This window comes from Psammomys obesus, unplaced genomic scaffold (assembly GCF_907164565.1).
Source record: "Psammomys obesus unplaced genomic scaffold, mPsaObe1.curated_primary_1811, whole genome shotgun sequence".
Taxonomy (NCBI): Eukaryota; Metazoa; Chordata; class Mammalia; order Rodentia; family Muridae; genus Psammomys; species Psammomys obesus.
In genome coordinates, this window is record NW_026596134.1 from 10,070,658 (window position 1) to 10,142,746 (window position 72,089).

Consider the following 72,089-nt stretch of genomic DNA (forward strand, 5'->3'; position numbering starts at 1 on the left):
AAGTTTGAGAACCTCCATCTCCATACAATCTTACCTTTGTGAGTGGAAAAGGATGAAACGAAACAAGGGAAGTTATTCATGATTTTGCAAGAATTCTACATAGCCACAGAATAGATGCTTCTAAGAATGTGTTCTCAGGTGGACTATGGGAGAAAACATAAACCATTTCAGGGGCAATTTTTGCATCATTGAAGATGTTAAATTTATTCAGTTGGGGCATCAAGTCTTCAGCCCAGTTCAGTTGCTACCTGTTGAGCATTCATGCATGATCACGCTCAGTCTGTGTGAGTGACAAGTCTGCATCTTGAATTAAATCAAGTGTTTCGGGGAGTGTAAAAAAACCAGATAAACCTTTACTCTTGCCCTTAAAAATTTGCAACTGTCACATGGATCTAAAAGTTTCTATCCAAGGATGTAACTCTTTTTAAGGATTAAAATACATACACAAAACACAACCAGTAACTGGTTGACCTGTAATTTTCACTGTAAAATGAAAATACTTTCAGCTACATCACAGTGACCAATAAGATGGCTATATAAGATGACCCTTGAAAGCTTTGTGTAAACAGTGCAGGACTGCACACTGATGGTACATTTTTGAAGGTGAATGCTCTCGTACTCTCTCTAGAGTGTTCATCAAAGTGTGTGGGGTAAGGCATTGAGGCCAAGGATGGCAATAGACGTTTCTCAAGAAGAGAGTTCCGTGAATGAATTTGGAAATGTAAGATTAGCAAAATAAAACATGTTTCTGAGGTTAGTAAGGTGCTAATACTGTGACTCTCAAGAGAAGCAACTATATTGTCTCTTTTCTTCAACTATACTGTTCTTGGAACAACCAGCCTCTCCACGACTCACTTTGAAAGGGACAAATATAATCTTTACATTTTGGTAATCTGTAAATTTGTGTGATAATTGTCCCAGCATTCCAGTCAACTCTTTGTCAAAGTTAAGGAGATTCCTCCATAAAATCGGGAGATACATGGTGTCGTAGCTGACAATTAGTTAATCTTTGCCTCCAGGGAATATTAGCAGGGCAGAAGATACAGGGCAACGACGGGGCCTTGAACTGAAACTGAAATATTTTATAGAGTAAGACTTAAAAGTCTATTTTATTATTTTACATGTTTGGGAGTCACCTGCATGTGTGTCTGTCCACAGAGGCCAGAAGAGGGAGCTGGATCCTGGAACTGGAGTTACAGATGGTTGTGAGCCGCAACCTGGGTGCTGGGAATCAAAGCCTGGTCCTCTGTAAGAGAGCCACTGAGACATCTTTTCAGCTTATAATTAAACTCTTTAAAATATTAAAGGTCATAAAACCACAACTTCGCCGCTTTGAGCAAAAGGGTACAGAAATACCTCTAATAAGAACTGATATTTTGGGAGGGGAGGCCTGATTCAGAGCTCATCAGGCCAATAGCTTTCCCTCTTTACTTTTCCTTTTTTTTTTTTTTTTTTCTCCCTCAGCACACTTCAGGCTCTGCCTGGCTGAGTTAGATCTTTCAGGAGTAAGCAGTCAAAGGCATTAGGCTTGGCGCTGGGAAGCCAAGACAAACAGGAGCTCCACCACTGTTTAAGGTGCGGGTGCTGAACTTCCCACCCTGAGGGGCGGGACAGACGTGAGGAGGGGCGGGGCGATGCTGAGAGGAGGAAATGCTGAGGCGATAGGAGCGGGTGCATGAGGTGGGTGTGGTTCTCCGGAGGGGCGGGGCTAGATTGGGAGGCGGGGAAGCTGGGGGCGGGGGCGGGGCTGTCTAAGAGAGAGGGTAGGTCTCAAGGGGCACCTGAGGGAGTGGAGCGGCCCTGGGCTGAGGGGGGCGTGAGGGGCGTGGCGTGAGGGGCGTGGCGTGAGGGGCGTGGCGTGAGGGGCGTGGCGGAGGTGAGCCCCGGCGAGGTCGGAGCACCCGGTCAGTTACAGGTGGCGGGCTCCTCCGCGCTGGGTGCGGCGAGGGCGCCGGCGCCGGGAGAGCCGTGGCTGAAGGCGCGAGGGGGCGCGCGACACGTCGGCGGGGAGCTGTCGGGGGCTCAGGTGCGCTTCCGTCCGGGCGGGGTTGTGGGGGTGCGGCGGGGCGCGTCCCTGCGGAGCGCCCGGCTGAGCCCCGTCGCTGCAGCCGTCGGGGGTCGCGGGGCCCGGGGTGCGCCGCCCGCCGATCCCGAGCCTCCTCTGGACGTCTGCGGGGCGCGGGGGACCCCGCGAGGCCCGAGCCACGCCTGCCCCCCGGTCCGCGAGCCCCCAGGGCGTTCGGCTCTCCTGAGCCCGGGACTCCGAGGGGAGGCCAGAGGCTGTGAGGATGTCATTTTCCGGGTTGTCTCTTCCCTTCACACCGCGGGAGGATTTCCACCTCCTTTTTCTCCACCGTGATTTTCCTTCATCACAGGTAGGCAGAAGAGTTAAGCTGTGCGACAGATGCCAAGCCAGATTTCTTTAGACTCTTTTAAAGGAAGCGCGTCAAGTTTTTGCTTTTGTAATTAAAAATACTTTGATCCTCACGGAAGGTAGGCCGTCAGTTGAGTTTTTCCTTTTTTACTGTAACAGAATTTACAACAGCCCTCCCCCCTTCCTCCTACCTGTTTAATATTCAACTTGGTTAAAACCATTTCTAGAAGGAAATGTTGATACTGTTTGGCTCTGAGATTCGAGGAGATTTGGGTTTTTTTTTTATCGTCTCCTTCGTAATTTTTTTTTTTTTTCGTGAGTTTAGGGGTTGCAAATGAACATTTCTGTCCCAATAATTAGATGAGAAACAGTTTTCTTATTCACAAAAAATCTAAATAGGTCTTGAATTTTTACTTCATTTGAATTATAACTATTCATGAATAGAACTTATTGATGAAAATATTAACTCAGGATGAGAGAAAAACGGATTGAATATCCTTTTAGGGCATCTGGCAGAGTTGTCTAGTCGGCAGCAAGATTTATTGGTATTAGGTTTTTCCAAAGCCAGACTCAAAAATCATATAAGGGTATAGAAGATCATTCAAGTAAGTACAGAATCAGAAGAAAGGAAGACCATGGGCATTATGAATACTTCAGTGATGGGTACGGACAACCAAGGAGACTGAGGAGCTTTGAGAAAAAAAAATGAGAAATTCTAGGAGATAGTGAAATTTAAGGACTCCTGAGGAGCGGAGAGTTTTAACGAAGTCTTCAAGTGGCATGAGTCAAATGGATCAGGAAATAAAGTGCCTATTGACTTGGGTAACTAATGGAGAGGCTCTTTGCCTTCAGCAAACATAATCCAAGTAAAACAGTAGGGCAGAAGCCAAATTTGAATGGATTTGAGTTGTAAATAGAGGATAAAGAAGTAAAAATAGTGTAGAACGCATATTTTGAGAAAAATTAGGAATGGTGGCAGCGGTGCTTATTAGAGGGGAGGTTCTTGTGAAATTGGAAAGACTATAAAGACTATAGAATAGTGTTCTGTTAAAATTCATTGTCACCTCTCAAATGGTGAAGCTGAGAACAATTAGCTGTGTCAGACTGTATTTCACTTGAAGTCCAGTACTTTGTTACTCCAAACTTGCTTTTAAGTCATTTGACTTCTTCAGGTATGTTCTAACGATTCTCCTGGATATCTTATGTGGAAATTGGCTGTTTTTATTAAATTACAATCCTGCATACATTAGTTAAAGCCTTGGGTTTAATATGCATTTAAATAAAATGCTCTTGGATTAAAATTTCTGTATAATGGGCTCACTTTGATCTCCATTGGAAGTTTTGTGGTTGCTTTGTTTTAAACTTCAGACTAGTACTTTAATGAATATATTATTTAGGAGTATGGAAAGGCTGGTTCAAAGGGAAAGTCTGACTATCTAGTATTGAACAGGAAACTCTGACACCTGTGGTGGTGGGAGCTTAATTTGGTATAATCATTTTGAAACCCTCTGGCAGTAGATAATAAGGTGAAACATGCATAAACTGTATGCAGTTAGCCAACAGAATTCTAGAAAATGTAAACTAACAGGACAAAAAACACATTAAATTGTTACAGTGAAAGAAAGTAAGTCTGATGGATTAAAAGGGAGCATTGTGTAACTTTTGGGAATGTTGGATGTATTAATTTACTGGATTGTGGTAATACCCCCAAATATTCATATATCACTTATTTAACTGTAAATTTTAAAAAGGTGCTGTTTATTTTGGGACAGTTTCGTACATAGATAAAGTAAGAAAGTAAATAAAAAGAGGAAAAAAATGACATTTGGGTATGATTATTTTCTTTAAATACTATAGTTATATCAAGGTGATAAGACTGTGAATACTTTTAATTCCCTTCATATTTTATACTATTGTTAATAACAGAAATTATTTGATACATGCAAAATGACATTAAAAACATCTATAAACACATCTTTAAATGTATTCTATGCATTTAAAGAATACAAATACTCATATACTTAAAAAATGAGACATATTTAAAGATGTCCTTTGCATTTTATTTTTTACTTTTCTTGATTTTCTTTATAATTTTATTACATGACCACATGTTTCTAAAATTTTTATTGTTTAGTTTTGTCTGTTTTGAAGTGCAATATAAAGTAAATTATACTGTATGATTTCTGTGACTTATTTTTTACACAGAGTGTTATTGTGTTGCTCAGATTGGCCTCTAACTTGCCATTCTCCTGTCTCAGCCTCCCAAGTGAAGGGATTATAGGTGCTCATGACCACATCCTGCTCTATGACTTCAACACTTTAAATTTATGATATTCTTCCATATTCATATGGTATAGATCAGTTGCTTTTTATTGCTGTATATCATCCTATTATATGACTTTTCCACTGTTTACCCATAATCCTGTTGATAGATGTTTAGGGCACATTGTCATTCTTATTTATTTATTTCTTGCCATTAAAAGCTGTTTTGTGATAGCCCTATAGTCTATGATTCTTTATATCCATGTATATGAATTTTCCTGCTTTTAAAATCTTAGAGTAGAACTGTGGGTCTTTATTTTTGCTGGGTAATACTGAGTTATTTTATATGGTGCTTGTATCAGTTACACTATCACAAGTAAGTGTTCTTGTTATTCTTATTACCATGTAAGAAATTTGTACATTTGTAATTGTCTGAAAATTTCCTTTTAATGATCTAGTGAGAAAAAAAAAAAAGAATCCCTTTGGGAGGTTTACTTTACATTTCTTTAATTATTGATAATGTTGAGCCTCATGTAGTTCTTATGTAGTGTCTGTTTATATTCTTTCTTTATCTTCTTCTAGAAGTTCTTTAGTTTTGAAATGAATCCTTTATCTGTTATGCATGCATTTTTATTTCAGTAAACAGCTTGTCTTTTTAGTTTGTAGTGGCTTTTGAAGAACATACCTTATATTTTAATATAGCTGGCTATGTCTTTTTCTTTTTTTGGTTTCTACTTTTGGTATATTGTTTAATGTTTAATCTTTCCCTTCATCTTATAAAAATATAGTCGTTTGTTTTCTGCTGGAACCTGTAAAATGTTGCCTTTCCAAGGTTTGTCTCTCAATTTTTCAGTAACATCTAAAACTACAAGAAAATAGTCTATTAAAACCTGATATTAGGCCCAAGGAGATGGTTTGGGGAGTGAAATGCTTGCTTTGCAAATCTTATGATCTGAGTTTTGATCCTTGGAACACAAGGTGCACAAGTAGAAAGCTGATGTGTTTATATTCCCAGGACTTCTGTGGTGAGATAAAAGGCAAAGACATGAAAATCTGCCCGTAACTCATGGGCCAGCTAGTCTGGAGTAGAGTATGGTGCCTGAAATAAGAGAGCTACTTCCTCAAAACAAGATGGAAGGAGAGAACCAACTCTCCAGAAGTTGTTCTTTGACTTCTGGAAGTGCAGAATGCCATTTGTGTGCCCTCATTCACGCACACACTATAAATAAGCTAATTTTGAAAAATGCTACCATACTTAGGAGCCCAAAGCAGGAAGCCAGCAAGGCTACATAGCTACTTAAAGATCAGCCTAAACTACCGAGTAGCAAGACCTTGCCTCAAAAAACCAGAGCTAGGGTTATTGCTTAGTGGTAGAGTGCTTGCTAAGCAAGTGCAAAACCATGGGTTTCATCCTCAGTACCACAAAAAGGGAAAAACCCTCTTATATTTATAGCCTTAACCTATGTGTAATCGTTTTCTTGTGTGTATGTGAAGTGGGGGGTACAGCTTTGTTTCTTTTTTTCACATATGGGTATTGATTGAATACTGTAATTTTCATCTTAGTGATCCCTGGCATGAGTCATGTCTTTGTGAATGTGTTTTTAAAGTTATTGTTTCTTTGAACTGTTTATATCTGCTTACTTTATAATCTTGCTTTAGTTGTAGAAAGAACCTTGACAGTAGTCCATTTTTCTGGTAAAATTGTACTTCTTGAGTTATTTTATTTTTCCATTTCTCTTTCAGAAGTAAACTTCTTACTTTTTATAATGTACTGCTTTATTTTTGAACAAGTACTGTAATCACCTTAGGTGACAAACAAAAACCCTGAAGGTGCTCTAATGTAAACCACATCGGTTGTAAATCTTGTCATATATCATCAGAGCTAATTTTAAGTCAAAAAGTAAACATGGGACTTTATTTTGGAAACATAGTAAGTTGCAATTTGGAGCAAATTTTATACAGAAAGAAACTAAGGATGCTGTATCCTAAGAATAGAAATTAACATGTCAAAAACTAAAAGGATGCTGGATAACCGAGACAAAGGAGCTCTTAAATTCTCTTTGCTTGAAGGGTAGTTTGTTAAGTAGGGGAACTTGATGGCCATGAAATACTTGGGGTATTTGTAGTGCTGAGAACACTTGGAATTCATCCAGAGCACCTTGAAGATAAGCTGAGAGCTTCTGCCCGTACTTCTAAGATCCCAAAGGCTGATTTGTTGAGAAAGGAGTGAAAAATTACTCTTTCTTTCCAGAAACAAAATGAAACACAGCAAAGAAAGTTGCCATAAGGCTAACTAAAATAGAAAAAAAAGAAAAGCCTGTCTTTGACAAGTTATGACCACATAAACAGACGGAGGCTGGGTGGGGTGTAAGAGTGTGGGGCAGCGGTTATCTTTGGTAAACTTAAAAAAAGAGATATCTTTTAAATTAAATTCACCCTGTTAAAGTATATCATTCAGGAACAATCTTGTGGTTCCCCTAAAATAATGGTTGGCAACCCGAGTCCCTTTGCTACAGTTCCACATGTTGTGGTGACCCCCAACCAAGAATTATTTTGTTGCTACTTGATAACTGAAAATTTGCTACTTTTATGAGTCAAAATGTAAATATCTGATATACAGGATATGATATGTGATCCCCAAAGTGACTCACAGGTTGAGAACCTCTTCCCTAAAAGGAAACTTGTAGCCATTTATATAATAGTAACTTACTATTTTCTCTCCTGCAGCTTTCTGACAACCACTTGTTCTATCTTGTGTCTCTGTATTTGCCTATGAATAGAATCAATCTTATAGTGTGATCTTCATGTCTTACTTCTTTTAGTATGTTATTTACAGGGTTTATCCACGATATGGCATGATATGATATGAACTTGTACTTCATTTTTTTGTTGTTGCTGAATAAGACCCACTGCATAGGTAAATATATGACTATAGATATAAGATAAAAGAAAAATTTTATCTTTTCACTGGTGGATGGTTGATTGTTTCTATTTCTTTACTCTTCTGAGTAAGGTCCCTGTGAACCTTTCTGGTCAAGTTTTTTGCATGAAGGTATGGTTTTCATTTTCATAGGTATAGTAAACCAGGAATGGAATTTATGGGTCATCTGGTAACTTTTAGTGAAGTTTTTGAGGAATACCATGGTATTTTTTTTAAACAAAGCATCTACACCATCTTACATTCTTAGCAGCAATGTGTGATGGGTCTAGTTTTTTTTCATATATTTTATATGTATTTTCAATTACTGTTTGTAAAGTGATATCTTATTGTAATTTTATTTGTATTTTCCTTGTAGTCATTGAAGTTGATTCTTTTTTCATATTTACATTTCATATTTTCATATTACATACTTGTTACCTTGGGGAAATACCAAATTCTTTGTCTGTTTGGATTTGGTTAGTTGTCAAAACATGAATATGAAATAATCAAGTAAGTAATTATAAATTGCTTGACATTTTTAAAGATGTCAAATATTATAAAATAGGAGTTTACTATGTTTTCAATGAAGTTGTCATCAGATTTTTTTTTCTCTTAGAGCTAGACCATACTGCAAAGGTAATTGGTAAGATCAGACAAGCATGAATAGCTAAGTAAAAGCTGAAAGTGAAGAGCAGTAATATAGCTAGTCCTGCTATGCATTGTAATCCTGCAAAACTAAAATCACATGGTATTGATACAGGAATACATTGGCCGATGGAAGAGAATAGAAAATATAGAAGCATACCTAATTTACACATGGAAATTTAGTATTTTAAAGGGAACATTGTGATGGCAGTAGAAAAAGTAAATTTGTATTTCTATTTATTATTTCGCAATTGTGTGCATGTATGTGTGAGTTCCAGGTATGAAGGTAAAAATATGGAATGCTTCACCATTGTTTCTACATAAGGGCCATCCTGATGATCTCCATATCACTCTAGTGTAGGCATGTGTTTTTATATATTTTATTTGGGTTTCTTTGCTTCTACCTCCCTTCCAACCCTTATTCCTTCCAACACTCCAACACAGGTAGGAGAGAAAGAAAGTTAGTGGAGAGAGGAGTTATAAGTTTCTTTAGTACTTCTTGCTGGTTAGGGTAGTTGGGTTCTTTGGGGCAGGTCCAATCTTCATTTCAGGAGATCTCTAACGTCTCCTCCTGTAACCACAACAGCAGCAACCAGGAGTAGCAGCAGGGCAGCCGCGGCTGCCTTCTTTCTCAGCCTGCCCCTCCCCTCTGTACTCTGCCTTTATAGACTCTCAGGGTCCTCAGCATTAAACCATCCACAGCTGGCAAAGATCATGCCCCGCTCAGCCTGCACAAGGCAAAGAGTTTGCTGCAGCGGACAGTCTAAAGCAGCCCCATATCCCACACCTGGGATTAAAACGAAAACATGTTTATATAACATAACTGAGTTTTAAAAGACACCAAAACTTCTACACTCTGGTTTTAATGTGTGTGCTGCTGAAGTGAGCACATGGAATTTTGAATATGCGGTGCTTGTGGTACTGGAATAATCAAGTTGGAAAAAATAGGTTTGGACACATTTTTCATATCGTACACCAGGATTTCCATATAAAAAATTGACATACTAATTAAAATAATTTGAAGAAAATATGGGCAAATTACTTATGACCCATGGAGATGGAGAAATTTTGCTGTGACTTAGTCTACCTGTAAAAATGAAAATCATAGATATATTTGTAGGTATGTATATGTAAATATGTTTATATATCCAAACTGCTCCAGGATCTAAAATCTCAATGTTACTATAATGCTATAAACATGATAAAACTTTGTTTTCTGTACAAAATTACTTTTGGATATGTAAGATGTATATAAAAAATAAATTTCATACTTAGATCTGGTTTCTTCTCTAGATATCTCATTATATATGTGTAAATCTTGGAAACTTCAAAATCTGAAACACTCTGATATCAAGCATTTTAGACAACAGATAATTTGTATATACGTATATAATATATATACATATATATTCATATTTGGTGTTTTGCACTGAGGGTCAAATGTAGGACTTTGTACACGCTAGGTAAGTTCTCTGCCACTGAACTACATCCTAAGCCTATGCAAGCACTTTTTTATAATGGAGAACATAGTAATCAAATCAGGAAGCAAATGACAGGTTAAAAGAACGTTTTCCATTTATATGATGGACATGAGTCAATCTCTGAAATACATAAACAACTTCTAAAAGATAAATGGCAACTTATAAACACAGATAATGTAAATAGCTACAATTTTGGCTTATTGTAAAATGATACCAAGCATATTTTAAAGATTTATTTTCATTTTATGTGTTGGTGTTTGCCTGCATAATATGTATGTATACTATGTGAGTGTGGTGCCAGCAAAGGCAGAAGAGGGTATTAGAGTTACAGACTGTTGTTATCTGCCATGTGAGTTTTGGGAATTAAATGCTAGTCTTCTGAAAGAGCCAGTGGGTTTTTTTCCCCTCCTTTTCATAATATTTTTTTATCGCTTATTTGGGAATTTCATAACATGAACCCCGATCATACTCACTTCTCAGTTCTCCCAGGTTCACCCCCTCCAAATCCCTCCAAATCCCTCCAAAAAAGAAGAATGAGGAGGAAAAGGAGGAGAAGAAAGAAAAAGAGAAGGAGAAGAAGAAAGTTCAATTTGTGTTGTTCATATTCTCGCTGGAGCATGGTCAAACTCATAGTGGCTAGTGCCTTAAAGAAAACCAAGTCCTTCCCCACCTGCACTCCTGCCAGAAACCATCAGTTATGGAGAGCTACTCTTCATCATCCTTATGACAATTTATTCAGAGTTCTATGACTTTATGTCTAGGCTGTTAGTTTTGTGGGGGTGGTGGAGGGATAGGAGTTGTCATATAGGATTTCTATGTCCCTTTTTTCCCCCCAGCTGTGAATCTGCAGTCATCAATACCATGGCAAAAGTAGCTTCCTTGTGCTCTACTGCCAATGGAGCTTGCTTGGATCATGGACTTCCACATGATCTCTGGCAATAATACATGCCACAGACATTGTCATGGTCCAATGGCAGTGCAGACCATGGACATCAACATGGATCTCTGCTGCAGCACTGTCTATGGACACCATCATAGCCCTTGGCGGCAGCACAGGTCAAAACATCAACATGGCCTCAGGTGCAGCCAGTGTTCTAAACCACTAAGCACCGTCTCTCTGGCCCTTCCCAATATTAAAAAATAACATTTAAAAATTTAAAACATCAAAGGGCAATCATTGCTTTCCCCTCACACCAACAAAAATGCAGCATTTGAACAACATTTTGTTAGCAACAAATGTGATTTTATATACTTTTGTTGTGAATATGAAATGACCGCAATTCAGAAATTTTAGCACTAAAAGAATTACATATGTACTTTTTAACCAGTAGTCCTATATCTTACAGATATATACTGAGAAATAGCTGAGTAATATATGTACATAGAACTAGCGGTACTATTTGTAATAGCAAAAGGTACAAGAATTTAATTTTATCTTGAATTCAACTAAACAGCTCTTATGAAATAGAAACCATAGGTGAAATTAGATACGAAGTATATTACTTTTTGTCATATTGATGTTAAATTTTTGTATGTGATAATGCTATTATTTTTAAAAAGTACCATTTAGAAATGTTACGTTTATAATTTATTTCAGATGTTTTAATACTTCAGCCAGTGAGAACCCCTCAAAAGTTAATTACCAAGGACTTCTGTCACATCTTTTAATCATTACTATTTTAGAAGTATTTTAGATTAAATTATATTTTTGACATTTATCTTAAAGTAAGCCAAAAGTATAGGGCAAGTGAGAGGTAGAGATGAAATAAGATTCACCATAAGTTGAAAATTGTTTAATTTGGGTGATTTTGTTATTGTAGGTTCTCTTGTGTATGTTTAAATTTTCCACATAAATGTATAGAATTTAAGTAAGGTGTAAGTGAAGAGAGTTCTTTGGAACAAGCACATTGATATCAGGGTAGAAAATTGGACAAAAAGTTCTCATGCACTATGTTCCTGATCAATTATTATTAATAAATAATCCATTGCAATATATCTTATTTGTGTGCTTGCTCTCCTTCCTATCTCTGGGTGTGTTTATGTGAATGATACAATATTTAAGATTGTATTGTATATTTTTCCTGTTAGTTTAATTCTAGGATTAAGATAATGTACAAATTTAAATTTATGAAATTTATAGATTTGCTTATCAAGCTCCAATTACAAAGGATTTTGGATATCAAAATGATTGATGTAGAGGAAGTGAAAATTTTCTGTCACACTTTTTATGACAGCCATATTTGCTTTCAAGTTTTGCTTGGACATAAACCTCGATGTATCAGATGTAAGAGAATATTGAAAAGGGAGATTTTCTTTTTCAAATTGTAACATTGAAATTGTTGATTTAATTAAGTCTGCTTTTCTGATAAATCATGAAGACCCTATGTTGTATAAAATCATATAGAAGTGTAAAAATGTATCTTTTAAATACTTTTCTTTAGAGCCCTTGATATAGATCAGAAAGATATAGTGTGATTTGTTTAGTGATAACCAGTAGCATTAACCATGATGATTTTATGCATTCTCTTTTACCAATAGGTTGACATTAAAACTGAAGTTTTCTAATTATTAGAAATTGAATGTAATGGCAGCAGAATTTTTAAAGAGTTGCTGTAGAGGATGTTTCTATGGTGAAACAGAAAACCACAAGTGTAAGTATTATTTTTATTTTGGTAAACACTTAATGCCTTCTTTGTGGCATTTTATAATATATTAATAAATTAAGAATGTTTTCTGACTTTGATGGGAAGGCTAAAAGGGAAGGCATACTAGATTGTCATTTCAGAACTTTCAGGGACCCTGAAGTATAGTGGAGAGATTGAGTAATTCAAATCATGAGACAACCCTGGATATGACTATAAAGAAGGTAGCCTTTGCCATGGGAGCCTGAATAGGATTTAGCAAGCCAGTAGGAAGAAGGAGTATGAAAATCTGAGAGTTGGACATAGACAGGTGAATGAAATAATATAGTTGAGGTAAGAAGTGTGCTTGGGAAACAATAAAGTGACAAACGTTTTGATGCAAATAAAGACAGCTTCCACTTTATGTACAGTACATTAAAATATCTTGTGGATAAATTATCACTGTGCTTGCTCACTGTGGTAGCTCACTGTGGGTGGTATGGTGGTCCTTGGTGCTATAAGAAATAAGGGTCAGCAAACCAGTTAGCAGAACTTCTCAATGGCTTCTGCTTTAGTTCCTACCTCAAGTTCCTGCCCTGAGTTCCCTGCATGGTGGACTATACTTCGTAAACTGAAATAAACCCTTTCCTCCCTAAGTTTATTTTATTTGGTCATGGTGTTTTGTCACAGCAATAGAAACCCTAAGATAATCACTGAAGAACAGGAACTCCACAGGAGAGCAGAGAGCAACAGAACCAAGAAATCTGGGCACAGAGGTCTTTTCTGAGACTGATACTCCAACCAAGGACCATGCATGGAGATAATCTAGAACTCCTTCACAGATGTAGTCCATGGCATCTCAGTCTCCAAGTGGGTTTTCTAGTAAGGGAAACAGGGGCAGTCTCTGACATGAACTCAGTGGCTAGCTCTTTGATCACCTCACCCTGATGAGGGAGCAGCCTTACCAGGCCACAGAGGAGCACAATGCAACCAGTCCTCATGAGACCTGATAGGCTAGGGTCAGATGGAAAGGCAGGAGGACCTCCCCTATCAGTGGACTTGGAAAGGGGTATAGGAGGAGATGAGGGTGGGAGGGTAGAATTGGAAGGGAATGAGGGAAAGGGCTACAGCTGGGATACAAAGTGAATATAATTAATATAAAATAATAATGATAAAAAGAAACATAACTTTTATCAAGACCTACATTTATGAAGAATTCCTAGATTAGTTATTTCCTATTATATTATATAGTTACTTATTTCTTCAGTGTTAAGATTAGAACTTTATTTTTATCTGGCTCTTATTTTAAATTTCTTGTAGGATAGAGCTTCTTACTATATATTTGGATATGAAATTTTATTAGTCCATTTTATGATGCCAGTAACACAGAACCTCTGCTTATTACAGACTGGAGAAGAGGTTTATTTTGACTCACAGTCCTGAAGATCAAAGGTGTTTTGTTGTTGTTGTTTTTTCTGGCAAGGTAGTGCAGAGTATCACTTGATAGAAGAAAAGGGAATGAACACATATAACTTATCTCCTACAAAGCCACCAGCATTCAACCATGGATTTTCTACCCACTCAAAGTAAACTAATCCCAAAGACCCCACATCTAAGCATGAGTTTGTTTAAGTTTCCATAGAGGGTTTTACTTTCCTTACAATGATGATTATGGGTTAATACCCTTACAGTAGGGGTTAAATGTCAACACACTGGGATACTTAAACCACTATCCAGTCTATAGCAGAAAGTTTCTTTTTTACATTAAAACATTCCATAAATTCCTGTACTATAGTAAGGGTACTTTAATTAGTTCTGCATATATTAACCATATGTAAAGATCAACTGTCCTTTTCCACCCTCTCTTAGGTTATGTATATACTATTTTAGAAAATAGATAAAATGGTCTATAGAAGCTCATGTAGGGATATTGCTAATATCGGTGTATTAATAGTCATTGTGCATTTTATTTAGTGATTTGGTGGAGAGTTTTGTAGACTTGAAGACTTTTGGCTTCTTTTTAGAATTGACTTACATATTTGAGACTCAGGTTTACCCATAGTGACAAATGTTGCTTTGTTTATAGCATTTTTAAATGACTAGATTTTTACTAGAGGACATTATTAATTTAACTGTGAAATAAACTTGCATTCCATCTATGCGCTCTTGTAGAAATGACTCTTAAGAACTGCTTTTCACATTCTAATAGGATAATGTACTTTGGCAATAACATATTAATTGGTTAAATCTTGGTTGGCCAAGATTAATGTAGATTCCAGAGTGCTTGCTAGAGCTCAATAATAGTTTGTCTGAGGATGTTTTTCTACAATTATTTTAAAAAGGCCAGACAGGGTGGCAATCCTGTTAGCCCTAGCATTCAAGATTCAAAAGCAAGCAGCAGAAGCTAGGAGATCTCTATGAATTCTAGGCAAGTGTGGTCTACAAAGCAAATTCCAGGCCATCTGAGTATACATAGTAAGACCTTGTCTCAAAATAAAACAATAAAATATAATAAAAATAAGAAATAAAATGATTTGAAAAGTACCAGCCATTCTGGGTTTAAAGTATTACAGATAATCTATATGCATAATTGTGATTTCTTTCTGATTTTTCTTCTTGTGAACACAGTTTCTGTGGAAAGAGACTTTAAACCATCCGTCTCAAATAGCCAGAATACCATCTGTATACCTCCATTGACTTCTGTTTCAGTTAAGCCCCAAGTTGGCTGTGGTGAGGATTATTTGCTTTCCAAATTACCATGTGATGGTAAAGAAGTACCATTTGTGGTGCCCAGGTTTAAATTATCTTATATTCAGCCCAGGACACAAGGAACTCCTTCACATCTGGATGAACTGGAAGGTAAACAACAAACTGTCAAGATTTAAAAGTCAACATGGACTACTAAAATCTATTAATGGGGTTATTTTGCTTTTTTTTTTTAAACTTAGCTTTCACATAAAATTTATGCAAACATTTATATTTTGAGTTTTATAAATTCTTTATGTAGTACAGCTTAATAAATAGTATTTTTGAAATGTCCTGTTGTAGAAGCTGATCACAGTATAGCATGGCACATTTATATATAGTTTGACTTTAAAATGACATATTTTTGTTTATATGTGTATATGTTTATGTCTGTGCATACTACATATTTTTGGGTGCTTGTGGAGGTTTGAAGAGAGCAGGAGATCTCCTGGAGCCAGAGCTACAAGTGGTTGTATGCTGCTCAGTATGGGTGCTGGGAACTGAACTTGAGGCCCCTGGAAGAGCAGCAAGTGCTTTTACCTAATGAGCTGTATCTCCAGCTCCTTCAGTTTGACTTTTAAAATAGTCATATTATCTTTTATTCACCTGGAAAGAAAAAGTAAAAGAATTTAATCAGTAAGCACTGAAACAGAAATAATTTATCTACTATTTTCTACAATTTGGTACAATAAGACATAGGAAACAGTCATATAGTCTTTCTGTTTCTTGCTTCTTGCTTGTCATGTCTTTCTTCCTTCTCCTCTCTGCTCTTCTTCTCCTTTACTCCCTTCCTTCATTCTCAGGCTATACTTTTCAGACTGAATAAGTACATGAATAAGGTAGGTTCATTGCCTGAAATTTGGCTCACATTGTGGAGGTTAATTAGTAAAGTAAAATGAAACAACACATAGCTATTATTTAAAAAACTGTCTTAGTTCATTAAAGTGCTGCCAGTCGCAATAGCTTTTTCCCCCTCAAAGTTTTTATTAGAAAAAATTTCAAGCATATAAAGGAGTTGAAGGAATTTAACAGTAATACTTTCATGTCTAACACTTAAATTGTCCCATTAACATTTTTCTGTGCTTTTGTTTTTAATCATTATTTATATGACTCCATCCTTCTATCCAACATTAACCCTCTTTTTTTGGCAGTGAATGGGTAAAACATTTAAGAATAAATTGAAACCATCAATATATTCCTTCTAAATACTTACAGGTATCTTAATACAGATACTTACACATTTACTGAGGTTTACTGATCTATTTACAATTGTATTTTAACACAAATCTTATGAACAGTGTACTTTCTAAAACTGATTTTGATTTTTTTGTGTATTTGCTGAGTTTGAAATCTGTTGTTTGTTTAATATTGACAAATACATATAATAGTATAGTTCAAACCCATGTCAAGATATATATTACTTGTCCACATATTCTTTTTTGTTGTTTTGTCTTTTCCTTTTTCTTTTGGAATTCTGATTATATACATTTTGAACTTTTGATAATTGTTTTATGGATATATGGGACTGTTTTCAAACTTTTTTCTTTATTATTATTATTTATTACAATTTATTCACTTTGTATCCTGGCTATAGCCCCCTCCCTCATCTCCTCCTGGTCCTACCCTCCCTACCTATGCCTTTCCCCTAGTCCACTGAGGTCCTTCTTTCCTACTATCTGACCCTAGCTTATCAGGTCTCATCAGGACTGTCTGGATCCTCTTTCTCTGTGGCTTAGTAAAGCTACCTTGCCAGGGGGAGGTGATCAAAGAGCCAGCCACTGAGTCCATGTTAGAGACAGCACCTGCTCCCCTTACTAGGAAACCTACATGGAGACTAAGCTGCCCATGGGCTATATCTGAACAGGAGGTCTAGGTTCTTTCCATTCATGGTCCTCGGTTGATTCATCAGTCTCTGTAAGACCTCCTGAGCTGTTGGTCTCCTTGTAGCACTCCTATCCTCTCCAGATCTTTCTATCTTTTTCTTCCATAAGATTTCCTGCACTCTGCCCAAAGTTTGGCTATGAATCTCAGCATCTGCTTCAATATGCTCATGGGTAGAATCTTTCAGAGGCCCTCTATGGAATGTTTCTGTCCTGTTCCCTGAAATGAGAGTATGCTTACATTTTTAGGAATAGTTTATAAAAGTAATGGGCCATCTTTGGTGGTATTGAGGATCTTTAGTAATAATAACAATAACTTTATATATTGTAATAATATATTTATATATGACATATAGTTATATAAACAAATTTTATGTTACTTATAATAAATAAATACTTTATTTACATATTATACAACTTAATTTATATATAATTTAAAAATATATTATACAATAATAAAAGGGTAAATAATGCTCTTAGAGTCATTGATAACTTTTGTTGTCGTAAACTAAGACTTCAAGTAACATTTTGTGTATGTGCTAAATGATTTAAGTGTTAGTTTATAAAGTATATAAATAATAGTGCTCAGACATGACAACTCTTTAGAATCTCCCTGCTCTGCACTGTAATTCGATTATGCAATGTTAACTGAACCAGAGTGAAGGTAAAGTATCATCTCATATTTCATATCTTATTTTTCTTTTCTGAACTCAGTGTAAATCATTTATTTTATCATTTAACTTAATATAGAAAATACCAGTTTATGCTGTAGGTACAATTTTAAGTAGGACAGAGAATCAGAGATGACAATTGAAACATTTTAAATGATTTTTTTGTGTGTTTGTGTGTATAATGTGTGTGAATGTGTATTTGTGTATATGTGTGCATACATGTGCACATACTTGTGGAGGTCAGAGGTTGACACTGCTTGTCTTCTATTGCGCTCCATTCTATTTTTGAGACTTTGTCTTTCCCTGAGCCCAGAGCACACCACTTGGCTGCATTGGCTGGCCAGTGGGCTCTGAGAATCTTCGTGATTCTGTCCTTTCAGAGATAGGGTTATAGACAAGTGTCAGCATACTTGGCTTTTATGTGAGTGCTGAAGATCTAGATTCAGGCCCTCCTGTATGGAAGGCAGGCACTTCCTGACTAAGCTATTTCCTCAGCCCTTGAACTGAAAAAATATATTCATGTATATGGCTGCATGCATGCACAGAGATCTGAAGACAACCTGTAGTGACACTTCCAGGAACATCACCTATCTCCATTGAGAGAGGATCTGTCCATAAAGCTTACCAATTAGGCTAGATAGGATGGCCATTATGCTCTCCTAGCACTGGGTTTATAACATGCATATCTATGCCCAGCATCTTTGATGGGCTCTGAGAAATAAACTCAGATCCTCATGCTTGTAAGAGAAGGACTTTACTGACTTAGCATCATAACTTAAACCTTTGGAAAACCTTAGCTTATGCTATATGATTATTAAACCTGAAAGAAAAACTTAAAGTTCCTTAGCCTTTTCAAATAGTAAGATACCTTACATATGGAGAAAAACACACAAAGAGAAATGTAAAGTTCAGTGATGTATTAAAAAGTAAAGCAGCACATATGCAGACACCAGCCAAGTAAGGAAAATAGAGAACTACTAGGAAGCTTACTTCTTATTTCCTGAGGGTAGTCAGTATCACAATTGCTATTATCATAATTTTTGTTTTTCTTAATACTTATGCACATGTTTTTAAATGTTTGTCCCCCCATTTTCTGTCCTTTATTTATTTGTTTTATTTTTATTTTATTGAATTTTTTTTTTCATAGACTATATTTTTAATTACATCTTCCCCTCTCCCCAAACTCCTCTCAGTTCTTCCCTGCTTTTGTCTTCATATCCTTTTTGTCTCTCCTTAGAAAACAAACAGGCATCTAATGAATAATAAGAAAAGAAAGTAAAATAAGATAAAACAAAAACAAACAAATCAGAATAAGATAAAACAAACAGAAGAAAAAGAGCCAAAGGAAAAGTACCACAAATATATATAGACACAGAGACACATATGTTTGCAAACACAGGAATCCCATGAAAACATAAAACTGGAAGGCAGTATATGTATTCAAAGGACCTATAAGGTAAACTAAATAAAATGCCCTGGCATAACATGAGAGAAAGAACCTCTAAAGTTATCATCGGGTTCATTTGTGTTGGCTATTTGATGTTGGACATGGGTCCTACTCCTAAGAGTATGTTGGGATTCAAAGTGAATAAATAAATAAATAAATAAATAAATAAATAAATAAATAAATAAATACTGAAAAAAATATTTTTCTTTCAGTGAGACTCTCTTGGAGAAAACTAATTCTTCATTTGCAAGTGGTTATCAATTGGAGATAGCTTTTGGGTTAGGGATGGGGACTCTGGTGCAGACCTGCAGCAGCCCTGTGCTTGATGTCACCATCTTTGTTCATATGTGCATTGGTCATGCTCTGTTTAGAAGGCCTGTTTTCTTGGTGTCCTCCATTTCCTCTGGTTTTTAAACTCTTTTGACTCTTCTGCAGAATTTCCTAAACTCTGAGAGGAGGGATTTGATAGAGACATCCCATTCAGGGCTGAGTGTTCAAAAAAATCTCTCACTCTCTGCACATTATCTGGCTCTAGGTTTCGGTATTTTTTTCCCACCTGATGCAAGAAGAAGCTTTCAGCAAGGCACTGATTTATGAACATAGCAGAATGTTATTAGGAGTCATTTTATTGCTATGTTCCTTAACAGAGAAGTAATATTGTGTTTTCACCTAGGTCCCTGACCTATCTAGTCCTAGGTTCTTGACCATACACGCAGTGTCAGAGATGGGTTCCATCTCATGGAGTGGTCCTTATATCAAATCACATTGGTTGATTACTGCCACGGGCTTTGTACCACTATTGTGCCAGCATATCTTGCTACAAACCTGGTCATCATTGTAGATTGCAGGGTTTGTAGCTGGGTTGTGTTTATCTTTCTCCTTTGGTAGCATGCAGAGTACTTTCCAGTTACCATGAATACTAGTTTCCAGGGGTAAAGGTTCTATGTAGGCACCAGCTTGATTTTGCCATGTTCAATGAGTTGTGTAGGTGTTGTCTTCAGTGATAGGTCCTTACCATCGGTTTGTGGAGAGCAACCAATAGCCTTGGCAATAGCCTGGGTTGCTTAGGGGTTCCGTGGCCAACAACTTGATTAGATGTAACCCATTCCTGTTACTAGAAGCCTCATTTGGTGACAAGAAATATCCATCTGGGGTTCTGTCTCCCCCATTATTTGGCAATTTCATTTAGATCACCTTTATATATGTATATGTTTTAGGAAGCTTTTACTGGTTTAGGTTTCTATATGCTCTCTCAAATGGCCTTTAGATATAGCTGTATTCCTTTCCTGTATTCCCTCCCTTATCGCCTCTTCTCTCCTTATTTAATCCTCCCATTCCAGCCCCCGTCATCTATCCATAACTATTTTATTTCCCTGTCCTAAGAGATGTATCCCTCCTGCCTAGTCTCTTACTCTCTACCTAACCTCTGTGGCTTATACAGATTATAGCTTGCTTATCATCTCTCCAGTCCTTGATTTTCTTCTTAAGGTTACATTAAGATATAGTCTTGGTTCTTAGTATTTTTATTTTTATTCTCTCATATATTACATCCTGACTACAGTTTCCTTCCCCCCTTCCCAGTGTCTCTCTCCCACTTCCCCTCTCCCCCAGATCCACCCCAAATCTGTCCTCAGAAAAGAGCAGACCTCCAACGGACATGAACCAAACACAGCACAACAAGCTACAGTAAGACCAGGCATATACAATACAGCAAGGCTGGGTGGGGCAACCCAGTAGGTGGAACAGGAGCCCACAAACAGGCAAAAGAGTCAGAGATGGCCCCTGCTCCCACTGTTAGTAATCCCAGAACACCAAGATACTCAGCCATAATATATATGCAGAGGACCTTGGTCAGATCTCCATAGACTCCCAGATCTCTGTGAGCCCCTATGATGATGATTCAGTCAGTTGATTCTGTGTGTTGTGTTCCTGACCCCTCTGGTTCCTTTGATTGGTCCTCCCTGCTTCTCTGCAGGGATCTCCAGGCTCCACCTACTGTTTAGTTGTGGGACTCTGTATCTTCTCTCATTAGTTCCTGGATGTAATCTTTCTGGTAGTTCTTACTTATTTCTGTAAATATTTTAACTTATTTTGTTGTTATTTTCCAACTTAATTGAACTGTGGTTAAAAAGTGCTTTTTTATTTGAGTCCTTTCAAATAAAATATCTGCTTAGTGAATCTTATTATACATGGTCAATTTTTAAGAAATGATTTATTTATTATTTATACAGTACTCTGTATTATTTATACAGTATTCTGGCATGTCCACATGCCAGAAGTAAGCACCAGATCTCATTAACAGATGGTTATGAGCCATCATGTGGTTGCTGGGAATTGAAGTCAGGACCTTTGGAAGAACAGCCATTTCTCTTAAACTCTGAGTCATCTCTCCAGCCTGTATGTGGTCAATTTTTAAAATGTCTTAAAATGTATCTAAAATTATATTATTTAAAAGATGTTATACATGTAAGTAAAAACATAAGAGGAAATTCAGGTCATGAATTTTAGAATTGTCAATAGGGCTATAAAAAATGCTAAAAGTTTGCTAGGCTGTCTTAAGAGCAGGATTCCTGGCTTATTCTTTAAATATACCATTCAGTTAGAATTCTATAAATGTGTAATGGTTGAGGCATATGTTTTAATATAATTTGTGACAAAGTATTTTTAACCTGTCCCTTCAGTGTATCAGCTATTGGCTTATAGAAACAATTGCTTTCAGGATCTGCCAGAGCATCTTTTGGAGATCAAAAAGCAGAACTTTGCAGTTCATCCTACAGTGGATCCAGCTATGATGTGTATAATCCATGCTATATGTATCAACACTTTTCACCTGATTTAAGTAGACGCTTTCCACTTCATTTTGAAACAAAAAAATTATATGGATCTGGTAAGAAGACATTTGTGTATTTTCTTTTTTAAATTATTTTATTTTTATTAATTACAGTTTATTCACTTTGTATCCCCCCTGTACCTCCCTCCTTCCTCCCCTCCCAACCCCACCCTCCTTCTTCCCCACCCGTGTCCCTCTCCCAGGCCACTGATAAGGGAGGTCCTCCTCTTCTTCCCTCTGTTCCTAGTCTATCAGGTCTCATCAGGAGTGGCTGCATTGTTTTCTTCTGTGGCCTGGCAAGGCTGCTCCCCACTCAGGGGGAGGTGATCAAAGAGCAGGCCAATCAGTTCCTGTCAGAGACAGTCCCTGTCCCCATTACTATGGAGGCCACTTGGATACTGAACTGCCATAGGCTACCTCTGTGCAGGGGTTCCAGGCCATCTCCATGAGTGGTCCTTGGCTGGAGTATCAGTTTCAGAAAAGACCCCTGTGCCCAGACTTTTTGGATCTGTTGCTGTTAATTACAATTTATTCACTTTGTATTCCAGTTGTAGCCCCCTGTCTTGTCCCCTCCCAATCCTACCCTCTCTCCCTCATCTCCTCCCATGCCCCTCCCCAAGTTCATGGATATGGGAGGTCTTCCTCCCCTTCTATCTGACCTTAGCCTATCAGGTCTCATCGGGACTGGCTGCATTGTCTTCCTCTGTGGCCTGGTAAGGCTGTTCCCCCCTCAGGGGGAGGTGATCTGTCATTTTTATAACCTCAGATTTTATATTGTTTTCTTGCTCTTCAGGTGTAATAGTATCTCCAGGGCTTACTGAGGTAGAATAGTTGGTTTCCAGTGGTGTCATATGGGTTTTGTTGCTTGTGTTCTAACACTGGCCTCTAGCCATCTGGTTGTCTCTGATGGTCAGGCAGTTCTGAAGTAAGCTGAGAGAGCTCTAAGGTGAACTTTGCTTGGAAGTAGGGGACCTACAGGCTTCCTCAGGATGGCAGACAATGGGAGTTGGCACCTGTGTACATCTTACCTGCTGGGTCTGCTGTTTGTGTTTCAGGTGGGCCTGGCAGGTCAGGAGTAGGTGGAGAGGGTAGCTGAATGCTGCTGCTGGTGTGTGTGTGGGTGGGGGGTGCCCATAGGCCTCCTTAGGATGGTGGGCAATGAGGCTTAGTGCTTGCATACAGCTCACCTCTGCTGGATTTGCTGTCTGTGGCCCATGTGGCCAGGCAGATCCAATATTTTCTTTTTGTGTTCTAATCATCTAGCTGAATTTAAGAATTCACGATTGGAGGTACATACAAAAAAATTGAAACTGACTGGAATTTTTTAGTTTGATATTATCTCAGATGCATAAAATTCTCAGGTTTTTAGGTGTCATGGGTCTACATGCATGAATCAACATCACTGAAAATTTAAAAAAAATTTTTTTGTAAGGGCCTGCTGTAGCACTGTGCTAGAATACACATTTAGTGTAAAGAGTGTCTTTTTTAAAATTTATTTATTATTTTTTTTCACAATTTATTCATTATGTATCCTGATTGAAGCACCCTCCCTCAACTCTCTCAATCCCACCCTCCCTCCATCTCCCTCTCATCCCTTCCCCTAATCTACTAAAAGGGGAAGTTCTCCATTATTGCCACCTGCCCTAAGCTTGTTAAATCTCTTCAGGTCTGTTTGGATTCTTTTCCTCCGTGGCCTGGCAAGGCCTCATCATCAGGGGCGAGTGATCAGAGAACAGTCAACTGAGTTCATAATAGAGGCAGTCCCTGCTCCCCTCACTCAGAGACTGAGTTACTAATCGGCCACATCTGAGCAAAAAGATCTTACAATTTGGGAAAAGAACTAGAAATACAAGAGCACATGGGATTCAAGACTGAAATGTTATCATGTTATATGTGCTTATTAAATAGTAGTCGAATTACATTTATCAAGGAGTACTTACATCCTATTAAATTATTTTTTTTCTGGATGAAAGATTGGGGAATATAAGCAAAACCATGCTTAATATTTGATGTGGATATAAAAATATATTATTTGAGTGCTATAGAGTTCTGCCTTAAAGTTTAAAATAATTGAACTTTTTAAGATTTTGTCAGAATTTCTTTTTATGTATATTTGCATATATATGATATACATGATGAATTCCTATAGAGGTTTAGTTTATGACAATTAGGTGGAATGTTACTGTTTCATTTTTATTACTAAAAAAATCTACCTTTTCTCTCTTTGTAGTTTGTGATTTAAGGACCAGTAAACTTCCTGGTTCACCTGGGTTAAGCAAATCTATGCTCGATCTTACAACATCACCTCAGCGATTCATTCAGGTATAATAATAATTTCATTATATGTGAACTTTTTTTAAACAAAAAAGCCAGAACTATGTGAATTGCATTAGGAATCACATGTAAATCTGTGGCTATGTGTTTTACAACATCTGAAGAATAAAAACTTGGCTTTTCCTATATTATTTTGGGAAAGTTTCAGTGATTAATAAAAGGCATTAAATTTCTTTCATTTTACATACTTTTATATCTCTTAATTGATATGCAATGAAGCATCTTGAACCAATTGGTATCTGTAATCAAATAGTTAAAAGTACTTATTTAACTTTGCTTATTGAACATAACCAGGCAGTTACTAAGAATTAGTGTTTCTATTGAGGTGGAAGACTTTAATTTTTCAATATGACTAATATAGTATCCTTTGGTAATTTAAATACACCAAAACGTAAAAAAGGGAAATAGTGATAGAGATGAGAAAAGTTTAAAGACAAGTCATCTGTCTTCTTGTGAGTGAAAGTAAAAGCACCCTGAGCATCATTTTATATATATCCATGTACGTCTTTTTTGTTAGTGTGGAAGATGTTTTATAAATGTGTATGTATTCTCAATTAGTCTTAAAATCTTATCATCAATTTAAAAATACTTAATGCTTTATAATAGCAGTTATTAAACACATATCTGAGTTGCTTGATGACTTTGTTAAATACAAACTGTCAAGGCTTCATTCACCCCTAGAAGTTTTGATTCAGTAGTCCCATGGTAGGCTTTGAATTTTTTAAAATTTATTTTTTTTTCACAATTTATTCTTTATATATCCTGATTGAAGCCCCCTCCCTCAACTCCTTCCAGTCCCACACTCCCTCCCTCTTACCTCTATCCCTTTCTTCCAGTCCACTGAAAGTAGGAGTTCTCCTCCCTTCCATCTGAGCCTAGCTTATCAAGTTTCGTCAGGACTGCCTGGATCCTCTTCCTCTGTGGCCTGGCAAGGCCGCATCACCAGGGGCAAGTGATCAAAGAGCAGGCAATCAAGTTCATGACAGAGGCAGCCCATGTACCCCTTACTCAGGAACCTATGTGGAGACTGAGCTGCCAATCAGCTACATCTGTGCAGGGGGTCTAGGTCCTCTCTATGCATGGTTCTTGGTTGATGCATCAGTCTCTGCAGGATGGAGAGGGAGAGTTTTAAATTTTTGTTTGTAATAAAGTTTGCATGATTCAGATGTTCCTGGTCTAAATGGACTGACTATGCTTTGATAATACTGTTTTATGCTTTGATAGGTTACTGGACGTATCCAGCAATGTAGGCAATATGAAAATTAATAACAAAACAAAAATACTAAAGGCTTTCCAGTGTTACCTACTAAGGTATTTCTCAATATGTGTTAGAGAGTTTCTTCCCTCTCCTACAAAAGTGGGAAATTCTGACCAGTAACACTGATAGTGATGATGATTGAGTTTGATTCAAGGTTTATTGGGGAATGAAAGTTTTTAAAGTTTGATGTGTAGTTTCTGACTGAAGCATTTTGTTGTGGTTGTTGTTGTTGTTGCAGAGACATGACTCACTGTCCAGTGTGCCTAGTAGTTCTTCTTCAAGGAAAAATTCTCAGGGTAGTAACAGAAGCCTGGGTAAGGAATACAGTGTCCTGGTTATACTGTTAAGCAGATTATTTCTACTTAGTAATATCTTGACAGTGTTATAATTGTATAAAGAAAAAAACATATTCTATTCATTGTATAATAGTGTATTTCTGTTAACAGTATTATAACTAACTCAGATCACATAACCCATGGCTCAGTGTTCAAGCAGGAATGAATATTTTTTAAATAAACTGTTATATAGCTTGTACTTTTTATTTGAAGGATATGAATTAATGAATGTTCAGAAGCACATAGACCTTATAAGTGTTTTTTGAAGAGTTTTAGCTTAATTTCCCACTCTGTAATTTTGTTAAATTCCTAAACTTTGTGCATTTTTATTGTATCTTATGTTTAGGACTTTACTAAAAAACACAAAAATGTGATTTTATCAAACTACATTGAATATATATATATATTCATATATATATTCATATATATATATTCAGTGTATTTTTGCCTGGCATGGTGGCATATGTCTTTAATCCCAGCACTTGGAAGGCAAGGCAGGTGGATCTCTGAGTTCAAGACCAGCCACTACATAGTGAGTTACTGGAAAGACAGGGCTACAGAGTAAGATCCTGTCTCAAAAATCCAAAACATGCTTATTTTGTGTGTGCTTTAAAATTGGTTTATTTCAAAGATTAATTGTATTAAAAAGATTGCATGTAGTTTCAATTCTTTGTCCTTTATAATTCAGATACAATTACGCTGTCGGGAGATGAGAGAGACTGGGGGAGGTTGAATGTGAAGTTGTTTTATAACTCTTCGGCAGAGCAGGTCTGGATCACAGTTTTACAGGTAAATTAGTGGTTTCAGAACAGCAAAGGGAACTAGCCACAGAGTTAATAGACAGCCTACAAAATGGGGAAGAATCTTTTCCAGTTATACTTTAGACAAGGAGTTAATATCTAGAATATGTAAAGAACTGAAAACATAAATACCAAAAACCCCAAACTGCCAAAGAGTAAATGAGCTAAGAACTGAACAGACGTCTCTTCATATAAGAGATACAAAAGGGTAATAAATTCTTAAAGAATGTTCAGTATTGCCACTTGAGTTTTTGGTCTTAGCCATTCTGGTGGATGAAATCTCAGGGTCGTTTTGAGTTGCAATTCCCTGATGACTAAGGACATTGAGCATTTCTTTAAGTGTTCCTCTGCCATTCAATATTCCTCTATTGAGAATTCTCTGCACACGCTGGAGAGGATGTGGAGAAAGGGGAACACTCCTCCATTGCTGGTGGGAATGTAAACTTGTACAACCACTTTGGAAATCAATCTGGCGGTTTCTCAGAAAATCAGGAATAGTGCTACCTCAAGGTCTGGCTGTACTACTCCTAGGCATGTATTCAAAATATGTTCAAGTACATAACAAGGACATTTGCTCAACCATGTTCATAGCAGGTTTATTCGTAATAGGCAGAATCTAGAACAACTTAGATGTCCCTCAACAGAGGAATGGATCCAGAAAGTGTGGTACATTTGCACAATGGAATGCTACTCAGAATTAAAAACAAGGAAATCACGAAATGTGCAGACAAATGGTTGGAACTAGAAAAGGTCATCCTGAGTGAGAGAACCCAGGAGCAGAGAGACACACATATAAACTCACTTATAAGTAGATATTAGACATATAATATAGCATAAAGATACTAAAATTTGTAGGTCTAAAGAAGCTAAACAAGAAGGAGGACCCTAGGGAAGATGCTTAATCTTCATTCAGAATGGCAAATGGGATAGACATCGGAAGAGGGAGAAAACAGGAAACAGGACAGGAGCCTACCACGGAGGGCCTCTGAAAGACTCTGCCCAGTATTGTATAAAAGCAGATAATGAGATTCATAGCCAAACTTTGGACACAGTGTAGGGAATCTTATAAAAGAAGGGAGAGCTAGAAAGATCTGGAAGGGACAGGAGCTCTACAAGGAGACCAACAAAACAAAAAATCTGGGCTCAGGGGTCTTTACTGAGACTGATACTCCAACCAAGGACCATGCATGGAAATAACCTAGAACCCCTGCTCACATGTAGTCCATGGCAGCTCAGTCTCCAAGTAGGTTTTCTAGTAAGGGGAGCAGGGGTAGTCTCTGACATGAACTCAGTGACTGGCTCTTTGATCATCTCCCCCTGTAGGGTGCAGCCTTACCAGGTTGCAGAGGAAGACAATGCAGCCAGTTCTGATGAGACCTGATAGGCTAGGGTTAGGTAGAACAGAAGGACCTGGTCCTCCCCTATCAGTGGACTAGGGAAGGGGTATAGGGAGAGAAAAGGGAAGGTGAAGGAGAGGAGGAAGGGGCCTACAACTGGGATACAAAGTAAATAAATTTTAATAAATTTAAAAATTAAAAAAAGAATATTCAGTATCCTTAGTCATCAGGTAAATGCAAATGAAAACTTCTTTGAGATTCTATCTCATCCCAGTCAGAATAGCTAACATAAAAAAAAAAAATTCTGGTGAGGATGTTGGATAAAAGGAACCCTTTATGGGGGTTACATTAGTGTAACCACTGTGGAATTTCTTTGTGGAAATGGCTTAAAAAATGCCCAAAGTAAAACCTCAAAACAAACAAATGAACAACAACAATAAAGCTCCAAACAAAGACCCCCAGAAAAAAACATTCATAAATTAAGCTACCGGAGGACTCAGCTCCCTAGGCACATACCCAAAGGACCATTAACCCTACTCCACAACAACTTGCACATTCATGTTTATTGCTCTTCTCTTCACAATGGCAGAGAACTTAAATCATCCCAGAGGTCCATCAACATATGAACTGATAACGAAAATCTGCTGCATAGAAAATCTGGTGTGTATATACCAGATTTCCATTGTGTGAATACACAATGGAAATTTTTTAGCTATATAAATAAATTATGAAAATTTCAAGAAAACATATCTGGAAATTAATAAGTGAGATGAACAAGACTCAGAAGACAAATACTACATGTTCTGTTTTATATGTGAGTCCTGTTTTTGTTATTTATATTTGTACTTATATGGATATGTCAGGAAATGAGAAAGAGGATCATAAAAGGGATGGATGTTTTTTAAGATTCAAATTTGAGTATAATGTGTTCTTTTCTTCATTAATTTATTTATTTGTTCATTTTACATCCCAATTACAATCCTCTTTCCTCTCCTCCCAGTCTCATCCTTCAACCACTCTCCTGCCCACAAGAGTACCAACCACCCTGGCACATCAAGTTGCATCAGAACTAAATGCTTCCTCTTTCACTGAGGCAAAACAAGGCAGCCCTGCTAGGGAAACAGGATGCAGGATGCCAGTCCAAGTCAGAGAGAGCCCCTGCTCCAATTAGTAGGGGACCCACTGGAGGACCAAGCAGCCAATCAGCTTCATATGTGTAGACTACCTAGGACCAGTCCATGCTTTTTCTTTGGCTGTTGGTTCAGTCTCTGTGAGCCCCCATAGGCTCAGGTTAGTTGGCTATATAGGTCTTGTGGTATCCTTTACCCTTCCAGCTCCCTTAACCTTCCCCTCACTCTTCCATAAGACTCCCTGAGTTCTACCTAATGTTTGCCAGTGGGTCTCTGCATCTTTTTCCATTATCTGCTGGATGAAGCCTCTTGACAGTTATGCTAGGTTCATGTCATTTCTGGGTCTGGGATACCTAACTAAGGATGATCTTTTCTAGTTCCATTCATTTGCCTGCAGATTTCATGATGTCCTTGTTTTTAATGTCTGAGTAGTATTCCATTGTGTAAATATCGCACATTTTCTTTTTTTGTTTGTTTTTTAATTTTTATTTTTTTAACATTAATCACAGGTTATTTACTTTGTATCCCAGCCATGGCCCCCTCCCTCATTCCCTCCCAATCCCACCCTCTCACCCTCATTTATTCCCTGTCTCTTTCCAAGTCCATTGCTAGGGGAGGTCCTCCTCCCCTTCCATCTGACCCTAGCTTATCAGGTATCTTCAGGACTGGCTGCAACGTCCTCCTCTGTGGCCTAGCAAGGCTGTTCCTCCCTCAGGGGGGTTGGGGGACGTAAAGGAGCCAGTCATTGAGTTCATGTCAGAAATAGTTCCTGTTCCTCTTACTAGGGAACACACTTGGATACTGAGCTGCCATGGGCTACATCCGAGCAGGGGTTATAGGTTATATCCATACATGGTACTTGGTTGGAGAAACAGTCTCATAGAGGGCCCCCGTGCCCTGATAGATTTCCCACATTTTCTTTATCCCTCTTTAGTTGAGGGACATCTGGGTTGTTTCTAGTTTCTATCTATTACAAATAAAGCTGCTATGAACATAGTAGAGCAAATGTCCTTGTGGTTTGATGAAGAATATTTTGTGTATGTGCCTAGGAATGGTATAGCTGGGTCTTGAGGTAGAACTATTCCCAGTGTTCTGAGAAAGCTCCAGATTGATTTCCAAAATGGTTGTGCAAGTTTGCACTCCCACCAGTAGTGGAGGAGTCTTCCCCTTGCCCCACATCCTCACCAGCATGTACTGTCACTAGAGTTTTTGATCTTAGTCATTCTGATGGGTGTACGATGGAATTTCAGGGTCATTTTGATTTGCATTTCCCTGATGACTAAGGATGAGTGCTGTCCAGCCATTAGAGATTCCTTTGTTGAGAATTCTCAGTTTAGTTCTGTACCCCATTTTTTTAATTGGGTTATCTGGTTTGTTGGTGTGTAATTTTTGAGTTCTTTACATATTTTGGATATTAACCCTCTATTGGATGTTGGGATGGTGAAGATCTTTTCCCAATCTGTAGGCTACTGATTTGTCCTACTGATGGTGTCCTTTGCCCTAAAGATTTTTTTGTTTTAGGAGGTCCCATTTTTTAATTGTTGCTCTTAGTGCATGTGCTATTGGTACAGGAAGTTGTCTCCTGTACCAATGCATTCAAGGCTATTTAAGGGGGATGGATTTAATGGCTTCTGTTTTTCATTGATTGTTATGGGTAAGAGTTTTAAGGAGAATAGTAGAGGAAGAGTGATCAACTAAGACAAAATATATATGAAAATGGCATGAACGAAACTGATAGGATTCTAGAATAATGTCAAAATATTAGTGTGGGTAAAATATGAAATCCTAGCATTCTAAAATTTATTTAAAAATTATTAACTCGGTAGGGCATGGTGGCACATACCTTTAATCACAGTACTCTGGAGGCAGAGGCAGGTGTGTCTTTGAGGCCATCCTCGTCTACATTGTGAATCCCTAAACAACCGTGGCTATGTAGAGAGACCTTGTCTCAAAAAAGTTATTAACCCAATAAATATATCAGATATTCGTCTTGTCAGAGTCCGTTGTAAAAATTAAATTGTGTATTCATGTTTCTTTTAAGTGCAGAGATGTGACTTGGCCCTCTAGTTATGGAGAGAGTCCCACAATTTCTATAAAAGGAATTTTAACATTGTCCAAACCAGTACATTTCAAATCTTCAGCCAAAGAAGGGTCTAACGTAAGTAGCTTTTTGTGTTTGAATTTATTTTCATTTTCTCATATTTGTCATTTTTATTTATGTAAAATGTGAGAATAAGAAAGTGTTTTGTTTTGGAGAAGCTAAAACGATATACCCTTGCTTTTAAAAGATAATTTTAAATTCTAACAGTATTTGCGATTTCATTGTCTGATATTAGGATGAATTTTAAAAGGAAATCTTAGTTACTAGAATATATAGAAGATTAACTATAAGTAAGAAACGTTTTTACATTCCTTGCTGTCAATACTTGCTGGCTTTGAAAAGCAATTGCAAAATTGCAGTTAATCTCTTTCTCAAAATCTTCCAATTATTCTAACTAGAAGGTTTATTATCTTGAGTTTTGTTTTATAGATTGTTTTCACATTAATTTAAATACACACCCATTTTTATCTTTTGATATGGTTAAAAAGGTTTTATATGCAAATAGTATTTTAAAAAATATTTACAATTCTCTATATTTAAGTGTGTGTGTGTGTGTGTGTGTTGGTTTGTGCCCATAAGTGCAGTACACATTGAGGCCAAAAGACTGCATCTCTTGGGTCTGGAGTTACAAAGTGGTTGTAAGCCACCTGATGTGGATGCTGAGACTTGAACACAGGTCCACTACAAAACAGTGTGCACTCTTACCATCTAAGCCATCTATCTAGCCCTGAAAAGATATCTTTTAAAAGAACATGTCGTCTTAAAATAATAGAGTTCAAGTGTCTAAGAACTGAAGAAAATTCATTTTATTTATTAATCATAAAATACATCTTGGTATTTTTTATTTACTATGATTAGGAAATTTTTTAATTGAAAAATTTTCATATAATATTTTCTAATAATGCTTTTCCCCTTCTCCAAATCCTCTCAGTTCCTCTGAGCCCAACCAATTCCACAGAGTAACTTTTTTATTTGTTGTTTTTTTCGAGACAGGCTTTCTCTGTGTAACTTGGCTGTCCTGGACTCACTGTGTAGACTAGGCTGCCTCTAACTCCCGGAGATCTGCCTGTCTCTGGCTCCCAGAGTGCTGGGATTAAAGTAGTATGCCACCATGCCCAACTGGAAATATTTCTCGATTACTCTAAGACAGTGGTTCTCAACCTGTGGTTCATGACCCCACTGGGGTTGCATATCAGATAACTTGTATATCAGATATTACATTACAGTTCATAACAGTAACAACATTAGTTATGAAGCAGAAATGAAATTTTGTGGTTGCAATCACTACAACATGAGGTATTAAAGGGTCACAGCATTAGGAAGGTTGAGAACCATGGCTCTAAAACATATACATTTTTTTGAAAATTATTTTGTCAACATTATTAAAAACCTTAAAGTATTTACAGTTAGTAACAAAGCTATTTTACCTGAAATCTGTTCCATGAAAATAATCTAAAATGAAAAACGTATGTAAAATGTTCGTAATTTTGTACATAATAAAAAAATGAAAAAACCCTAAATGTCTTTAGAGAAATGATATACTCAAGGATGAACACTTTCTGAATTAAGCAGTTTTACTTTATGTTTTGAAATAAAATTAAGTTAACTTAGGAAGAATACTTTTAATACTCTTTTATTTTCACAAATCAAGTGGTTTGGTAGATCCCTATTATGGAAAATAAGAAATATACCAGCATATTTTTACCGTGTAAGATTGTTAACTAGTTTATGTGTAATATTTTATTAGTATAGTTCTTTAGCTTGGTAATTTAAAAGAAGCAACTCAGTGGTTGGGAGGTCAACAGGAACATAATTCTCTCTGATCAGATATAAATTATTATAATATGAGTCAAAGTTTGGAGACAATATCCAGCATATTGTTAGCTGGCTAGATGCTGGGAGCAACTGCATTCTGGATGGGCAAAAGCAAGCAAGTGAGCTTCCTGGAGGCAGCCCACTCATTTTTGCATGGCTGACAAATGGGTGTAACCCTGGTTTAGGTAAAGCCCCCAGGGATTTTGCCTCAAAGCTGCTATATTTCTTTCCTATGCTTGTCTCGTATGCCTGGCATCAGGCAGTTGAGCATGAATAGACCCTTGCTGCCAATAGCATAATATTCCCCCATAGGTGCTATTCTCCATGTTGGGAAGATTTCCCACAAAGATTTTGATAATTCCCGATAATGATTCCTGAATTGATACAAGTAATTTAAAAACCCTCCTCCAATATAGCAAAAACTGTTAGGAGCTCTGTGAGCCTCCATGTCAGTTACACCAAGAAGAAAAACAAGATGGAAACAAATTAATAATCGAGGAAATACACTCATCCTAGTTTTAGTCCAAGGATAAGGCCCAGGTGTACACCTTGATAAGAAAGACTGCATATAGAAACAAAGAATAAATGGTTAGCTATACAAGACAGACCCCTGTTTCTTATAAAACCCTTGACATAAAAAAATTACTCTTTGAACACATAATGAACATATGAAATAACAAAAAGATAAAACTTCTGCTTTGAACTCATAATGAGCACATAGATAAACCCACTTCTTTAAACTTATTATGAGAAAAAGTATCTAGTTATAGTTCTAATGAAAGAACTTAAAATCAGTAGTCCTATTGTAACTCCCTTTTTGTGTACTGATTATATCTATTCTTAAATGATGTAATTTTTCTTAGATAGAAAAATTTGTCTTAAAGGGTATAAAACCCAGGACAGAAATAAAGTTGTTGTTGGTTGGTTGGAGTTTTTCTCCATCTGCCATCCACCCTATCTGTCTGTCTGATTGTCTGTGTATAGGTATGAATGTCTGATTCTCTGTATGTCTGTTTAGTATATATGTACAAATGTGTAAGTATCTTTGCATATCCATGATGTGCATGTATGATGGAGGCCCTCTTGAATGTATGTATAAATGTATACATGTCTGCATGTCTGATTGTTTGCCTGTATGTATGTATGAACTGATACTATGGAGTGTGTGTGGGAGCGCATGATTTTCCTTCTTTCTCTTGCTGGCTCATAAAGAGTTAATGAGCCCATGCAGGTGGTCTGCTGCTCATCCCTGTGTTAAAGAGCTAGAAGTTTTTTGCTAATGTAACTCATAAATCCTCAGGAAAAAAAAGTCTGAAGAGTAATTTATTCAGCTCTGTATACACGTCCTCAGTCTTTCTCCTGTCCATGTCACAGCGGACTGTGACAGCTGGGTATCTGACTTTTCAGAAAGCTACACTAAAGATGTAAAGAAGAAAGTACATAGCAAAGAACAATGTAATGTTCAGTTTATTTTAAAGAGAATTTAAATACCTTTATGTGAACAGCTTAGATTCTGAATGTTTAGAAAATTTGTGTATGAAATTCTTGAGCCACTGTTACTAACTTTTGGATTATGATGAATATCAAGAGAGATGTATGAGAAAATCAAGGATGGGAAAACAGTAAAATTTTCAAAAAGGCAAAGCTGTATTATGGTGAGGTTGTTAATATTAATCTTAATTCCTAATTACAAGGATGATTTGTGAAGCTAAGTTAGATAGTAAAATAAGATACATCTATTTATTTTCATTTTTTAATGAAAATATACTTGTAAAATATATTCATACCTTCTTGGGTATGAAAACTTTTTTTATAATGGCATATGAACCTTTTTAAGAATACGTTTAATATTTTCTTGTTTTTTTTAAGGTTATTGAATTTATGGAAACTTTTGTATTTGCTATTAAACTACAAAATCTACAAGCTGTTAGGCTTGTATTTAAGATTCAAATCCAGACTCCCAGGAAGAAAACCATTGGAGAATGTTCTCTATCACTCAGAACTCTCAGTACACAGGAAATGGATTACTCGTTGGAAATAATACCACCTTCAAAACTTTCTGTAAGTGCTAATACTATCCAATTCTGAATGTAGTTCACATATGTAAAATGGTTTATTGAATAACTTTTATTTCAAATAATGAATTTTAAGAGGTTTTAGTAGCTGAGGACTCAGGAAAAATAAGAATGAATCATAAAATCCATATACAATCTGAGATTACTATAAAGTAGAATTAAGAAAATGGTTTTAGTGATAGGTAAGCTACAGGTCTGTTCACAAATTGGTTAGAGTGGCATTTGGTCCCATACTGGGCATGGAATCCAGGACCTTACACATGCTGAGCACATGTGCTCCTGCTGACTTTACTATGCCCCACCCATGCCAAACAATAGAAATTTGTCCTTATTTTAATACATTTTTACTATTACATCAAAAAATTTTATATGTATTTATTTCATGGAGGAGGATTATGCAATAGCATGTGTACGGAGGTCAGAGGGCAACAAGTGGGAATTGATTCTCCTCACTATATAGGTCCTGGAGAACAGACTCTGGTTGTCAGGCTTAGCAACAATCTCCCTCAGACTAGGCCATCTCTTTGGACAAAAGAATGAAAGTTTATAAAGTTAATTGTTTTTTCCTGTTATTGCTACAAAAAGCACTTGGTTGATTTTTGAGACCTGATATTTGCTTCTATCAACCAGGTAGCCATCTGCTTATCTTTCCCCTGTCCCCTGATCACACCCATTTGAATGTAGAGTTTGAGTGGTGCTTTTCCTTCACTGTGGGTTATGGGGGTTAAGATATGCCTCAACCTCTGGTTCGGACACCTGCAGTGCCACAGTTGAGCCCATTTGGGCTGTGTGGTTGTCATCTGTTAGGATGGTGGCCTTCCCCCCCTACCCACTGTGGAAGGAGCTCAGTGTCAGTGAGGTGTCATCAATTTTGCTTTGTAAGTGGCAGACCAGACCTAGCTGCCAGATCTCAGCACAAGATCACTTCCATTGCACAGAATGAGCTCTGAACTTTGTTCAGAGTGCATGAATGTATTGGGAGGAGTCAGGTACAGTCCTTTGCCTGGGAATTGTGTTCTGGGGAGAGTCAGCAGGTACAGAGCGCAGGTTTATTTTTGTACTGAAAATGCACTATAGACTTTCAAATCCTGTGTAGACATTTTCTCAATGAGACTTCTTCTAAAATTACTTTAGTTTGTGTTGACTTGATATAAAACTAATCAGGACATCCGGAATGATAATCTATTCAGCATTGTTCTTTTTATTCAGTATTGCTTCAGCTGTTCTAGGTCTTTGTCATTCTAAATGAGTTTTAGGATAACTTTTTATATTTCTGTGAAGAATGAGATGAGGGTTTTGATTGAGAGTCATTGAATCTATAAATAAATAGCTTTTTGGTAAAATATTAATTCTACCAGTTTATAAGCACGAATGTCTTTCCAGTTCTTAGTGTCTTTCTCAATCTCAAGATATTTAAAGTTTTCATTGTAGAGGCCGTCCCTCATCTCCTTGGTTAGGTTAGTCCAGGATATTATATTTTCTTTGAGGCTATTATGAAAAGGAATGTGTTTGTGATTGCTTTCTCAGTCTGTCTGTTGTTGGTGTATAGAAAGGCTACTGAGTTTTGCAGGTTGGTTCTGTATCTGTTATTTTGTTGAAATCGTTAATCATTTTTAGAAGTTTTGTTGTAGAATTTTGGCGATCTATTTTTTATAATAATCATATTACCTGAAATAGGGATGATTTGACTTGTTTTCCTACTCCTGTACCTTTAATTTCCTTTTCTAACCTGATTGCTCTAGCTAGTGCTTTGAGCACTATATTGAAATGGAGTGGGGATAGTGGATGATGGTCCTTTCTCATTCCTGATTTCAATGGGAGTGTTCAAGCTTTTCTTCATTGATGATAATATTGGCTGTGGTTTTGTTACATATAGCCTTTAGCATGTTGATGTATGTTCTCGACAGTTCCAATTTCTTTAGAAATTTTTAACTTATGAAGACATGTTGGGTTTTTGTCAAAGGTTTTTTATGTTAAGATCATCATGTGCTTTTTGTCTTTAAGTCCATATTTTGTGATTTATTATATTTATTGACTTGTGTATGTTGAAACCATCCCTGCATCTCTGGGATAAAGCTAACTTGGTTATAGTAGATAACCTTTTAGAGGCATGACTATATTTAGTTTGCAGGTCTTTTACTGAGGATTTTTGAATCTATGTTCATCAATGATATTGGTCTCTTATTTTCTTTTATTGTTGTGTTTTACTGGTTTCATAGAATGAATTCGGAAGTACTCCTGTTTCTATTTCTGTGAAAAATATAAGAAAAATTGGCTGTAGACCTTTTTTGCGAGTCTTGTATAACTCTGCTATGAATCTATCTGGGACTGTGATTTTTTTTTTTTTTTTTTTTTTTTTGTTGTTGTTGTAAGACTGTTGTTACTATTTGAATCTTCTCATTTGTTAGAGGTTTGTTTAGGCTGTTGATCTTTTCTTGATTTAATTTTGCTGGTTTGGATGAATCAAATTCATCCAAATTTCTTTTAGATTTTTCCATCTTAATAGATAATTTTTTTAATGTATTCCTTTATAATATTCTGAATTTCTTTATTTTCTGCTGTTACAGTTCTCTGCTCATTTCTGACCTGTTAATTTGAATAATCTTTCTTTTGGTTAGTTGGACCAATAGTCTGTCAATTTTGTTCATTTTCTGAAAGAACTAGCCCTTACAGTCATCATATCTTGTATTGTTTTTTCTATTTTGTTAATTTTTGCTTTGATTATTTTATTATTTCTTGACATCTACTGAATTTGGGTTTGATTTGTTCTTGTTTTTCCAAATTTTCAAGTTGCATCATTAAGCCATTAATTTTTGCTTGCTCTTTTTTTTTAAAATACAGGCACTTAGAGCTGTAAATTTCCCTGTTGAACTACTTTAAATGTACTGTTTTCATTTTCATTTAGTTCCAGGCAATTATTTCTCTCTTTCTTGTTTTTTTTTTCTTTTAACCATTCATAATTTAGTAATGATTTGCATAATCTTCATGAATTTATATAGTTATTAGAGATTTGTTTGCTGTTAATTCTAAATTTTATTACATTGTGGGCATAAAAATACATGGAGTCATTTCAATCTTTCTGTATCTGGAAGGGTTTATTTTGTATTTTTTAAAATAAACTTCTTGATGTCAGTCATTAATCATATTAAGTATTTATTTGAGATCTTAGATTTCTGTGCTCAATATTGTGGATGAGAGATGATTTATCTAAAGAAATAAGTTAACTCTCCAGAAATTTACCTTTATGGCTCACTTGTTGCTAAAGTTCAAAATGTTCATACCATGCTTATGAGCATGTGCTCATGATACCCTTGGAAAGAGTGAAACTTGCCTGAGTGTATGGAGACAGCAGTTGGAGAATGGGACTTGTTTTCAGAGACAGCTCTTTGAGTTCTGCCAGTATTTATTACTTTACCCCACACGAAAATATTCTCAAACATACCAGATCATGTTTTCTCTAATATTCTTTTACTGTGGCCTGGTAAGGCTGCACTCCCCAGGGGGAGGTGATCAAAGAGCCTGCCACTGAGTTCATGTTAGAGACAGTGCCTGACCCCCTTCAGTTTCACCAGGAAACTGAACAGTCTAGGTCCTCTCCATGCATAGTCCTTAGTTGGAGTATTGGTCTCTGCAGGACCCCCTGGGCCCAGATTTTTTGGCTTTGTTGTTCTCCTTGTGGAGTACCTGTCCCCTCCAGGTTTTTCTATCTCCCTCTTCTTCCATAAGGTTTCCGGCACTCTGCCCAAAGTTTGGCTATGAGTCTTTACCAATCCTACATCTGACAGAGGGCTAATATCCAGAATATATAAGGAACTGAAGAAGTTAAACACCAACAAACCAAGTAATCCAATTAAAAAATGAGGCACAGAGCTAAACAGAGAATTCTCAACAGAGGACTATCAAATGGCAGAGAAACACTTAAAGAAATGCTCAACGTCCTTAGACATTTGGAAAACGCAATTCAATATGACCATGAGAATCCACTGCACAACCATCAGAATGGCTAAGATCAAAAACTCAAGGAATGATGTAGGTGGAGAGGTTGTGGAGAAAGGGGAATCCTCTTCTATTGCTGGTGGGAATGTAACCTTGTACTGCTACTTTGGAAATCAATCTGGCACTTTCTCAGAAAATTAGAAATAGTGCTACCTCAAGGTCCAGCTATACCACTCTTAGGCATATACCCAAAAGGTGCCCCACCATTCAATAAGGACATTTTCTCAACTATGTTCTTATCAGCTTTATTTGTAAGAGCCAGAATCTGGAAACAGCCTAGATGTCCCTCAGTGGAGGAATGGATACATAAAGTGTGGTACTTTTACACAATGGAATACTACTCAGCAATTAAAAACCAGGAAATCATGAAATGTGCAGACAAATGGTAGGAACTAGAAAAGATCATCCCGAGTGAGGTAACCCAGAAGCAGGAAGACACATATGGTATATACCCACTTATAAGTGGATATTAGACATGATATATGATAAACATACTAAAATCTGTATACCTAAAGAAGCTAAACAAGAAGGAGGACCCTGGGGAAGAGGCTGAAACCTCACTCAGAAGGGCAAACAGGATAGACATCAGAAGTAGAAGACAAGGAACAGGACAGGAGCCTTCCACAGGGAACCTCTGAAAGACTCTACCCAAATCACTGGTTTGTTTTGTTTTGTTTGTGTAATTTTGAAATTATTATCACTTATTACAATTTATTCAATTTGTATCCTGGCTGTGTCTCCCTCCCTTATCTCCTCCAAACCCCACCTTCTCTTCCTCTTCTGCCTCTATGCCTCTCCCCTAGTCCACTCACAGGTGAGGTTTTTTTCTTCCCTTCTATTTGACCCTAGCCTATCAGGTCTTATCAGGATTGGTTGCATTGTCTTTCTCTGTGGCCTGGCAAGGCTTCACCCTCTTCCCACCTAGGGGGAGGTAATCAGAGAGCCTGTCACTGAGTTCATACCAGAGAAAACCCCTGCTCCCCTTTAGAGGAACCCAATTGGAGACTGAGTCTATGGGCTACATCTGGGTTGGAGATTTTGGGTCCTCTACATGCATTGTCCTTGGTTGGGGTATCAGTCTCTGCAGGGACCCCAGGGCACAGTTTTTTTTTTTTTTTTTTTTTTTTTTTTTTTGTTCTATTAGTCCCTTTTTTGGAGCTCCTGTCCCCTCCAGGTCTTTCTATCTCTCCCTTCTTTCGTAAGATTGCTTGCTCTCTGCCCAAAGTTTGGCTGAGTCTCTCAGCCTCTGTTTCAATACCTCCATCAGTAGTCTTGTTTGTTTGTTTTTGCTGTTGGTCAGCAATAAATATTATGGAGTACATTTTATTTTCTTTCCTTAAGTATTCTATATTTTACTGTTTGCTTCAGGCTTTTCTTGACCTTTTCCTTATTATTTATCACTTTACTGCTTTGATAGCTTTTTTCTGATTTTTTTTTTTTTGGCTTATTTTGTTCAGAACAGCAGTGCAACTCCGAGCCAACAGATGTTGAAGCAATCCTTACTTCTGATTTAGTCCACAGATGTGTTTAGTGCAGCAATCCTGCCTTCTGACTTTGGAAGCAAATATGCTGATATCTAAAGCTAGAAAAAAAATATCCTCTGTTACTTTAAAAATTCTTTTTCAGTCAGCAGTTGTGATACATGCCTTTAGTTCCAGTATTTGGGAGGCAGGCATTATCTCTGAGTCTGAGGCCAGCACATGGTCTACAGAATGAGTTCCAGGATAGCCAGGGATACACAGAGAAACCCTGTCTCAAAAAGCAAAAAACCAATAATAAATAAGTAAGTAAGTAAATAAATAAATAAATAAAATCTTTATATGTTCTTAAAAGAATTTGATTGGAATATTTTAAAATTCTTTTTGAAGGCATATTCCTTTTAGTTAAGTATTTTTTTTCAATAATGTTTAGAAACTTAGTTTGTGTTTCAGGTGTTAGTCAAGTTATCTTTTGGTATCAGTAGTTTTAAAGTTCAGTATGTAGATATATCTTATATTTTCAGATTCTGTGCACATGAATAAGTTTTTGAAATCCATGGTATTTACCCTCAAAGCCTCTCATAACTTGTGGTTTTTAGTGTCAGTAGAAAATAATACTTTGAAAATTTTTTACTCTAGCTTTTTATGTTAGAACTTTTGAAATATCTCTAAATTCTATTATGAACTACTAAATTATTTTATATAAATATAGGTTTGCCAAGCAGAACTTGAACTGGGGGCTTGTTTTCAAGCAGTGAATAGCAGGATTCAGCTGCAAATTCTTGAGGCACAATACCTTCCAACTTCTTCAACACCTCTCACTTTGAGTAAGTATATCAGTGGTTCAAAGTACACCCAATGTGAAGAGGGTGTAGGGTAAGAACAAAAGATCAGGGCATTAAAGTCTGCATTCTTCTCTGGATGTACAGCTAGGGACTGTGATATGTTGATGGGCCATGCTTACCTCATCTGGCCACCCCGAAAGCCGGAGGTTTGAGATCAACCCTACTTCAAGGGCTAAGAGCGGGAGGGAATTATTTGGGCAACCAAAAGAACTTGAACAACAACAACAACAAAAAAAAAGAGACTAAAATCATATAAAACTGAGCATTCAATTTAAGAAGTTAGAAAAATAACAAAAATAGGAGAGCTGAAGTTGATAAATACAGGTTAACAAAAAACAATAAAACTAAAAGCTTTATTTCTTTAAAAAATTAAAGGACTGTTAAAATAGGAACATTTGTAGGAGGTTGGAAGTAGAAAAAAACCATGATTGGTATTCTGAACAGTGAACAGTGAAGATTATATAATTTTAAGTTCAGAAGAAATTTCTAAGTCATGAATTTAGTAATATGTAAGACAATCTCATGTAGCAACCATATTAACTCATTTGCACATATATAGAAAACAAATGATTTCCTTAAAATTTTGATAAAGAAGAGGAAGAATCTGAAAAGAATAATAGCCATAAAAAACTCCTTGAAACACTAACCAGAGCTGAGAAGATGGCTCAGTTGTTAAAGTGCCTTCTATACAAACATTAGTACCTGAATTTTGATCCCTCAGACCCATATAGAAATCTGGGTATGGTTATGCATCTTGTAATCTTGAGGGGATGGAGAGGAGTTTGCTGGTCAGCTTGTCTAGTCAATCAGTGACTGCCATATTCAGTGAGATACCTTGTCTCAAAAGATGAGAATGACTGAGGAGGAGGGTATCCAGTGTTTACCTCCCGCCTTTACACATGTATGTATTCCCATACCTACATGGATACAGTAACTTACATACACTCATAAGATAGTATCTTTGTTTTTTTTTTTTTAACCTGACATAAGAGAGACTTTCAATTGATAAAAATGCTTCCATAAGATTTGGCTACAGTTGATATGGAGGGAAAACCCAGCTCAGTGTGGTAGGCGTCATCCCCAGAGCCTTGGTTCTCAACCTTCCTAATGCTGTGACCCTGGAATACAGTTCCTCATGTTGTGATGACCTCCAACCATAGATTATTTTGTTGCTACTTTAGAAGTTTGCCATTGCTATGAATTGTAATGTAAATATTTTTGTAGACAGAGGTTTACTAAAGGGGGTGTGACCCATAGGCTGAGAACCACTGTCCTGGAGTGTGTAAGAAAGCAGGCTAAACTCCTGATGAGACCTAATTGACTAGGATCAGGAGGAAAGAAAAGAAGACCTCCCCTATCAGTGGACTTGGGGAGGGGCATGTGTGCAGAGGGGAGAGGAAGGGGGGGATTGGGACGGGAGGAGGGAGGGAACCACAGGGGGGATACAAAGTGAATAAAGTGTAATTAATAAAGAAAAAAAAAAAGAAAGCAGGCTAAGCATGCTGTTGGGGCATGCCTGTAAGCAGCACTCCTCCATGGCCTCCACCTGCTTCCAGGTTCCTGCTTTCAGTTTTCTGCCTTGACTTCCCTCAGTGATGAAGTGTTTTCTTGGAGTTGTAAGCTGGAATAAGCATTTCCTCCCCAAGTTGCTTTGGTCATGGTGTTTTATATACATCAATGGAAACTCTAACTAAGAGAGATAACATTTTACTGCTTTATAGGCCAAGAGAACTTTACTGGCAGATTCTACCAAACCACTGAAGAACATGCAATTCCTATTTAACATAAGCTTTTCGGAAGCATGGGAAAATAGTTTTATATTAGTGTACTCTTGATATTAAAACAGTGAATAGCTCATAAAAGCAACTAAATTAGTAGCAATTTTGTAGAGAGGTGGAGAATTCTAAAATAAAAATAAGTAAATAAAATCCAAGTTAGAAAAATAAGACATCAAGATTATATCTAGTTAATTCTATGAAACAGAAAAAAAAATAGTGGATGTTTATACAGATGTAATATATAAATAGATGGCTTCATTTACGCAAAACTACCACTCAGGACTACTAAAGATGAGCATTTTATAATCTGATAGTCAGATCTTATTCCTCATCCTGGGCTTCCCCCTTTCTGACAGTTTCCTCTTTCCTTTCTTACTGCCTTTTGCCCCAGTTTTATTAACTGACTCCTCACAGTAGCCTGACAGCAGTTGCTGCTTGAGCTATAGTCATTGTGTACCACACTGAAAATATACTTAGGTGAAAAGATACATTATCCATAATTTTATCCAGTGCAGTTCTTAAGTTGATACTTTGCTGCCAACTTCTTCAATACCCCCTTCTCTCTTTTGGTTTAAAAAATAGAAATTTCTGGGACAGCTCACTCAGGATGAGCCTTTCCAGGTCCCACCATTTACCTGCAAATTTCATAATTTCCTTATTTTTCATTGCTGAGTAACATTTCATTGTGTTGATGTACCAAAATTTCTGCATCCATTCTTCAGTTGAGGGGCATCTGGGCTGTTTCCAGCTTCTGGCTATTACAAATAAAGCTGCTACAAACATGGCTGAGCAAATGTCCTTATTGTATACTTGAGCTCCTTTTGGATATATGCCTAAGAGTGGTATGGCTGGATCTTGAGGAAGCGCTATTCCTAGTTGTCTGAGAAAGCGCCAGATTGGTTTCCAGAGTGGTTGTACAAGTTTACTTCCCACCAGCAGTGGAGGAGGGTTCCCCTTTCTCCACAACCTCTCCAGCATGTGTTGTCACTTGAGTTTTTTATTTTGGCCATTCTGATGGGTGTAAGGTGAAATCTCAGGGTCGTTTTGATTTGCATTTCCCTAATGGCTAACCTAGAACCCCTGCAAAGATGTAGCCCATGGCAGTTTAGTGTCCAAGTGGGTTACATAGTAATGGGAAGAGGGACTGCCTCTGACATAATCTGATTGGCTTGCTCTTTGATCACCTCCCCCTGAGGGGAGAGCAGCCTTACCAGGCCACAGAAGATGACAATGCAGCCGCTCCTGATGTGATCTGATAGACTAAGATCAGAAGGAAGGAGAGGAGGACTGCCCCTATCAGTGGACTTGGGGAGGGGCATGCGTGAAGAAGGGGGAGGGAGGGTGGGATCGAGAGGGGAGAAGGGAGGGGCTTATGGGGGGATACAAAGTGAATAAAGTGTAATTAATAAAAAAACTAATAATAATTTATTTTCTCAAAGTTCTAAAGACCGAACGGTTCAATATTAAGAGCCAGAAGAGTTGGTTTTGGGGGGTATCTTTACTTTTTTTTTTTTTTTGTATTTTTACTAAAGTTCATAATTGTTATCTTTGGTTATAATTCATATAAACTATTTTATTATCATTGGAAATGCTAGATCTCAAATTTACTTAAAAATGTTTACTTGTTTTGTTCTAGTGCACATATACCTATGACATCACAAGGAAAGAAATTTACCTATGAAACTGTGAAATAGATACCACTAGCTGTCTGGAGAATTGACACGTTTCTTGATGTAGTTCTTTTCAATGTGTTTTCCTTTGCAATAACCCAAGACCCAGAAGACCCAATAACAATAACCCAGAAGACCTTCAAGTTGATTATATTTTGATAATAATCAGTGTATAGATAAAAATCTTTACGCAGTATTTCACATAAATTTTATAGACTACGGTTTCTTGCATCCTAGGTTTTTTTGTGAAGGTGGGGATGTTTAGCTCAGGAGAGCTCGTTTATAAGAAGAAGACGCGCTTGCTGAAGGCTTCCAGTGGAAGAGTAAAATGGGGAGAAACTATGATTTTTCCACTTACACAGACTGAAAAAGAAATTGTTTTCCTCATTAAACTTTATAGTCGAAGCTCTGTAAGAAGAAAACATTTTATAGGCCAGGTTAGTAAGTGTTTTTTTAAAAATTTCTTTCTGGTAAGTCTCTGTGTGTTACTATGAAGTTAATTAGCAAAGAAAAGAAGATAAAATTAAGAATGAATATAGGAAGATTCTTCAACATTCTAAATTAAAATTCAGTGTTGCCTCAGAATCAAATTTTGTCATATAATAGGTAACATTTCTGAGCAGTCAGGCTTATTTCTTAAGCCTTTTGAACTTTTCAACTTTAAAATATAAAATTCAGTAGAAGTTTGTAAATCAAACTTAAGACTTTGAGTATAACATTTATTTTATCTTGGTTCATCTTTAATTTTGTATTTAAAAGGGGCCTTTTATAGATTTTACTAATTTAGTTAGAGTAGATTTTAATTTCTAGAAAATGTTGATTTTTAATAGTGTTTGTGATATTGTTTGGATAGCCTATTTTACTATCTGAATTAAATAAAATTCTGAGTAATTTGTATAGGGCTACGTAACATTTAAACCTATATAATCTTTCTTTTTATGTCTTCTTTCCTTTTATTTGTGGCAGCTATTTGTTATCTTTTTATCTTAATTAGAACTGTGTGCCACATTTAAATCTTGAAGTCTTTAACTGATGTAAGAGCTTTCACTTGACAACTACTATGCACAGTCTATGCGAGATTTTCAGATTGTGTATATGAATTTTCAAAGATTTGTATCAACTTTCATTTTATATAATTAGATTGCTAACTTAAAAAGTGTTTTAGCTTTCTGTATTCTTATTTGGAGAGCAGTTTGAGTTAAAGAATTCATGTAAATTTAATTTGAGAGATGATTTCCACGATAAGTTTGGAGACCTTCTTTGGTGCCTCAGGTATCAGGTATATGTGGATTCAAGTTCTCCCACTCTATCACCCAAATACTGTAATGTTATCAGGGTTATGTATTGGAGTCAGTGTGAGATGTTGTTTGGAGGAAAGTTTTTTTTAGGCCAAGATAGAAAAAGAATTGAAAACCAGTGACTTACTCCAGTCTCTTAGAAGAATTAGAAACTGGGACTCAGGTAAGTTGATTCCAAAGTTGCAGCATTTGTAAGTGTGATAGCCAAGACAGAGATTCAAGTGTTTTAAATTGTTCACCTTGTTTCCAAGTTATATACACATTATGGATTAAGAATGATTACTTTTTAGATTTCAATTAAGATTATAGTTTCATTTAATGTAAGAGGTACATAAATTAAATGTACATTTCTTTTTAGGTAAAAAACAAAACAAAACAAAACATTGTTTGCCTCAGTTTAGAAATCTTAGAAAAAAATTTTTGAATAATAAGGATCAATTGTAGTTGAACTCCTAGATTATTTGAACAAGAAAGAATACATACAAAGTGATTTTTAAAATAATACTTCATTTTCAATTATTTTTTTAAATTTATTTATTTATTTATTCACTTTACATCGAGAACACAGCCCCCTCTGTCCTCTCCTCCTGGTCACACTCTTCCATCCTCTTCCTTTCTCTTCCCTCCCCTTCTCAGAGAAGGGGAGCCCAACCCATCAACCCTCTCCCAGCACTTCAAGTCACATCAGAATTGGAACACATCCTCTTCCGCTGAGGCTAGGCAAAGCAGCTCCGCTAGTGATCCAAAAGCAGGCATGTTAGAAACAGCACCAGTTCCACTTACTAAGGAGCCTACATAAAGGCCAAGGTACCATTGGTTGCACATGTGTGAGGAACCTAGGTCCAGGCTATGCATGCTTTTTAGTTGGTGCTGCATTCTCTGTAAGCCCTTTTGAGCCTGGGTTAGTTGTCTCTGTTGGTATTCTTGTGGAGTTCTTAACCCCTTTGGGTCCTTCCTCCCACCACTTTTTTTTTTCACATTATATTTTTTTAATTTATTACAACTGAGCTCTGCCTTGTGTTTGGCTGTGAGTCTCAGAATCTATTTCGATGCACTGCTGGGTGAAGCATCTCTCTCAGATGATAGTTATGCTAGGCTTCTCTCTGTAAGCATAGCAGAGTTCCATTAATACTGTCAGGGGTTGGCTCTCTATTGTGGGGTGGGTCTCTGGTTGGACATTCCCTCAGTCTCTGTTCCCTCTTTGTCCCTGCACTTCTTGTAGGCAGAGCAAATTTGGGATCAAAGCTTTTGTGGGTGGGTTGGTATTCCCCTTTCCCCACTAGGAATCCTGCCTGGCTAGAAGGTGGCCTCTTCAGTCTCCATGTCCTCCCTCCCAACCCCCAGTCTTAGCTAGAGTCGTCCTCATATCCTCCCAGGAGCCTACCCTGTTACAGGTCTTTAGCTTGTCTCAGAGATGCCCTCCCCTTGATCCCTTCTCTTTCCCTGCCCTCTCACCTCCTGCCCCCACTCTACCCACAACAAATCCCCATCCTTAGGTCCCTCCCCACACCACTCCTACCATTTTCCCTCTCTTCATCCACTTCCGCTGTCTATTCTATTTTATTCTATTCTGGTGTATATTCTGTTTCCCCTTCTGAGTGAGATTCAAGCAGCCTCCTTTGGGCCCTCCTTGTTACTTAGTTTCTGTGGCTCTGTGGATTGTAAGTATGGTTATCCTGTATTATATGACTAATAGCCACTTATAAGTGAGTATATATCATGTGTGTCTTTCTGGGTCTGTGATACCTCACTCAGGATGATCATTTTTAGTTCTATCCATTTGCCTGCCATTTTCATGGTTTCCTTGTTTTTAATAGCTGAATAGTATTCCATTGTGTAAATGTATCACATTTTCTTTATCCATTCTTCAGTTGAGGAGCATCTAGGTTGTTTCCAGGTTCTGGCTATTACGAATAAAGCTGTTATGTACATAGTTGAGCAAATGTCCTTGTGGTGTGGTGGAATATCTTTTGAGTATATACTCAGGAGTGGTATAGCTGGATCTTGAGGTAGAACTATTCCCAATGTTCTGAGAAAGCGTCGGCTTGATTTCCAGAGTGGTTGTTCAAGGTTGCATTCCCGCCAGCAATGAAGGAATGTTTCTCTTTCTCCACAACCTCACCTGAGTTTTTGATCTTAGGCATTCTGAGGGATATAAGATGGAATCTCAGAGTTGTTCTGATTTGCATTTTTCTTATGACTAAGGACGTTGAACATTTTTTAAATTTAATTTTATTTATATATTTATTTATTACAATTTATTCACTTTGTAGCTTCTCATGCAGCCCCCTCCCTCCTCTTCTCCCTCTATGCCCTTTCCCTAGTCCTCTGATAGGGGGAGAACCTTCTCCCCTTCTATCTGACCCTAGCTTATCTCTTAAGTCTCCTCAAGACTGGCTGCATCATCTTCCTCTGTGGCCTGGCAAGCTGCATCCTCCAAGGGGTTGGTGATCAGAGAGCCTGCCACTGAGTTCATGTCAGGGACAGCTCCTGTACGCCTTACTAGGGTACTTGGAAACTGAGCTACCTATGGGCTTCCTTTGAACAGGGGGTCTAGGTTTTCCTCTCCGTGTATGGTCTAAGCTTAGTTTAGAGTATTGGTCTCTGCAGGATGCCCTGGGCCCAGGTATTTTGGCTCTGTTGTTCTCCTTGTGGAGTTCCTGTCCCCTCCAGGTCTTTCTGTATCCCTCTTCTTCCATAATGTTGGTAGGTAGAATCTTTCAGAGGTCCTCTGTGGAAGGCTCCTGTCCTGTTCCTTGTGTTTTCCTACTTCTGATGTGTATCCTGTTTGCCCTTCTGAATGAGGATTAAGCATCTTCCCTAGGGTCCTCCTTGTTCTTTAGCTGCTCTTTTTTCTTCCATTTTATGTTTTTGGCTTCTTTGTCAAAAATCAAATGCTATAGGAGTGTGGATTTATTTCTGGGTCTTCAATTTGATTTCATTGATCAATCTGTTTCTACGCCAATACCATGCAGCTTTTGTTATTATTCCTCTGTAGTTCAGATTGAAGTCAAGGATGGAGACACCTCCAGAAGTTTCTTTCTTTCTTTTTTCATTGTACAGAATTCTTGTTGCTGTCCTGGGTCTTTATTTTTCCACATGAGGTTGAATTGTGTTAGAATTTTGGTCGTAAATGCATTGAATCTGTAGATGGTTTCTGGTAAGATGGTCATTTTGACTAGGCTAATCCTACCAATCCATGAGCATGGGAAATCATTCCATCTTCTAAAATGTTCTTTGGTTCCTTTTTTCAAAGACTTAAAGTTCTTGCCATGTAGGTTTTTCACTTGCTTGGTTAGAATTATGCCAAGATATTTTATATTATTTGTGGCTATTGTGAAGGGTGTTGTTTCTCTAATTTCTTTCTCAGCATGTTTATCACTTGTATACTTTTTTTGAGTCAGTTTTATATCCAGACACCTTGCTGCAGATGTTTTATCAGCTGTAGAAATTCTCTGGTAGAAATTTGGGGGTTACTTATGTATACTAGCATATCATCTGCAAAAAGCTATGCTTTGACTTCTTCTTTTCCTATTTGTATCCCCTTGATCTCCTTTACTTGTCTTATTGCTCTAGCTAGAACTTCAAGCAGTATACTGAAGAGACTTGGAAAGAGTAGGCAGCCTTGTCTTTTCTCTGATTTTAGTGGGATTGTTTTAAGTTTCTTTTCATTTAACTTGATGTTGGCTATTGGCTTGCTGTATATTGCCTTTATTGTGTTTAGGTATGCACCTTGAATTCCTTAATCTCTCTAAGACTTTAAACATGAAGGGTTGTTGGAATTTTGTCAAATGCTTTTTCAGCATCTAATGAGATGATCATATGTTTTTTTTTCTTTTAGTTTGTTTATATGGTGGATTATTGATGGGATTTCATATGTTGGACCATCCCTGTATCCCTGGGATGAAGCCTACTTGGTCATAGTGGATGATATTTTTAATGTGTCCCTGGATTTCGTTTGCACAAATTTTATTGAGTATTTTTGCATCAGTGTTCATAAGGAAGAACAATTCCTTATGTCTGAAGTTCTCTTTCTTTGTTGAATCTCTGTGTGGTCTAGGTAACAGGGTAACTGTGACCTCAGAATGAGTTTGACAATGTTCCTTCTGTTTCTGTTTTTTTTTTTTTTTGTTTGTTTTGTTTTGTTTTGTTTTGTTTCACAAATATAATAGTTTCACAAATATTGATATTAGCTCTTCTTTCAAAGTTTGGTAAAATTCTGCACTGAAACCATCTGGCCCTGGGCCATTTTTGGTTAGGAGCTTTTAAATGACTACTTCTATGTATTAGCTCTTTTTTAAAAAAATTTATTAATTTTTAATTTTTTTTGAATTCTTTTTTTTATTTATTTAAGGAGGTGAACATGTTAAATATTTTAACTTAATAAGCACTCATTAAGTACATGGATCAAATCACCATACCCCACAACTATGTACAATTAAAATAGTAATTAGTTTTTAAGGTTAAAGGAAAGCAACACAGTGATAAATGAGTAAAAATTATTTTATTCAGAAATCTGAATTCTTTGATGACAAAAATTTTACACTTGCTTGAAATATAGGAATTCTCTTTTTAGTCATTGGCAGAATGTCACTTATTGGATGCCACCTTCCATTGTTCTGTGATGATCTGCTATACAGTAGTGAATTACTTTCAAATTTCATAGCAAATATAGTTTATAATTACCCCCAATTCACTGTAGCACAGAAAGAGACATATTAGACTAAAAAAAAAAAAAGACATTTCTGGACTTCGTATGGAAAAACCTGCTCTTTCTAGGTCTTACTGAGCACAGAAGGTCGGAGCTAATGGGTATGGTGACAACGACATTGTTTAGTTTAATGTGAAAACTAAACTGAAACTGTATCAGTTGTTCAGTTTTCAAACAATGTGTTCTTTTTTCCCTTTAGCAAAACCAATAATACATGTGCTTCTGAAAATTCTGTTATTTAAAACTGTAAATAAGTCATTAAGTACAAATCATCGATATTTATTTATTTCAGTATTTCAATTGAGAGAATTACCAGTCTAGATTGAGTTTTATAAGTTTATCTTGGAGTTTTGGTCTCAATTAGCCTCGTGTGCTGAGATTGGCCTGCACCCATAAATATGCTTGCTCTGAACATGAAGCTTAGCTGTGCTGTTTACTGTTTCCAGTAAATCACACTCCAATGAAATACCAAGAGATATTTTCACACTTTATACAGCTAACTGATGAAATTATTCTTTAATTTAATTTTTTCTTTATTAATTACACTTTACTCACTTTGCATCACCCCCCCCCCGTGGTTCCCTCCCTCCTCCCATCCCAATCCCTCCCTTCCTCCACCCTCTGCATGCATGCCCCTCCCCAAGTCCACTGATAGGGGAGGACTTCTTTTCTTTCCTTCTGATCCTAGTCAATTAGGTCTCATCAAATAAATTACAGTTTATTCACTTTGTATCCCTGCTGTAGCCCCCTCCCTCATGCCCTCTCAATCCCCTCTCCCCCCCTCATTTCTTCCCATGCCCCTCCCCAAGTCCACTGATAGGGGAGGTTCTCTTCCCAGTCCCTCTGACCCCAAGCCTATCAGGTCTCATCAGGACTGGCTGCATTGTCTTCCTCTCAGACTGCTCCCCCCTAAGGGGGAGGTGATCAAAGAGCCAGCCACTGAGTTCATGTCAGAGGTAGTCCCTGTTCCCCTTACTAGGGAACTCACTTGGAGTCTGAGCTACCTTGGGCTACATCTGTGCAGGAGTTCTAGGGGTTCTAGGTTATCTCCATGCATGGTCCTTGGTTGGAGTATAAGTCTCAGAAAAGACCCCTGTGCCCAGATTTTTTGGATCTGTTGCTCTCCTTGTGGAGCTCCTGTCCCTTCCAGGTCTTCCTATCTCCCCCTTCTTTCCTAAGATTTTCTGCACTCTGCCCAAAGTTTAGCTATGAGTCTCAGCGTCTCTTTCTATACCTTGCTGGGTAGAATCTTTCAATGGCCTGTATTAGCTCTTCTTCCAAAGTCTGGTAAAATTCTGTGAGGAAACCACTTGGCCCTGGGCTGTTTTTGGTTGGGAGTTTTTTTTTTAATGACTACTTCTATGTCCTTAGAGCTTATAGTTTCATTTAAATTGTTTACCAGATCTTGATTTAACTTTGGTAAGTGGTATCGATCAAGAAAATCATCCATTTCATTTAGGTTTTCTTATTTTTTGTCATACAGGTTTTTGAAGTAAGATCTAATGATTTTTTGGGTTTCCTCAGTGTCTGTTGTTATGTCCCCCTTTTCATTTCTGATTTTTTTAATTTGAATACTCTCCCTCTGCCTTTTTATTTGGCTAACAGTTTTTTGTTTGTTTGTTTGTTATTTTTGTTTTATCTTGTTGATTTTCTCAAAAAACCAACTGTTGGTTTTGTTGATTTTTTTAATTGTCCTCTTTGTTTCTAGTTTATTGATTTCAGCCCAGAGTTTGATTATTTCTTTTTTGTCTACTCTTGGGTGTGTTTGCTTCTTTTTGTTCTAGAGCTTTCAGGTGTACTAATATGAGATTTCTTCAGTTTCTTTAGTGCTTTCCTCTTAGCACTGCTTTTATTTTATCCCATAAGTTTGGGTATGTTATGTCTTCATTTTCATTGAATTCTAGAGAGTCTTTAATTTCTTTATTTTTTTTTTCCCTGACCCACTGGTCATTGAGTAGAGAGTTGTTCAGTTTCCATGAATTTGTAGGCATTCTTTTGTTTCTGTTTTTGTTGAAGTCCCACTTTAATTCAAGATTAAATTAAACTCCTGTATCTGCTTCAACTTTCTTGTTGAGGCATACTTTGTAACTGAGTATGTGGTCAGTTTTAGAAAGAGATTCCGTGGGATGCTGGGAAGAAGGTATATGTTGTTTTGTTTGGATGGAATGTTCCGTAGATATCTGTTAGGTCCAGGTGACCCATAACATAACTTAGTTTCGTTATTTCTCTGTTTAGTTTCTGTCTTGATGATCTGTCCTTTGGTGAGGCAGGGGTGTCCCACTATTAGTATGTTGGGTTTGATGTGTGATTTAAGCTTTAATAATGTTGTCTTTACGAATGTGGGTACCCTTGCTTTGGGGCATATATGTTCAGAATCGAGACATCGTCTTGGTGGATTTTTTTCTTTGATGCATATGAAGTCCCCTTCCTCATCTCCTGATTAATTTTGGTTGAAAGTCTATTTTATTAAATATTTGAATAGCTACTCCAGCTTGCTTCTTGTTTCTGTTTGCTTGGAAAACCTTTTTCCAGCTCCTTACTCTGAGGTAATGTTTATCCTTGTTGCTGAGATGTTTGTTTTATGAAACAGAATTATGGATCCTGTTTTCACAACCATTTTAGCTTGCGTCTTTTTATTGGTTAATTGAGACCGCTGATGCTGAGATATTTTGAGGTAGTAATGGTCAGAGATTATTAGTTCCTGGTATTTTGATGTTGGTGTTGTTAGTGTTTGTGTGTGTGTGTGTGTGTGTGAGAGAGAGAGAGAGAGAGAGAGAGAGAGTGCTTCCTTTTGTTTTTGCTGGTGTGGAATTACTTATTTCCTATGTTTTTTTGGATGTCGTTACCCTCATTGGGATAGAGTTTTTCTTCTAGTATTTTCTGTAGGGTTTGATTTGTGGATAGATACTGTTTAAATTTTGTTTTGTCTTAGAATATCTTATTTTCTCCATCTATGGTGATTGAGAGTTTTGCTGAGTATAGTACTCTGGGCTGACATCTCTGATCTTTTAGGTATCTTTTTTGCCCGAGATTCTCTCTTCCATCACTTAGATTCTGTTGGAGATGTTTGTGTCTGTTATTCCTGTTCTCTTCCCTAGATGGTCAGTCTCCAGGATTCATTCAGATTGTGTTTTCTTTATTGCCTCTAATTCCATTTTCAGGTCTTGGACAGTTTTATTTCTTTCACCTGTTTGTATTTTCCTGTATTTCTTTAAGGGATTTATTCATTTCTTTTTTAAAGGCCTCCATAATATTCATGAGACAAGATTCAAGGTCAGTTTCTTGTTCCTCAGCTGTGTTAAGATATCCTGGGCTTGTTGTAGTATGATAGTTGGGTTCTGTTGTTACCAAATTGCCCAGGCTCTTGTTATTTGTGTGTATGTGATGGCCTTTAGTCATCTGGTTGTCTCTGATATTGGATTGTGGCCTCTGGGGTCTGCTAGCTTCAGAGAATGCATGTAGGTATGAGGTCCAGTAGAGGAGCATGTAGGAAGCTGGGTGTAGCTCACCACTGCTGTGTTTGCCAAGAGGCCTGGTGCAAGCAGGGGGCTGTTGTGTAGAGGTCTCACCCGTCTTCCTCAGGAAGCCTATTTTTAATTCTTTTTTTTTCATTTTTAATTCTTAAATTGAATTGGATCACATAATACAGAATGATTCAGCAGGTTAAATATTTTAACATTTAAGGGTTAAATCATCAAGCAACTTTAAAAAAATTAATGATATTTATTTAAAAATGTTATCCAGATGTTTAACAATATGTTTGTTAAAAGTTAAAAGGTATGTTATCCATGACAATAAGAGATATTGCTTAAACATGGCTACTAAGATGTCAAGTTGAAATGATTGTACTGTTTCTTTACAGCTCTGGATAAGTGAAGACAGCAATAATATTGAAGCAGTGAACCAATGGAAAGAGACAATTTCAAATCCTGAAAAGGTTGTTATCAAGTGGCACAAGTTAAATCCATCTTGAAGACATCAGGCATTAATTTAGTGACGAAACAGCTTGACATTTTAGTAGAAGAAACATAATTTCTAAAACTTATAATGAGTTCTATCAGATACACAAAGTGAATGAAATGTTTTAAAATGGTGCCAAAATAGATGATAAAATAAAAGGGTAGTATTATTAGGCCAATTAAATATATTACAAAAATCTATGAAAATATCAATCCTAGGTAAATATTTCAATATTGGTTCTGCTTTTGTTTTTAAGATATCAAAAACCTAGCACAGCAATCCCTCTTAGTACTACTACTAGACATTTATAAAACTGTAGTACTTTTACAGTGCTAGGCATGATTGATTAGATCGTTACACAATTTATATCTTTATATGAATTTTTTACAGCACAAATGAATAGGTCAATTCCATTGACTTTTTTTCTGTATTTGAGAAAAATTGGTACCCTGTACCTACAATTTTTTTTATTTATAAGTCATTGCATGATCACTTTATAAGCTGTTTATCTCTAGAAGAATTAGAGACTTATTAACATTTTTCCAGGAATAATAAAGCTTGGAACTAGCAGGATGGCTCGGGAGTAAATGAGCTTGTCACTCTTCTTGATCATCTGAGTTCCGTTCCTGGAACTCAACAAAATGGAAGGGGAAAATCCATTTCCTTTAGTTTCTTTACTGACATCCACATCCATACTTTGGCAAACACACACACACACACACACACACACACACACACACACAAATAAGTAAACAAATAAATACACATAAATAAGCAAATGTCTTTTAAAAATCAATAAAGTTTAATTGAAAGCAAAAATATATACCTTTTGTTTTCCTTATTTTTTCTTTATTTTCTTTTGAGTTAAAAGAAAATATTTTACTTTTGAGCCAACTTAATTTAGCAAAATTAAATGAGCTTAAATAGTAAATTCAGTATTTTATGATCACTAGTTCTTTCAGTTTTTGATGTAAGCTATTTGCTCTCTAATCTACAATGTTAAAGCATTTTCCCCATTTTAATTACCATACTATGTAGCAATGTATAAAATGCAAATATTTTTCTACTTAAGGTTTATTTCAGGTACATATTAGAACTTAGCATCTGGAAATTATTTCTTCTTGGATCACCACAAGAGTTGTGGCTAAAACAAAACAAAAAAAATTTAGGAAGAAGCAAGAACACTTTCTAATCTTATAAATAGTATAGTTTAGGCCTTATTATATACCTTATTATAATGTAGGAATAACCTTTGTAATTCTTCATAGTCTAGATATCTCATTAGAATCTAAATAGAACTGTTATATAGGTATTTTCTAGATTTTTATGGTACCAGTGGTATTGATCAGATTTCTTTGCCACTGTGAATTTTGAAGTAATATTTTCAGACTTGTAAAATATAAAGTACTGGTCAATTTTCATATGCTCTTCTAGGAGAAACCATTTTTTGTGTTAGTGATAGTCTTTTGAACATTGAGATTTTTACTTTCTTTTAGTTTAATTTGTTTGTTTAATAGATTTTACTTTTTTCTTTTAAAAAAATTGTTTTTTTAATTACACTTTATTCACTTTGTACCCAGCTGTAGCCCCTTCCACTCTTGCCCTCCCTCCTCCTTCTCCTCCATGTCCCTCTGGCAGTCCACTGATAGGGGAGGTCCTTCTCCCTTTCCATCTGACTCTAGCCTATCAGGCCTCATCAGAACTGGCTGCATTGTCTTCCTCTGTGGCCTGGTGAGGCTGCTCCCCCCTAAGGGGTAGGTGGTCAAAGAGCCATCCACTGAATTCATGTCAGAGACAGCCCCTGTTCCTCTTACTAGGAAACCCACTTGGACACTGAGCTGCCATGGGCTACATTTGTGCAGGGGTTCTAGGTTATCTCCATGCATGGTTCTTGGTTGGAGTATCAGTCTCAGAAAAGACCCTTGGGCCCAGATTTTTTGGTTCTGTTGCTCTCCTTCTGGAGCTCCTGTCCCCTCCAGGTCTTTCATCTTCCTCTTCTTTCATAAGATTCCCTATACTCTGCCCAAAGTTTGGCTGAGTCTCAGCATCTGCTTTGATGTAGAGTCTTTCCAAGGCCCTCTGAGATGATCAATCCTCATTCAGAAAGGCAAATCGATGGACATCAGAAGTGGGAGAAAACAGGGAACACAGAGGAGCCTAGATTTAACATTTTAAAGTGGGCACAGAAATTTTCTACTTGTAATCTTCCATTCTCAGCACAGGCATAGTTTCTGCACCATCAACAGCCTACATCCAAGTAAGACGTTTGTCAGAATTGATCAGCCTTTATCAACACATCACAGGCTTTGTTCTTTTTTTTTAAACTAGATTTTAATTTTCTGTTAAAATTAAAACTTTTCTGTGTTCTACTAATTTTAATTCTAAATTTTATACATGTCATATATTTAATTCAGTTTTAATGATCTAATTATTAATTTTAAAGCAAATAGTTAATATAAAAATTGAGGAAAAGATAGGCTTTCTTAGTTTATCACACTCCTAGATATCTTAGATAAATCAATACAAAGAAAACTTCGTTTAAAAGAACCCTCACGTATAAAATATTAAGAGGTGAAGCTTCTAATATTTTAATCATGTTTATTTAAGCATTTTTCAGTTGAAGATGTACTCAGTGTAAACATGTGTGTTTATTATGTCCTTGAAAATTTTATGTGCAAATGTAGATGCAAACACCCTTGTGTTAATAGGCACTCTTGGAGAGAAAAACAATTCGGAGCCAACAATAAAAACTAAAGCACCATGCAAAAATCATTTCTCTCTGTATTTGTGTAGGCTTTTCTTGACCTTTACTCACTTGTAACAAGAAAAAAAAAAAAAAAAAAAAAAACTAAAATAATGCTGGGAAGCCAGATTGAAACAAAGGAAACTTCATAATAGGAGGGAGATCAGTCATTTATAAACTCTGTCATTTATAAAATGTATTTATAAACTATCAGATAACACAGAAAGTTTTAGCCCATGTCAAAATATAGCATCATTATTTGGATTGATTTAGTTTTGCACAATGCTATTCTCTTAACAGTGGTTGTTCTTTTTCTTTTCCTTCCTAACGATCTTTTTCTTTCTTTTCTTTTTTAAATGAATTGGAGTTGTTTACTTCCAAGCTTGGTCAAACATCCTTAATTTCTTGGTATAATAAACATATTTCAATTCAAATAGTAACTTTGAATGCTATGCAGAAGAACAGAAGTAATATGTTCGGCAATTAATTTGCTCAATTTCATACAAGCAACATAACTATTTATGAAAAAATACTGACCAAATTGTAGATATTAAATACTAAATAAATTATTATGATTTAGTCTATTTAACAATCAAGAAAATTCCAAGCCATCCTCAACTCCAGTGGCAATTTCAGATGCAGTTTGGAGGTCAGGAATTTTGATGGAGCTGTTAGTGTAGCAGACCTTGTAGGTAAAATATATGTATCTTTTAGTAACACATGTGAAGAATTCTCTAAAATTAACCTCACTGGTTTCATTCTCAGCAGACTGACCTTGCACACTCAGCATGGCCTTTATTTTCATGATATTAGTACCTGTTCTATTTTTTACAATAAGTTCATGACCACCTGAAGGTATTCACTTGATATACCTGGCATTAAGGCCTCCACAATCACCATAGGCTTTCTCCTCCATCCATTATGTTATTATAAAATATTATTTTGATCCCATAAGAACTTTGTTAGTTTCTCTTTCATATTCTGGGGCACTGGAAGGAATAACTTGAGCCAGACTATGGCTGCTTTTTGCAACAGGAAAAAGATTAGTCAACAATGGATTTATGAATTCTCAGATAACAGAAAGTTACAGCCCATGTCAAAATATAGCATTATTATTTGGCATTCATTTAGTTTTACATGATTTTTAAAGCAGGAATCATAAAAATGACCCAAGTATATTAATTCCAACTCTTACCAGACTGTTGAGAAGAAACCACTGGGATTTTTGAACATATGTAATTATGGTCTAAAAATAAACTAACCCAAAGTTCTATTTAAATGTAACTTTTCAAATTTCTTTTTTTTCTTTGATACTACTAAACTTATCAGCCATTTGGAAACTGTTTTTCAGCCAAAATTTTACTTGTTTATATGTTCAAATATTTGTACATGTATAAAAATTTTTAAATTTGGAATAAATTCAGACTTTTTTACTATAATAGTAATGGCCTGAATTTCTTTTTTTTTAAATAAATTTATTTATTTGCTTATTTGCTTGTTTGTTTATTATAATTTATTCACTTTGTATCCCCACTGCAGCGCCCTCCCTGATCTCCTCCCAGTCCCACCCACCTTCCCTCTTCTCCCCCTATGCCCTTTCCTAGTCCCCTGATAGGGGATGACCTCCTCCCCTTACATCTGACCCTAGCTTATCAGGTCTCATCAAGGCTGGCTGCATCATCTTCCTCTGTGGCCTGGCAAGGCTGTGTCCCACAGGGGGAAGTGATCCAATGCAGGCCACTGAGTTCATGTCAGAGACAACCCCTGTACCTCTTACTAGGGAACCCACTTGGAGACTGAGCAGCCTATGGGCTTCCTATGAACAGGGGGTCAAGGTCCTCTCCATGCATGGTCCTTCATTGGAGTTGGTCTCTGCAGGTCTCCAGGTGAAGAAGTTGGCCTGAATTTCTCTGCTTGGTCTCATACTAACTTTGGCAATATTTTCTAATCCTCTAACTTTTTCCCAGTCTTTGGCTTGTTCTATCTTTACCTGTCTGTAGCCTGTCTTTGTAAAAATGACACACACACACACACACACACACACACACACACACACACACAGCCTCTCTCTCAGTGTGTCTGTCTCCCTCTCTCTGTTTCTGTGTCTCTCTATCTCTGTGTCTCTCTTGCCTCTTAACTTGCCTGTCTTTCCTGTGCTGTTCCTTGTTCTTGTGTGAGTTAGGAGTTAGGCTTATCCTCTTTCTGACTCATTTTGTCAAATCTTTCTCTGATTTCTCACTTTTGTCTACCCCTCAATTAGACATCATTTTCAAACATGGCTGCTTCCTTCCACAAACTAACCTTACCTTCATTGTTAGGAATTAAAGGTGTGTACTAAGAGAGTGTCTATATTCCAGCCATACGTGTCTGCATTCTGGATCATAAAGACCTAGAAAGCCTTTGGATTGATTCCTTGACAGAGCAGCCATGTTGCTGGATTGAAATTCCTTTACATTAGTCTATGGTTTTTGTGGGGAGCATGGTTAGCTCAAGTGACTTAACTTCACAAGCACTCATGTATTGTATATAATTTTAGGTGGCAACACCACATTTTAATGTGTTTACACCATTTTGAGAAGTGAAACAATGAGATACTTTTTGGGTTTGGTTTTGTTGTTGAGACAAGGTTTCACTATGTGGCCCAGATTGTACCTAACTCATTATTCTCCTGTCTCTGCCTCCTTGGGATCACAGGCATTTCCCACAACATGTGGCAAGATAGTACTTTTCATATAGTAAATACATTAAAATATTAAGTATTATAGGTAATATATAATTTTGAGTGTTGGATTTATAAAAATTTCTCATTATCATGAGTCTTAAGCATGTTCATATCCTAATATATGTATATCTGTGTATATATGTGTGAGTTTGTGTGCATGTGTGTATGAGTGTGCATATATATATGTGTGTGTATCTGAGTGTGTATTTGTATTTTTGTGTGTGTGCATGTATGTATGTTTATTTGTGTGTGTCTGTGTGTTCATGTTGCTATAGATTGAGCCCAGGTTCTTATGCAAATAATCTGCCATTAAGCTATACCTGCAGCCCATTTTATTTGAGCAAGATGTCAGCTCCTATTGGATTTGAACTTAAGATCTTTCCACCTTTCTCCTGAGTATAAGATTTATACTTACTGCAACAGACATGCTTTTAAATACAGGTAAAGAATTTTTGTTTAGGATCATTCATTTTCACATTATTCATATATGAAAGCTTATAACAGAAGAATGTTTTGTATTTGAGTAAATTGTATGCAACCATTTATTATGAATTATTCAGGTTTGAAAAACCATGTTAGGTGATAAAATGGTGAGAGTAACTGATAAAGTTGAACTGCATAGAGAAAGCCCCCCCATGTAATATATATATCTATGTGTGTGTAAGTAGATTAAAAATAGCAATATATTTGTTATTAGCCATTGTACCTGATTGCTGATTTGTATGGAAATAATTTCTCTGTACTTGTTTACATTTTTTCAGTGAACAATTTTAGTAAGGACAGAAGTATTGAAAAAAAAAAAACCTCTAAAGTCATTCTTCTTTCTGTTAGCCTCTTTGGCTGGATGCCCAGAATCTGATATGTTTATCAGGAGGAAGAATGTCATCTTTTATTGTACCAATACAGATAATGATTCACTAATGAGCTGCTCAGAATAGTCATCCATATCAAAGTGCTATTCATCAGTGTCTGCTTGAAAGATTCTTTGTCCTTTGTCTTTAGAAGTGGGAAACATGTCAGGGCATCCAAGACAGGGAAATGAACAAAATGTAAAGGGTAGAAGAAGGCCAGTGTTATCAGCTTCACAATTTTTAATTTTTTATGAGACATGGTTTCTCTGTATAGCCCTGGCTGCCCTGGAACTTACATTGTAGACCAGGCTGGCTGTGAAATTAGAGATCTGTCTGCCTCTGCCTCTGCCTCCCAAAGCTGGGATTAAAATTATGTATCACCACTGCCCAGTCATATTAGGACTATCAGTATACTCCTTCAGCCTTGCTCAGACATTTCTGTCCTGGTACTGTGTGGGGAAATAGCTTATCATTGCATTGCCAGAAGTGTCTGAAGCTTGTAATTTGCTTCCTTGCAAAATCTTAACCACCTTCTCATGCCCAAAACCACCCCCAACAAAAAGGATTCCCCAGTATCTGGGAACTGAGTTATTTCTAGTAGAGATGCTTTGTTGTGTTCTGTACTTTCAGGTTGAGGACTGGCTTCTTTCATTCAAGGTCACCAGGAAAGAAGAAAAGAGTATTTCTTACACAGGAACACATGAAACTGAGATCAGTATACTTCTGTGGTATGTATACAAAACAGGTTTTAAATGGCCATGTGAAGGCTCTTTTAAAGTAAAGCATGAGTAGAAAATGGGATTAAAAGGCACCACTGCAACATTACATGTCATCTTTATGCCCATTTATGACTACTTGGTACTGAGGAAGTCATTCAGATTCATTCTGGGTACCCTTAGTGAGTCTGCACACCTTAAAAGAGCATCCACACAACAATGGATATGGGAGAAGCTTGGCAAATTCTGTGCACACAGCTCTTCCCACTCTTTACACCTTGTGTGTTTACTTGTTTATCTTCCAGTAAGTTCATTTGTCAATTATTCCTTTTAAGTATTTCTTTTAAGTCCTATTTTTTCTTTCAAGACAGATATGAGGTTCTGACAGTTGCCTTAAACTTGAAGGTATAGAGACAGAATGACTCTTTGGCTGTTATGTTTTCCCTTAGGTACTCAACAAGCATCTGAACACCCTAAAATAGATTTTATATAAAGAGTTATAGGTTTGGAAAACTACTTCTCATATGTTTTCAAAGGAAAAATCTCTGATCCTCTTGATGGAGGCAGTTACTTGGAAATTCCAACTGCCTATCCTTTAGATTTTGCTTTGGAGAGTTCTGTATTTAGTAGCAGCTGATTGGCTGTTACCAAAGTTAAGGGGGACTGCTAAGACAGCCAACTGTGAAAACTCGGCCCTTGACACTTGGGTCATCAATCTACATAGAAGAAACAAGGCTAAATTTAAGACAACAACACCCAATTTAAAACAAAACAAAACAAAAACAAAAAAGAAAAGGCAACGTGGGATAGTACAATTAAAGGTAATTATGGTAATATTAAAATAAGATCCCTGCTATAATACTGTTTTGATGTAATCACTTTTCTGTGACAATGTTATAGCTACAAATAAGTCAGATTTGGAGGAGGTAGGTTTCTTCATTGGTTAAATTCACAACGTTGTCACCGAAGAAAAACACCTGAAATATATTGTCTTAGACAGTGGGGTAAATTCAGTTGATACTGGATCTTCAGTCTACTTGCAGACTCTGAACAGGGGGAAAAAAATGAATAAAATATAAAATGAAAAGGCAATCAGGAAGGAATAAGGGTTAATTGTAATAATGAATATTAAAATAAGCTTCCTGCTATAATAGTTTAATGTAATCACTTTTCTATGACAAAGGAATAGTTACAAATTAAAAAGATGGAGAGAGGGTGGGCTCCTTCTTTGGTACAATTCAGTATTTGGTGACAGAAAAAAGGGAAATTCTAAATGTGTGGCCTGTCATAGCCACAATAATTAAACCCACAATAATTAAAGGCATGAGTAATGAGAGTTGTTTAACTGTTGTCAGTTTAACTGTTAAATAAGTTGAAAAAAGAGTGAAAGACATTGTCATTTTTCCATTATGTAGCTTCCAAGTTTGACTAGTGAAAGGGATGGTATAATTGCCTGATAAGATGAAACATCTGAATGTAACAAACTGAGATTTATATGAACAAGGAAGATGTAGAAGTAATCAAGTACTTTTCTGTACAGAAGCTGTCAGATGTAGTAAGTCAGGGTAGAGCGGCTGTGATACTAATTTTACTGAATAAAAGTGAATTTAGAGAAACAACTTACTGGAAAATTTTCAGTTGTCCAGGTTTCACTCCAGCTGATATGTAGACAGCCTCTCTAGATAGGAAATGACTGTTGAAAAAAGGGCATATCAACTTAGGGGAAATTGCTGTAATGAAGGAAAAATGAGATAAAGGTGTCACCAAGGTTAGTGATAGGTTAAATATAAATGTGTTTCTGATCTAATTAAAATTTTATTTTGTGGCATTTTCATGTGTTGACAAAATGTGTTGAGTCCAAGGACCTTGGTTCCAAGTTCATCTGCTGCTAGGTAGTAATGAACTTGAAACATGCTTTTATTAGTTATTTCTCTACTAGTGTGATAAAATGCCATTACCAAAGCAACTTAAAGAAGAGTATATTTGGGCTTCTGGTTCTAGGGGGTGTTGAATATGTAATGGCAGAGCAATGGCTTGGGTCAAGAGCAGGAAGTTGAGGGCTCAAGTCTTGTACTTCAAGCATAAAACAGAGAGATTGAATACTCAGAGCCTGCCTTGAGTGACATACTTCCTTCAACAAGGTGACACCTTCTAAACCTCCTAAACGGTGCCATCAATTGAGGACCAAGTATTCAAATGTTTGAGACTATAAGGGTCAAATCACTCAAACCAGCATGAACCCTGAAGTGCATCTGTCACTAAACTAAAAGAATAAGTAAAAAGTCTGAATCCTCATATAAGCGTGTGCAGTTAGTGACAAAACCATAGGGAGCCCGAGATCAATTCTGTCTACCTGGAGTTAACTCTCTCAGCCCTTTCTTGCATCAATGTTTAATGTTATTCACAGTAAGTTCTTGGTTCTTCTGTCAAAGATAAGCCATAGCCTAACCCAATAAAATTGTTTTATGCCTACTTAAAATAGGAATTAGAGCAATATTGTGGATAACAATAATATAGGCCAACCCAAATGGAGACCTAGTGTATAATGTATTTCTTAAGTTATTGAGAAAAGCTGATAGGTTCTAATAATATAATGTCATTTAATTTAAATGTTTAGGTAAATAATACAAGATTTTTGACAAGATCATGGTTTTCTAAGCTAAACAATGACCATATCTCAATTTATTGTTCAAATTATTCTTATACAAAAACAGCACAGTACCATGCTGATATAATTTGACATACCAGCTGTTCCCTCTTGCTTTGTGACAACTATTAATGTGTGTGGTTTGATCTGTTATTTAAGCTTTAGTAACATTTCTTTTACAAATGTGGGTGCCCTGGCATTTGGCATAGATATTCAGGATTGACATGTCATCTTGGTGGATTTTTTTCTTTGATAAGTAGAAAGTGTCTTTCCCCATCTCTTTTGATTAATTTTGATCCAAAGTTTACTTTGTTAGATATTAGAATAGCTACGCAAGCTTGCTTCTTGGGTCCATTTGCTTGTAAAACATTTTTCTACCCCTTTACTCTGAGGTAATGGCTATCTTTATTGCTGAGGTATGTTTCTTTCATACAGCAGAATGATGGATCCTGTTTTCGCATCCATTCTGATAGCCTGTGTCTTTTTATTGGGGAATTGAGTCCATTGTGTTGAGAAATATTAATGACCACCAATTGTTAATTTCTGTAATTTTGATGTTGGAAATGAGTGTGTGTGTTTCTCTTCTTTTATTTTTGCTGGTGTGAAATTATAGCCTGTGTTTTCTTGGTTGTAGTTAATGTCCTTGTGTTGGAATCCTTTGTAGAACTGGATTTGTGAAAAGATGTTTTTAAAATTTGGCTTTGTCATGAAATATTTTCTTCATCTATGGTGATTGAGAGTTTTGCTGGATATAGTAGTCTGGGCTGGTATCTGAGGTCTCCTAGAATCGGCAGACCATCTGTTCAGGCCTTTCTGGCTTTTTTTAAATTTAAATTTTATTCATATATTTATTTATTAAAATTTATTCACTTTGTATCCCAATTGCAGCCCCTTCCCTCATCTCTTCTCAGTCCCACCCATTCACCCTCTTCTCCTCCTATGTCCTTTCTCTAGTTCCCTAATAGGGAAGGACCTCCTCCCCTTCTATCTGACCCTAGCTTATCAGGTCTCTTCAGGACTGACTGCATCATCTTCCTCTGTGGCCTAGCAAGGCTGCACACCCCAGCGGGGAGGTGATCAAAGATCTGGCCACTGAGTTCATGTCAGAGATAGCCCCTGTACGCCTTACTAGGGAACCCACTTGGGACCTGAGCAGCCTATGGGCTTCCTTTGAACAGGGGGTCTAGGTCCTCTCCATGCATGCTTCTTGGTTGGAGTATTGGTCTCTGCCCCCTGGGCCCAGGTAATTTGGCTCTGTTGTTCTCGTTGTGGAGTTCCCGTCCCCTCCAGGTCTTCCATATCCTTCTTCTTCCATAATGTTTCTGGAACTCTGGCCAAAGTTTGGCTGTGAGTCTCCTTTGATACCCTGGTGGGTAGTCTTTCAGAGGTTCTCTATGGAAGGCTCCTGCCCTGTTCCTTATCTTCTCCTACTTCTGACCTCTATCCTGTTTGCCCATCTGAATGAGGATTAAGCATCTTCCCTAGGGTCCTCCTTGTTGTTTAGCTTCTTTGGGACTATAGATTTTAGTATGTTTATCCTATATTATGTGGCTAATAATCACTTATAAGTGAGTATATATCTATGTGTCTTTCTGCTTCTGGATACCTCACTTAGGATGATATTTTCTAGTTCCCACTATTTGCCTGCAAATTTCATGATTTCCTTGTTTTTAATTGCTGAGTAGTATTCCATTGTATACTACTTTCTGTATCCATTTCTCTGTTGAGGGACAAAGCATCAGCATGGAACTCTTTCCAGTTCCTTCACTTCCAAAGTCCAATAGCATTTTCTAAGGCCCAAAAACAAAGTGCCATGCACTTGGTAGATTAAGTAACAGATTTTTTTTTCACAATTTTGGAGGTCAGAGAGAGAGAGAGAGAGAAAAAAAAAAAAGAACCACAAGAGAATGATCTGTTCTGATCTCTCATTAATTTGTAGATGATTAACTTGTCCCTGTCTTTGCTTCATCTTTTCTTTGTGTAACTCTATGCCCAAGTTTACTCAACCTTTAAAGACACTAGACATTGTCAGTCAGAGCATCTTTCAATGACCTTATTCTTAATCACTTTTTAAAAGACCCTCTCTCCAAATAGGATCACATTTTAAGGTTTAGGACTTTAATATGTGAATTTTGCTACAACAGATTCAGCCTGTAATAGATAGAAACACAGGTAATGAGATTCATCATAGAGGAAGAATACTAACACTAGGAGAGTCACCATAGAAACCGGCCTGCTGTTGCAACTCCCTCACATCTGTTCACTTCAAGCACAACTCTGGAAAAACAAAAAACCAAAAAACCAAAAACAAACAAACAAAAAAACCCCCACCTGTATAGAGAGCACCAGAGATTTGCATTCTTGTTACAGACAGCAAGAACATCCAAGGATGCTTGAGACCATGTAGACTACCTCTCTAAAAGTATTGTTAAAATAGTAAGAAAAAAAAAGATTGTTACTCTATCATCCCTGGAGTGTTTATTGATCCAGGTTCTGCATCATATATTTGATCCAGGATCATAAATCTCACTTCTCCCATAGTTAATCTATATTGAAGAAAATCCTGAGCCTCACCCCCTCTGTCTCTCACAATGACTATAGGTTTACATATTTCAAAACCTCAATAGCAGATTTAGAACATAGTAAAGTGTTGTGTATCTGTTTCAGAATTTTGCTGATTGGCCAGTTGTGTTTTGGGTGCTGGAGTCAAACCCAAGGCTGTGTGCTTCCTAGGAAGGCTCTAGATCCCCAGCTCTGTCATCTGCTTTTGTCACATAATAGAAAATATTTTTTGACTTGAAGAGATGTTTTCTTAACCTCTGTGTAGTGGTTTTCAAGTAACTGAATGGAAACACTTTATATTTATTCCAACAGATGGAAGCTCCACTTATTTATGTTATGATTTTACTTTTGAATGTGTTTGAATTTTCAACTGGAGAAATATATAATACACGTAAGTACCAGATTGTTTTCTTTCCAGGAGTTCTTATTTATATCCTTTCTCCATTTACAATTCAAATGCTTTACATTTAATTTTTCTCTTGACATTATTTTTCCATTGTTCTCATGTATTATCTGTTTACTCTGGCCCACGTGCCAAGTAAGGCCATTGTGAGGCAATTCATACCAAGTTTTATATGAATAGATTTTTAAATATCACTTCCAAGTTATATAATGTTTACCATTAAAAGCAGAGTATACATGGCAAATATTTTATTATTTGAACAAATATAAAATCCTTTCCTCGATATATGAATTATGAGGCTATCAAATTAGAAGGATATTTCCCTGAAAGAAATATACAGATGGAATTAGTTCAGAAATCATTAAGAATAGAAAAATTTTAATGAAAAATTTACATTCATATTGTTCATATTTTTAAGATCCTCCTGCATCTTAGAATGCATATTAGAATTCAGTGATGTTTAATAAATGAATAGATAGAATTCAGAACTTCTATTTACAGATGTATTATAGAATTTGTTGAGATGTGAATTGTTCCAGTTTCCAGTTCCAACATTGTAGAAGGGAATTTCTGAGATATATGTGGATATAATCCAACATAGGAGATTAACAGAATGGGAGATGTCAGAGAAAAGAGTGATTATATCTGGCTTTGGAAAAGCAGGTTGTTAAGGCAAGCTTTATATAAAATAGAACAGTCTGTCTAAGTCTTTAAATGGGTAAACTTTGTATATGATTATATAGGAAGGAGTATTCTTCAAAGGTAGCAAAAGGATGCATGATAAACAATATTTTGGAAGAGGTAAATTGCAGAGGGTGTGAGGAAAGCCAGTGCATAGTTCAGTCTGACAACCTATTCTCAAAGACTGGGAACTGGTGCATATCTGAGAGGTGCCTGTATATGAGGCAAAAAAATGATAATATCTAGCTATAACCATTGGGAGGCTATTTGCACTTGTATGGTAACAGACAAATTTGAGAATAACACTGGAATAATCATGTTTTACAAACAACATGAAGTATAAAGTAAATTAATTCTTATTTAAATCTAATAAACTAAGTGGGATAGTGACATAGCATAGCTATCGTTTGGATCAATATGTCTGCGTAGGGTAAGAAATACTTTATCCTGTGAGATTCTGTGGCTGATGTTTGTGATCTAACAAAAGACTGACCAACAAGAAAAACAGCATGCAAATTTCATTTGATTTCAATATTTTATGAGGCATCGAGGTCTTTGTAGAAAGAAGTGAGGTCCTAAAGAAGTGGTTAAACCAATAGGCTAATGAACCACATTAACAAAAGTAACAAGTAGAGGAGAGGGGACACAAGAAGAAAAGAGAGACTGAGTATGATGAACAGAGGAAGAGTCTGTTAGGAAACATATAGAAAGGAAATGAAGGAAGATGAACACTGTTTTAATATGTTTGAGCACACTCAATAATTATTTTGCTGGTGAATGGAAAAGTACAGTTTCTTTTAGCTTTAAATAATCCCCATGCCAAAGTGGCCTGTGTTTAGGGTAGCATGTTCTGATCTCTTCCAACAGCAATGTATGAAATGAATTTGTGGCATGAGATGGAAGGAGTTTGGTTCCTCTGATTATATGTTCATTGCTATGTGTGTGGAACTGTGAGCAGAACAAGGAATACATTTAATAAAGGACACTGGTTCTGCACGTTTGTCCCAGGGTGTTCTATTTGGAACACACATTCCCTCAGTAATTACTCTATTTTTCCTCTCTTGCTTTTAAAATTAATTTATTTTATATTAATTACAATTTATTAATTTTGTATCCAGGCTGTAGCCCCATCACTAGTCCCCTCCCAATCCCAGCCTTCCTCAATCTTCTCCCTTGCCCCTCTCCCAGTCCACTGATAGGAAAGGTCCACCTCCCCTTCCATCTGACCCTAGCCTATCAGGTCTCATCAGGACAGGCTGCATTGTCTTCCTCTGTGGCCTGGTAAGGCTGCTCCCCCTTAAGGAGTAGGTAATCTAGGAGCCAGCCACTGAGTTCATGTCAGAGACAGTCCGTGTTCCCCTTACTAGGAAACCAATTGGACAACTGAGCTGCCATGGGCTATATCTGTGCAGGAGTTCTGGGTTATCTCCATGAATGATCCTTGGTTGGAGTATTATTCTCAGAAAAGACCCCTGTGCCCAAAATTTTTGGTTCTGTTTCTCTTCCTGAGATGCTCCAGTCCCCTTCTTTCACAAGATTCCCTGCCCTCTTCCTAAAGTTTGGTTATGAGTCTCAGCATCTGTTTCAATACCTTGCTGGGTAGAGTCTCTGAGAGACCCTTTGTGGTAGGCTCCCGTCCTGTTCCCTGTTTCTCCTTCTTCTGTTATCTATCCCGTTTGCCTTTCTGAATGAGGATTAATCATTTTACCGATGGTTCTCCTTCTTGCTTTTAGGTGTACAGATTTTAGTATGTTTATCCTATATTATATGCTTATTATCCACTTGTAAGTGAGTAGATACCATGTGTCTTTCTGCTTCTAGGATACCTCACTCAGGATGATCTTTTCTAGTTCCTACCATTTGCCTAAACGTTTCAAGATTTCCTTGTTTATTTTTAATTAAATTTTTTTTATATTAATTGCAGTTTATTTACTTTGTATCCCAGCTGTAGCCCCCTCCCTCATTCCCTCCCAATCTCACCCTCACTCCCTTATCTCCTCCCTGCCCCTCTCTAAGTCCACTGATAGGGGAGGTCCTCCTCCCCTTCCATCTGACCCTAGCATGTCAGGTCTCTTCAGGACTGACTACAATGTCCTCCTCTGTGGTCTAGCAAGGCTGCTCCTCCCTTGGTTGGGGGGGGGGTGTCAAAGAGCCTGCCACTGAGTTTATGTCAGAGACAGTCCCTTTTCCCCTTACTAGGAAACCCACTTGGATACTGAGCTGCCATGGGCTATGTCTGAGCAGGTATTCTAGGTTATACTTATGCATAGGCTTTGGTTGGAGAATCAGTCTCAGAAAAGTCCCTTGTTCCCAGATGTATTTGCTCCTTGTGGAGCTCCTGTCCTGTTAGGTCTTACTAACTCCCCCTTCATTCATATGATTCCCTGAACTCTGCCCAAGGTTTGGTTATGAGTCTCAGCATCTGCTTTGATATACTACTAGGTAGAGTCTTTCAGAGGCGCTTATGGTAGGCTCCTGTCCTTTTTCTTGTTTTCTCCTACTTCCAAAGTCCATCCCATTTGTCTTTCTAAGTGAGGATTGATCATCTTACCCTGGGTCTTCCTTCTTGATTAGCTTCTTTAGGTGTACAGATTTTAGTATGTTTATCCTATCTTATAGGTCTAGTATCCACTTATAAGTGAGTATATACTATGTGTGTCTTTCTGCTTCTAGGATACCTCACTCAGGATGATCTTTTCTAGATCATCTTTTCTCACCATTTGCCTGCAAATTTCATGATTTCCTTGTTTTTAATTGCTCAGTAGTATTCCATTGTATAAATGTACCATAATTTCTGTATCCATTCCTCCATTGAGGGACGTCTATTTGTTTCCAGGTTCTGGATATTACAAATAAAGCTGCTACGAACATGGTTGAACAACTGTCCTTGTTGTGTACTTGAGCATATTTTGGATATATACCTAGGAGTGGTATAGCTGGATCTTGAGGAAGCACTACTCCTAATTTTCTGAGAAAGCGCCAGATTGATTTCCAAAGTGGTTGTACAAAGTTACATTCCCACCAGCAATAGAAGAGGGTTCCCCTTTCTGCACATCCTCTCCAGCATACATCATTCCTTGAGTTGTTTTCTTCTTTATTACACTTTATTCACTTTGTATCCCCCCTGTGGTTCTCTCCCTCATCCTGTCCCAATCCCTCCCTTCCTCCACCCTTTGCATGCATGCCCCTCCCCAAGTCCACTGATAGGGGAGGTCTTCTTTTCCTTCCTTCTGATCCTCATCAATTAGGTCTCATCAGGAGTGGCTGCATTGTCTTCTTCTGTGACCTGGTAATGGTGCTTACCCCTCAGGGGAAGGTAATTAAAGAGCAGGCCAATCAGTTCATGTCAGAGACAGTCCCTGTTCCTATTACAATGGAGCCCCCTTGGATACTGAACTGCCATGGGCTAGATCTGTGCAGTGGTCTTAGGTTATCTCCATGAATAGTCCTTGGTTGGACTATCAGTCTCAGGAAAGACCCCTGTGCTCAGATTTTTTTTGGTTCTGTTGCTCTCCTTGTGGAGTTCCTGTCCTCTTCAGATCTTACCGTTTCTCACTTCTTTCTTAAGATTCCCTGCACTCTGCCCAAAGGTTGCCATTCTGATGGGTGTAAGGTGAAATCTCAGGGTCATTTTGATTTGCATTTCCCTGATGACTAAGGACATTGAGCATTTCTTTAAGTGTTTCTCTGCCATTCTATATTCCTCTACTGAGAATTCTCTGTTTAGCTCTGTACCCCATTTTTTTAAACTGGATTGTTTGATTTGTTGCTTTTTAATTTTTTTTAGTTCTTTATGTGTTCTGGATATCAGCCCTTTGTCAGCTAGAGGGTGGGTGAAAATCCTTTCCCAGTCTGTAGGCTGTCATTTTGTTCTGACAACAGTGTCTTTTGCCTTACAAAAGCTTTTCAGTTTCATGAGGTCCCATTTATTTATTGTTGATCTTAGAGCCTGTGCTGTTGGTGTTCT

At 37.0% G+C, this 72,089-nt stretch overlaps 1 protein-coding gene across 4 annotated transcripts; it reads left to right on the plus strand.

Annotated features, from left to right (window-relative positions):
* The first annotated feature begins 1,921 nt into the window (after positions 1 to 1,921).
* Tc2n (tandem C2 domains, nuclear) lies at positions 1,922 to 58,981 on the plus strand. 4 transcript variants are annotated; one of them, XM_055593199.1, is made up of 13 exons: positions 1,922 to 2,026; positions 2,376 to 2,493; positions 12,221 to 12,333; positions 14,932 to 15,162; positions 21,766 to 21,933; positions 24,107 to 24,198; positions 25,707 to 25,782; positions 26,492 to 26,592; positions 31,112 to 31,228; positions 34,856 to 35,047; positions 41,248 to 41,362; positions 45,066 to 45,265; positions 54,700 to 58,981. In XM_055593199.1, exons 3-13 carry the CDS (start codon positions 12,267 to 12,269, stop codon positions 54,808 to 54,810), a joined length of 1,470 nt encoding a protein of 489 aa, XP_055449174.1. In that variant the 5' UTR covers positions 1,922 to 2,026; positions 2,376 to 2,493; positions 12,221 to 12,266; the 3' UTR covers positions 54,811 to 58,981. The 4 variants fall into 4 exon arrangements, with proteins under 4 accessions (XP_055449174.1, XP_055449172.1, XP_055449173.1 ...); XM_055593197.1 differs by lacking the exon at positions 2,376 to 2,493; XM_055593198.1 differs by lacking the exons at positions 1,922 to 2,026; positions 2,376 to 2,493 and adding an exon at positions 2,199 to 2,375.
* The last annotated feature ends 13,108 nt before the right edge of the window (positions 58,982 to 72,089 follow it).

What these genes read in the sequence shown, in the direction of transcription:
- Tc2n (XM_055593199.1), top strand. Translation starts at nt 12,267, where the DNA reads ATGGCAGCAGAATTTTTAAAGAGTTGCTGTAGAGGATGTTTCTATGGT. An exon ending in CACCTCAGCGATTCATTCAG is followed by an intron (nt 24,199 to 25,706) that starts GTATAATAATAA and finishes TTGTTGTTGCAG; the next exon opens with AGACATGACTCACTGTCCAG. An exon ending in GGGTAGTAACAGAAGCCTGG is followed by an intron (nt 25,783 to 26,491) that starts GTAAGGAATACA and finishes TTTATAATTCAG; the next exon opens with ATACAATTACGCTGTCGGGA.